The 71,439-nt window shown below is 49.0% G+C and overlaps 1 protein-coding gene across 1 annotated transcript; it reads left to right on the top strand.

Moving 5' to 3' along the window:
• The first annotated feature begins 42,933 nt into the window (after positions 1 to 42,933).
• LOC308526315 (MAL-like protein) lies at positions 42,934 to 65,415 on the top strand. The gene is made up of 4 exons (XM_081101449.1): positions 42,934 to 43,563; positions 60,636 to 60,803; positions 61,951 to 62,073; positions 64,008 to 65,415. The coding sequence occupies exons 1-4, from the start codon at positions 43,456 to 43,458 to the stop codon at positions 64,068 to 64,070; spliced, it is 462 nt and encodes a 153-aa protein (XP_080957575.1). The 5' UTR covers positions 42,934 to 43,455; the 3' UTR covers positions 64,071 to 65,415.
• The last annotated feature ends 6,024 nt before the right edge of the window (positions 65,416 to 71,439 follow it).

The following is a 71,439-nucleotide window of genomic DNA, read 5'->3' as shown; positions in this document are numbered from 1 at the left end:
TAAAGTTGTGTAACCTCAATGCTATCCATTTCCAGAACTTTTCCATTATCCCAAACAGAAACTGCCAATTCAACAACTCCCCCTTTCTCCCTCCCTCAGCTTCTATTATATTTTCTGTCCTTATGAATTTACCTATTCGAAGCAAAGTACCCCATGAAGGTGGAATTATACAGTATTTATGTTATGTTGGGTATAACATCCTCAAGGTTCATCCATGTGGTAGCACATCTCAGAATTTCCTTCATTTTAAAGGCTAAATATTTCATTGTAGGCATATACCACATATTGTATATCCAGTCATCTCTCCATACACACTGGGGTTGTTTCCAATTTCAACTATTGTGAATAATGCTGCTATGAACACTGGTGTTCGACTGAGTCCCCACTTTCAAATCTTTTCCCTTTATTTCAACATTTTTGTTATTAAGGAATTACATATGTCCTTATCCCCCCCATTGTCCCCCACCCCACTCCCATTCATGACCTCACTCCCCTGGGTCTGTGTCCATTGGTTATGCTTATATGCTTGTATACAAGTCCTTTGGTTGACCTCGATCCCTTACTCCCACCCTCCCCTACCTTCCCTCTGAGGTTTGAGCATCTGATCGATGCTTCTGTGTTTTGTGTATATATAATCAAAAGGGGAATTGTTGGGTCATATGGTGATTCTAGGTTTAACTCCCCCCCTAATTTATCTTGAAATTTATTGTTGAAATTATTATAGATTTCCCTTTATATCCCCCATTCATCCCCTCCACCCTGCCTAGGTTTAATATTTTGAGAAACAGCAAATGGTTTCCCACAGTGGCATTTTTTACTTTTCCACCAGTAATCACAGGGTTCCAGTTTCAACATCCTTATTTATTTTTTTCATTGTTTAATAAATCAGTCAGCTCAGTAGGTATGACATGGTATCTCACTGTGGTTTTGATTTGCATTTGCCTAATGATTAAACATGCTGAGCACTGTTTCATGTGCTCATTGGCCATTTACATATCTTTAGAGAAATGTCCGTTCAAGCCCTCTGTCCAGTTTTAAATTGAATTGTCTAATCTGTGGTTGTTGAATTTAGGAAACACCGGCATTAGAGCTGCACTCCCACCTGAAATGTCCCAAATCTACGCTGTACCTATTATTGACTCAGCTTCCTTTTATGAAATCCCATCCTCCCAGTCTCTAAAAGCAGATAGTATTTTATTTTATTTTTATTTTTTAAATCTATATTGTTGAAAGTATTACATAGGTCCTCCTTTCCCCACATTAATCTCTTCCGGGCCACTCCCATCCCCACCCCACCCCAACAGTATTTTCATACTCTCCCTTACTCCTGATGTCTCAGGACTTACACATTCCCTCAGCTCTGTCTCTCATTTCTGTCTTCTCTCTTCAGAGCCAATCTTTTTCCCCTGAACTATCACAGAACAGTATCCTTGACAACAGTCTCTCTACTCTCCAGCCAATCCTACACATCCTACACATTGCCACCAAAGTCCTATCTTCTCAAAATACAGAACTAAAGATGTACTTTCCATTTTAACATCCTTGACAGGCTCCTTCTGTGTACAGTTTAAATTTCAAGTTCCCAGGTACAAACAAGGCCCTTCAGTTTGGATCCACTCAGCACCTGCAAGCATCTCTCCACACCCAAACCTTGTGTACATCCATTCTGAACTTAGAAAACATCATGTTTTTCCATAAATAGTTTGGCTGATTCGCTCTGCCTAGAATGCCCTTCTTTTACCAACTTCCAGTTCAATCAGCAACTTCTTTGAGAAATCCTTCCTTCAGAGCCAGTCCCCTGACTCTCACCACACTGTGGACACACAGGTATTATGTGGCATTTTAATTTATCTGCATACAGCATTTTAGTTATCTGTTTATTTGTTCAACTAAATCTGAGTCACATACACCTGGTATCGATTCCTAACCAAAATATAAAATATCTTCCCGCATATAGTAAGAAGACTAAAGAACAATATGTTTTCCAGACCAAAAGGACTGAAATTAAAAATCTTATCGTTCTATTTACAAGCAGTCTTAAGATAACGGAGACAAAAGAGACAATTCATCTAACTGCACAACCATGGAATCTAGTAAACATGCAATCATCCTTTGGAGAATTTAAGATGGAAACATAGAAGCAAAGAATGAGTTTGAGCCCGGCTAGCATGGCTCTGTGGTTAAGCATCGACCAATGAACCAGGAGGTCAGAGTTTGATTCCAGGTCAGGGCATATGTTTGAGTTGCAGCCTCGATCCCCGGGAGGCAGCCAATCAATGATTCTCTCTCATCATTGATGTTTCTATCTCTCTCTCCCTCTCCCTTCCTCTCTGGAAAATAAAAATACATATTAAAAAAAAAAACCCTTGTTGGATATCATCATGCCACTTTCACAACTACACTAACCATATGGTTACGGGGGGGGGGGGGCGGGGAGGGGGGTGGAAATGTCATCAAAATGGTCACTGGGGCCCTTGCTGGTTTGGCTCAGTGGATAGAGCATTAGCCTGTAGACTGAAGGGTCCCAGGTTCGATTCCAGTCAAGGGCACATGCCCAGGTTCCGGGATCAATCCCCAGTAGGGGGCGTGCAGGAGGCAGCCGATCAATGATTCTCTCTCATCATTGATGTTTCTATCTTTCTATCTCTCTCCCTTCCTCTCTGAAATCAATAAAAATATATTTTTAAAAAAATGGTCACTGGCTTCAACACTCCTGGACAGAAATGCTTTTACACATGCCCTCAAGTTTAGGAATAATTCAGTTTATCGTTCCCAGTATATTGTTAGAAGGGTACAATGTTCATCAGGAAACAGTTAATGGGGGAAAACACAAAAAAGCAATGTCCAGGTACCAAGATTGCAGTGCTTACCACTAAGGAATTTAACATTAGTCAAAAAGTCTTGAAATCTCTTGTCAATAGCCCAATAATTAATTCAACTGCTATAAATATATTCTCCCCCGCCCCAAAACTTTTTATTCTAAAAATATTCAGTAAAAGTTGAAATAATACAGTGAACACCTGTTTCATCTAAATCTAACAGTTGTTAAGGCCTAGCCGGTTTGGATCAGTGGATAGAGCATCGGCCTGCGGACTGGTCCTGGGTTTGATTCCAGTCCAGGTCACATACCCAGGTTGCGGGCTCAGTCCCCAGTAGTGGGCATGCAGGAGGCAGCCGATCAATGATTCTCTTCTTACCATTGATGTTACTGATGTTTCTCTCTCTCTCTCTCCCTCTCCCTTCCTCCCTAAAATCAATAAAAAATGTTTTAAAAATAAACAAATAAATCTAACAGAGGTTACCAATATGCCATATCTGCTTATGTGCATGTGAGGGATTTGACTGGGGGATGATGACTACCTGAAAATCCCCCACATCATGACTTCATCATGCATTTCCCCAAAATAAATATTCTCTCCTATACACCACAAAACCATCATCTTGCCTAAGAAAAAATTTTTCTAACATCACCTAATATTCAGTCCATTTGCAACTTTTTCAAATTTTCCCCAAAATGTTTTTTTAAGACAATTTTCTAGAACCAGGACTCAATCAAAGTTCATTCAAAATGGTGCAAAAAATATTGCATTTGGTGATGTCCTGTAGTCTCTTTTAACCTACAATAGGCCCCACCATTTTCCCCCTCCATGACTCTTTTTTTTTTTTGCTTTCTACTACTGTTCTTTTTTTTATTAATTAAACCTTTATTGTTCAGATTATTACTTTTGTTCCTCTTTTTTCCCAACATAACTCCCCTCTACCCTGTTCCCACCCCACCCACTTCCCTCACTCCCCATCCACTGTCCTCATCCAGAGGTGTGCGATTTTTGTCCAGTCTCTTCCCACATCCCCCTCACCCCTTTGCCCCCCAAGAATAGCCAGTCCACTCCCTTTCTATGCCCCTGATTCTATTATAATCACCAGTTCATTCTGTTCATCAGATTAGTCACTTGATTTTCACATTCACTTGTTGATAGATGTGTATTTGGTGTTCAAAATTTGTATCTTTACCTTTTTCTTCTTCTTCCTCTTCTTAAAGGATACCTTTCAGCATTTCATATAATACTGGTTTGGTGGTGATGAACTCCTTTAGCTTTTCCTTATCTGTGAAGCTCTTTATCTGACCTTCAATTCTGAATGATAGCTTTGCTGGATAAAGTAATCTTGGTTGTAGGTTCTTGGCATTCATCACTTTGAATATTTCTTGCCACTCCCTTCTGGCCTGCAAAGTTTCTGTTGAGAAATCAGCTGACAGTCGTATGGGCACTCCCTTGTAGGTAACTGACTGTCTTTCTCTTGCCGCTTTTAAGATTCTCTCTTTGTATTTTGCTCTTGGCATTTTAATTATGATGTGTCTTGGTGTGGTCCTCTTTGGATTCCTTTTGTTTGGGCTTCTCTGCGCTTCCTGGACTTGTAAGTCTATTTCTTTCACCAGGTAGAGGAAGTTTTCTGTCATTATTTCTTCAAATAGGTTTTCAATATCTTGCTCTCTCTCTTCTTCTAGCACCCCTATAATTCAGATGTTGGTATGCTTGAAGGTGTCCCAGAGGCTCCTTACACTATCTTCGTATTTTTGGATTCTTTTTTCATTTTGCTTTTCTGGTTGGATGTTTTTTGCTTCTTCATATTTCAAATCGTGGACTTGATTCTTGCAATCAAGGCTAGAGAGTCTGCTGTTGGGAGTCTGTATAATATTCTTTATTTCAGTCAGTGTATGCTTAATTTCTAGTTGGTCCTTTATCACAACCTCGAGGGTCTCATTAGATTTCTTATAGATCTCATTAAGTTTATCGGCAGTTTCTAGAAAATTCTTGAAAAACCTTAAAAGTGTGGTTTTGAACTCTATATCCAGTAGTTTGCTTTCCTCCATTTCTGTAATTTGTGTCCTTCTTCTTTGTCTCCGCATTTTTATGCTTCCCTGTGTTGATAAAGTGGTTTTCTGTTTTGAGTGTCCACTAGGGCCCAGTGGTTCAGCCTCTCCAATTACCTGAGGAGGACACTCTTGGTGCACCCCCTTGTGGTCTTTGTGTACAGTCTTGTTGTAGTTAAGCCTTGATTGTTGTAGTTATCACTGGGAGGAATTGACCTCCAGGCCAATTGGCTGTGAGTATCAGCTGTGTCTGCAGTGGGAGAACTTCTGTGCTGGACACACTCCTCTGGGGCAAGACTTGCTTCAATGGGGCTTTGGTGCTCACTGAGTCTGCCCCCTGAGTGTGTCATTTATGGTTCCACGGAGCTGCAAACTGGATGGTTCCACTCTTACCTCTGGGTTTCCTGGCTCCTGGATCTCTAGGGAGGTGCTAATCTAGCCTTTGCCTGATGCTATACAGCAAAATCTTCCCTGCAGGGCTTAGGCGGGGCGGGTCCCACGGGATCAACAGGGTGGGGCTAGCAGTTATGGCTGCTCTCAGTCCAGCCCTCAGAGGCTCTGCTTCTCAATGTCCTGGTAATCGCTGCAAGCACCTCGGAGAGAAAGCTGCCCTCGAGTTCTGACCTATGCCAGACAGTCCCGCTTCTCCCGTATGAGTCTGGGTCCCTAGAGACTTGCCTGGAACTGGAGCTCAGAGCCTGAGACTACCTCCTGATTGAAAACGACAACCATGCCCTCAGCCGCCAGCCCGCTCCGCATGCACCTCCGCACCATAGTATTTTACTGCCATACTGCGTCTCCTCTGAGTCTCGGTATGCTTCTCTCTTTCCTTCTCCCTTCTAGTTGTACAATTTCCACTCAGCCAACCTTCCTGTGGTTCTGGATGGTGTCCGTTCCGTCTTTTAGTTGTATTTTTGAAGTGGTTGTTCGAGGCAGCAAACTCCAGTGTTTACCTATGCTGCCATCTTGGTTTCTCTCCATGACTAACTCTTTAAGGAGACCAGAATGTAGACTATCCCATATTCTGGATTTGTCTAATTGTATCTCATAGTGGTTTTTTCTTTAAGTCTTTATGATAGAAAATTTCAAATATATACAAAGGAAACAGAGTAACATAATAAATCTCCAACAGCCAGCTTCAATAATTCTCAATTTCTGGTGGTTCTTGTTTCATCTATACCTCCACCCATTCCTCATCTCATTTTACAAACTGATCCTCTAGGCCCCATACTTCCTATAACTGGAAGTTAGGTCTACATATTCATATCAAATATTTGGGGGAAGAAAACTGAGTAGATGACATCATGTCTCCATGCCACATTACAGCTGTAGGTATAAAGGAGTCGTCTGTCCCCTATCAGTGATGGTAACCCACCAGGTTGTGGAGGTGGAGAACAACATGCAGCTTCAAAGTAGAGATGCATTTATTTCTTCACTTTGGGTGACACCTTGGTGCCATGCTAACACCTTTCACGCAATGGCATTACTATCCCATTTACAATCCTTGTCTGAATCAGAGGTTACACTGGAGTAAGAGGTTACACAGAATAGCGATTTTCAAATTCTACCAGTCCTTCTATATTTATTAGCTGGTATTCTTCTTTAAATAAGGGTTTTCCTTTATTAACTGGAGATGAACTGCAAGACTTCCTAAAAAGGCAGGGCAAATGCTTAATTCTGTCCCTTTAATTACTAATTTTTATTTGTTTCTATTCTTTTTTTATAATCAGTTAGAAATATATGTAGTTTACATATAAATAAATATACATATAAATTTATATATAAATTTATGAAACATAAATACATATATAAATATATTTTCATTGACTTCAGAAAGGAAGAGATAGATAGAAACATCAATGATGAGAAACTTTGATTAGCTGCCTCCTGCATGCCCCCTACTGGGGATCAAGCCAGCAACCCAAGCATGTGCAATGACAGCAAATTAGATTTTTTTTTTCCTTTCTCGTACTCTCTATTTTTACTATGAACTTGATTTTTATTTATTCAACACTTTGCAACCAAATATAATCATGTGCTAATATATTCTTATACCCTTAAATTTAAGTCATAAATTTTCTCGGCAATAACTAATTAAATTACTCAAGTGTTTAAACATTACCATGAAATTGACAAAGAACAGTGCAAAAAAATGATGATATAGAAAATAAATGAAATGTTTATTTCCCTACCATTATCTTCACTACATGTTAAAACATATATCTAGCTACTGAGATTATTATATATTGTTTTTATTATTTCTGTTAAAATTAGGATAAAAGCTTTGTTTTTTTTTAAAAAAAACACTCAATAATCAATCAAATACTAAAATTCAAATCAACTCACCTGTTGAACAGGACTATCAACGGTAAAGGCCTTGTAAAGAGCCAATGCCTGGCTTTTACTCCCTTTGCTCCAGATCACCATATTTCCAGCCACATAGAGTTCCTCGTCATAATCCATTTCTCCAATTTCACTTCTGCCTCTCCTTAGCTGCCAGCTTTCCTAAAAAATTTACATATGTAAGACATGTTTAAGCAGTTTTTATTTCTTTTGCAACATTATGGAGCAAGATTTATTAATTAAAATTGAACAGCAATTCAGATACAAGTCTCCTGCTCTGTCTGTGGAGTAAGGCTCAGTCCAAGCCCAACTCTTAGGTTCGGTGCCACTGATTAACAGAGGAGGGGGTGTGGGTGTATGTATCATACTGTATCTTACAGGATTTCAAAAATGGGAATTTACCTCAAGAATTCTCTATATTAAGTATTTTATTATTACGTTACCATTTTATGCTGCCAAAAACATAAATAAACAAAAATTAGACCTTACCTATATATCCAAAAATTAAACCAACATTCTTCGGAGACTAAAGACATATGAAGCATATGGGGGGTGAAGCAGAGGGGGCAGTGAAGTGCACATGGGACACTGGGGGAGCTTACCAACCATGCAGACTTCCCTGCTTCACAACTGCATATACATTCACCTTCCTACCCTTGTGCCAACCATCAGAATGAACAGGGCAGAGAAAGGTTTGGATTCCTAACTACAGACTTCCGCTCCTGGAAATTTTGGTATCCCAAAAGGGATACAGAAATGGAATTAAGATGAGAATGACTGACTGTTTAACATGCACTTACTTCTCATTCCCCTATTTAAAAACTAGTACTGTGTCTACTTATGTGGCATTTCTTTTCTCCTCTAGAAACATGTAAGTTTTTGGCAGCAGGGACCATTGCTAACTCGACTATCTAACCATCAAATAACATGAAATCTGGTCCCACATACTAAGTGAAGAAAAAGAGATTTAAATGGACCATAATCATAGTGACTCTCATTATAAATCCCTGAGTTATATGTCTAAACAGCCTTGACACTATAATACAATTAAGGTCATTATTTTTAGCTTTCATAAAATTTACCAAATCTTAACCAATACCCTAGAAGTAGCATCATACTCATTTCTCAGTTGCATCTGGGTAGCCTTAAATTACAAGTAGATCGAATCTCTCTACATTTTAAAAGCAAACTGAGAATCTTAATAAAACCTTCTGTTTTTCGTGGATTGTAACCTCCTGCAGGGATCCCACCAAGCCAGCAGCACCATCAGACGACCACAACTCAGAGGCTGGCTGCAGCTGCCAAAGCTGAAGGTTCAAAGCATTAGGGTGGTGTCTGCAGTGGTCTCGACCAAAAGGAACAAATTCCTGCAAATCCCCAGCTGCAATCATCGTTGCCCTTTCTACAGAGAAGTTCAACATGGCTTTCAGATATCAATATTATTTCTGTAAGAATTCAAACACATTCTGGCCAGCTGCTGGAATCAAAACGAGAAGAAAATTATCAGAAGTTTACAGAAGAGCCATGAATCCTTAGATGAGTGTCATACAATCCTATCACATTGTAGGTGTACAAGTAATCATAACATCAAAGAGCATTCCAGATCTGATTCTTTCAGGTAATTAGTTACCATTTCATAGTTACCTCACACTATCAGTACATAATTAACATTACAGCTACATGTTAGCTGCTGACAAAATCAACTGTAGGAAATCACTGGGCTGAGAGATAAGCACTTATGTCTGACAATATTGATCCTACATTTCCTACTACTACTCACTAATTTCTCCACATTTCACATTTAAGGATTTAGACAAGTTTTACTTTATAGTAAATGGCTCTCAACATTTAAGGGCATTTCTGTTCAAATGCTGGAACAACATTTAAAAAGCACACCTGACAGATCACTGGCATATTGAAATGAAACAAACAAAAACAACATATCATTTCTAATTCATCAAAAGTTGAACCTCTTGGTGCTTTAAGAAACTAGTAAATGTCATCATTAACTGTGAGCCTCAATCCACCTAAACATGTAATTGTAAGCACTGCCAATTTCCGGTGCAAACCCAAAGTCCAAGGCATGAACAAAATCACTGGCAACGGAACAGGCATGCTTGTTTGCAAACTTAACAGTTCTGGCTTTGAAAGAACACAATCTACTACAGTTGAGCTTATTACGACAAAGAAGTAGACGAGCTGTGGGTGGAAACAGCCCTCACCCATTACCTCCAGAACATTTCTACGAACAGTGACTGACAGCCAGTCAAATTCGGCCACTGTAGAAGGTGGATGACAGTTCTGTCTCAGACAACTCTTATATGGAAAACGGTTTTGTGGCATAGAGGTTAAGCTGCAATCCTCAAATACAGGAATCAAAACAAACATTCATGTCAGCACTAGACAACCTTTAAAAACAGTGTTGGAAATGGCTTTCACATCACAAACAGTTTAATTTGACTTCGTTTCTCCTCTGAGATCTTTTTGGCACCAGCAGCTTTCTTGGCTGAAATATCTGAGCCTGTGGTTCCCATGCAGCTCCTCTAGGGTTGCAGTTATGTTTTCTGTGAATCAAGTGTTATTCCTGAGAGAACGGTTATGTCACATTCATGACACTTTTTCCTCCTTCTGATAAGTCAGTTTTGAGAACAGTTTAACTTGGGCCATGACTGAGATAGTGCCTGTGGGAGCCTCATCAGAGTACGCCAGATGTTCAAGGCCAATCTGAGCAGGAGAATCCTAATCAGGATGTTCAAGGCCAATCTAAGCAAGGACACAGAGATTGTACTGTACACACTGGGCAGGAGTACCTTACTATCACCCAAATACTGATGTCACTGTTGGGCAGGAAGCCTTTGTGTCTAAGTTAGTATAAAGGTGTTACTAACCAGCCGGTGGGTGGCTGCTTGGTATGGCTCCTGTTTGCTACTGTATTAGCAAGGGCTGCTTGGCGCAGCCACTGTGTGAAGCTACTTTGAAGAACTGTTTTGTCTGATGGCTCCTTGTTAGCAATGGCTACATGGCCTGCAAAAGAGACTCTCCTGCCCTAACCGGTTTGGCTCAGTGGATAGAGAACAGCCTGCGGACTGAAGGGTCCCAGTCCAGGGCATGTACGTTGGTTGCAGGCACATCCCCAGTAGGGAGTGTGCAGGAGGCCGCTGATCTATGTTTCTCTCTCATGATGTTTCTAACTATCCCTCTCCCTTCCTCTATGTAAAAAAAAATGAAAATATATTTTTAAAAAGACTCTCCTATATGCCTCTGTCTCTCATGTCCTCTTTGTCTACTGCCCGGCGTTCACGTGGGTACAGCCTCTGGCAGAGGACTGTGCACCCCACAGTGCCTTATAAAACTTACACCAAACACCACAAAATCCAGCCTGCCTTCCTATGTTCTAGTCAACAGGTTATCCAACATATTAACTCTGAGAGGAAGCCACAGAATCGGTAATTAAAGGATCGCCTGCACAGAACAATGACCACTTTGTGCTGATTAGTATATTTAGATCTTTGCAGCCCCAACTGTGTGTGCGCTTCCAGGGGCCCTATAACAGCTCCGCATTGAACTGATGCGCTCCCAGGGAGACCGCCGCCTCGCTTCCTGGGAACAAGGACCTGCCAAGAGCACCGGAGGCGGCTGGGGGGGGGGGGGGGGGACCGGAAGGCACAGGAGGCACCAGAGCCCGGTCTGGGCGGAAGGGCCGCGTCCGGGGCCTCAGGGTCGGCGAGACCCGCGGGCTGAGCCGGGGCCTCAGCAGCGCCGGCCGCCTGGCGGGCCCGCCTGGAGCTGTGGCCTCCGGGACACCGCGCTCAGCTGGGTAGGAGGCCGGGGCAGCGCGGGGAGGGGCGGCGCGGAGCCCAGGCCACGCCGCCCAGGGCGGTCGGGTGCGGGGTCAGGGACATGTGGCGACCAGCAGCGCCGCCTGCCGGGCCTCGCCTGAGTCACTCGGGACACGCGAGGCGCGGGAGCCCGGCTGTGCTCCCGGGGTCACAGCAGAGTAGGTCACGGGGACTCCGCCGCCGCTGAGCGTTTCCTCCCCCTCCGTCCCCCGCTCCCGAGAACCGGCGAGCAGCAGCCGAGGACCGCGGGCATTAGCTCCCGCTCTAAAAGCAAAGGACAGACTCCGCTGAATTTCCCATCCTGCTTTGCTCGGGGCCCGGGGGCGGGGCCTTGAAGCACCAGGTCTAGCGGGAGGCGCCTCAGCCCGCGGTCTGGCTCTGCTTGCCTCCAGGGAGGATGCTCGGTCCGCCCGCCGGTACCCCCTGGTTCCCGGCGCCGCCTGGAGCCCGGAAGCAGGACCGGGTCAGCTGGAGTCGGAGCTGTGACCGGACCATCTCGGCCTCTCCATCTGCGCCGGGTCCTGTCACTAGGAGCCTGAGCTGCCTCCACCCGGAGCTGCCGCACTTCCAGGCGGGTTCTGCTCGCTCCCCCGTGGGATTGGGGCGGTGAGGGGCGCGCTGACTTCCCCTCTGCGGGTGCTCTTTCACCCTGTAGGGCCAGGCCCTGTGAAAAGTGCAGGAAAGACACGGAGGTCCTCACAGAAACATGGCGTGCCATTTCTGAGCTTCACAGACACACCCCCAGGTGACCCCTAGACCTGGATGAAGCACCCCAGCTTTACCTGCCCTCCCTCTCCGTGGATTTAGCTGTACAATCTCACACTGATGGAAACTAGAAAACTTTCCTGAGCTCTGCTCTCCCACGGCATAGGATGTCTAGGTTAAAAATGTCAATGGAGCCCTAGCCGGCTTGGCTCAGTGGATACAGAGTCAGCCTGAGGACTGAGGGGTCCCAGGATCCATCCAGGCCAAGGGCATATGCCTGGGTTGCAGGCTCCACCCCCAGTAGGGGGTGTGCAGGAGGCAGCTGATCAGTGATTCTCTCTCATCATTGATGTTTCTATCTCTCTCTCCTCCCTTCCTCTCTGAAATCAATAAAGAAATATATATTTTTAAAGAATATCAATGGAGCTCTGACCCCGTTGTTCAATTGGTTGAGTGTCCTCTTGTAACCAAAAAAGGTTGGGAGTTTGATTTCCAATCAGGGCACATAACTAGGTTGCAGTTTGATCCCGAGTGAGGGGCATGCAGGAGGCAATTGATTGAAGTTTCTCTCTCACATAGATGTCTCTCTAAATAAATAAATAAATAAATAAATAAATAAATAAATCCTCAGGTGAAAACTATATATATATATAGTTTCCTCTCTCTCTCTCTCTCTCTCTCTCTCTCTCTCTCTCTATATATATATATATATATATATATATATATATATATATATATATATATATATATATTCATTCAATACACAACTTATGGCCTAAGAAATCAAGTTCAAATTCTTTATCCAGAAATGTAAAATTGGCTGAAACCTATGTCTGCACTAAGATCATCTCCTGAGTGTCCCCAAACACACCTTGCACTTTGTGGTCTTGGGATCTGGGTACATCCTCATTTCTTTATTTGGAATGCCAGCCCTCAGGGCTTAGCTCAAATGCCTCTTCTCAGAAGACTTCAATACAAGAAGGAGTTTGCTGAGAGGACTGAATACTTGTCCCCCCCGCCCCGCCCCAAAATTCCCATGTGGAAACCATATGCTGTATGTGATGGTGTTTGGAGGTGGTGCTTAGGTCATGAGAGTGGAGCATTCCTGACTGGCATTAGTGCCCCTTCCACAAAGTGAGGACCCAGTGAAGGGAAGGTTGTCAATGAGCGAGAAAGCAGGCCCTCAGCAGACACTGAAACTACCAGCACCATGATCTTGGACTTCCCAGCCTGCAGAACTATGAGAAATAAATTGTTGCTTATAAGCCATGCAGCTTATGGTATTTTCGTCATAGCAGCCCAAACATACTAAGACAGAGTCACTCTTAGAAATTTGAGTGGCCTGCCGTTCTCTATGGTCATTTCCCTAAAAGCAAAATATCCACATATTTCCCTGGACCGAGGATACAGGGGGCAAAGTTTGATCTGTAGGAATAAGGCAGGAAGGAGCCAGTTAAGTCTCATTTCTTCTCTCTCGGGTACAAGGAGATTGTCCTGTGTGACTGAGTGGGCACACCTGCCACACAGGTTCTCACCCATTGCCCGCAAAGGGTACAGGAACTCCCCTGCGGTGCCCTCCCCCCCAGGGCCCTGGGCTGGGCTGCATGAGCCTGGGTCTGCACCTGTGCACAGGGCAGAGGGTGGAAGCCCATGAAGGGCCTGGTCAGGGATGGCTAGTTTGGGTGCTAGAGTGGGAGCTGGAGGAAATGCAAACCCGGCCCCCACAGCTACAGGACTCCTGCCCCCAAGAATCACAGATGCAGCCCCAGCTCTCAGGAGAACGTGCCTCCTCCCTGGTGGTTCCATGGGCGGTGACGCTGGGCTTCCAGCCACAGCCTTTGGGGAAAAGCCCAGTTAATACTTCCTGTCCTGGGACCCTGCTCCACTTACTGACCGTCAGGGCCTTGGGTCAGGGAATTGGTCAGGCTGTGGGACAGAGACACACCCAGTCAGATCATTCAATGACAATTCAGCGGCCACTTCTCCCAAGTTTCTAAGTCCACAGGCAACTCGTGCCCACACCCTCCTCACACACACACACTGTCACTCAACCCCAAATGGTGGCTTTTGCCAGGACACCCTGGCATCCACCCCACTGATTCTGATCCCATCCAGCCCCATCCAGGAACGCATCTGAAGACAGCAGGAGGGCACATGTCCACCGTGGTGGCAACGACACATTGACGGGTTCCTCACTCAGACTGCAGTGGCCATTCAGCTGGAGTTGCTGGCCCTTTGCTCTGTGGGCTCTGCAGCAGCAAGTGGCCCACGGGTCAAGAAGGTCCCTGTGGCCTCTCAGAGCTGAGGACGCCTGCAGCCGCAGCCACAGGAGATCCACCCTCAGTCCTACACTTGCAGGAAACCGAATTCTGCCCGCAATTGGGGTGAGATTAGAAGCATCTCCTTTCCTCCTGGACACTCAGGGGAGACCACCGTCTCAGCCAAAACCCTGGTCTTCTGAGCCCCAAATCAGAGGGACCGCTTATGCCAGGGGTGGGCAAACTTTTTGACTCGAGGGCCACAATGGGTTCTTAAACTGGACCGGAGGGCGGAACAAAAGCATGGATGGAGTGTTTGTGTGAACTAATATAAATTCAAAGTAAACATCATTACATAAAAAGGTAAGGTCTTTTTTTTTTCTTTTTTTTTTTCTTTTTTTTAGTTTTATTTATTTCAAGGCCCGCGGGCCATAGTTTGCCCATGGCTGGCTTACGCCATGCCCTGCTCCTGACTGCAGAAGCTGTCAGATAGCCAGGAATGTGTACTAGGTTAGCGATAACAGCAAGGAATATACGCCATGTCCTTTATCAAATCAGGTTCTCCGTCCTTAGTTGACTTGTATAGAAGAACCTTCCTATTGGAGAGGGTGCTCGTTCATAACACAATTTCCTGAAAGTGAAAGGTACATGTTGCCTGATGGGAGACAGTTCTCTGGGGCTCCCCCATGGTTCTGCCTGTCTTGCACGGGGCACTGTCTGCCCTTGTTCCTTGGTGTGTAGGGAACAGTTTTGGAAGAGCGTGCCAGCCTCTGGAACAAAGGGCAGGCTTGCTTTCAGCCCTAGGAGATGCAGATGAGGTCTCCCTTTGAGATGTGGCTGGTCAAGGAGAATGGGTCCTGTCCATGGTGCTGATGTACACTTTGGTCAGGACACTGAAAGCAGACAAGCTCTGAAGGGGTTGGTGGGTTTTGCTTAGCTTATCCTGGTAGACATCAAACTCATGACTCAAGAAAAGTGGTGTTCTTTCATCCTTACTGGGAGTAAAATAGTTGTATCTCGGCATGGATTTCTTGGGTTTATCCTAGTTGGGGTTTGTGTAGCTTATTAAATCTGTAGCTTATGTCTTTTGCCAGATTTTGGGATTTTTCAGCCATTATTTTCTCTATTACATTCTGGCTCCAAACTCTCCTCTCCTTGGGACCTTAGAATAAATAAAATGCAGTCTCACCTTAAACAGAAGATAATAGTCAGAAGGAGTTTGTACTCCAAGAGTTGAGGTTGATAATACATATTACTTTAGGGAGAGTTTAAATAAATTCATGTGTATTAGGTGTTGAGAGAGAAGGGAACTTCCGTATGTGGAAAACCACTGGGATGCCCGTGAGATACTGTTAAATGCCTACCAGTAGGGGCTTGGAGGGCAGTGGATTGAATTTTACCTGAGCTGACATGTTTGGGGTAATTTCTAATTACTTTTAAAGCTTAGTTTTTTTGTTGTTGTTTTGGTTTTTTTGTTTGTTTGTTTTTTGTTGTTTTAATGTATTTTATTGATTTTTTTACAGAGAGGAAGGGAGAGAGATAGAGAGTTAGAAACATCGATGAGAGAGAATCATCGATCAGCTGCCTCCTGCACATCTCCTACTGGGGATGTGCCGACAACCCAGGTATATGCCCTTGACCGGAATCGAACCTGGGAACTCTCAGTCCGCAGGCCGACGCTCTATCCACTGAGCCAAACCAGTTTCGGCAACTTTTAAAACTTAGTTTTAGAAGTGCTATACTAAAATACATTTGTAGAAAATAAAATTTTATTACTATTCCTTTGAAAGATGCCAATTTTGACCATAAATTTACAGAATTTGAAGCCATCTTTACAGTTTTGGCCCCTTTTGTGTTTCATTGTTTTATGTATATTGTGAGGCTAAGTTCTACAGTGGCATTTTAAAAGAAATGTTTCAGGAAGAATATAATGTACTAGAGGCCCAGTGCACGAAATTCGTGCACTGGGGGGGGGGTGTCCCCTCAGCTCAGCCTGCACCCTCTTGCATTACAGGATCCCTTGGGAGAAGTCAGCAGTCGGACATCTTTAGCGCTGCCATGGAGGCAAGAGAGGCTCCCACCACCACCACTGTGCTCACCAGCTGTGAGGCTGGTTTCTGGGTGAGCAGTGCTCCCCCTGTGGGAGCACACTGACCACCAGGGGAAGCTCCTGCCCCGAAGTGGTCAGTGTGCATCATAGTGTCCAGTCGTTCCACCGTTTGGTCCATTTGCATAGTAGACTTTTATTATGTAGGATGGGCCTTGAGATCATGAAGAAGATGGAAGCCTGTATCTGAGCTTTTGCCGTGTCTGTCTGAGGGGCAGGTGAGGGACTACGTGTGAAATGCTCTGACAAGGTCACGTGTCCTAAAAGGTCATTTGTACCCGAAATTTCACTGACTTTTCTGATAAACCTAGTTCAGTTCAGATGTATCTCACTTAATGTAATTTATTACTAGTGCAAAGATCTGAGTCTGGGTTCACTTTATTAGTTCCTTTTCTGTTTTATATATAAGTCCTGTAAAATTTGTTTTTGTTAATCTTTTTAAAAGTGATATATGTACTTGATATTAAACGAAAAGGAATCATAGAATTGCATAAAGAAAGAAGTGAAAGACCCTTCTCCCCCTGTCCCAGACAGCATAGTCCCTGTTAACCGTTTGGGGGCATTGAGGTTTTCTGGTGTTTCAGAGAGCTTCCTACATGCTTCAAATGAGAAAATATCATTTCTGGTTCTGAGAATCATTTGTGCAGTCAGAGCCACATGGCAGCCTAGAAAGCCCAAAACATGGACCTTTCTCCCCAGGTGAGTCATCTGCTGAATGAATGCAGTGGAAGGTGAACTTCTCTTACCTGTCAACTGATAGGCAATTAATTTCTAAGGCGAGAATGTAAGGTGTATTTCTGAAATGGCATGGTTATGTTTAGAAAATATGGGGTCAGATTCAAATCTTTATTTAATGTTCTTTGATGATGTACATAAAAATTACTCTCGTTATTGACTCAGCAAAGTCATAATTCCTGAATCATCTCATTCAATGCATTTCAGGGTTCAAGTATAAGAAATCTCCTCTGATGAAAACAGGAAAATGACATTTCGGAGGTGTTCAAAGATGAAAGCTGTGCTTTCTTCAGATGAAATCAAGGTTGACGCCTAGGTGCCTGGGACATCACGCCCAGGGACTGTTAATACAGGGATGAAGGGACTGGAGTGAGATCCGGTGGTTTCCAACCCCTGAGTCAGCACTGCGTGGCAGCAATGAAGACGAAGGTGTCGGTGCTCCTTCGATAAGATTACTTGTCTGTGGTTTATTTCACTTTATTTTCTCTTCCCTCACATTGCCATTGCTTTAGTATTTACTTCCCTGCCACACTAGTTCCCGGGTGTCCCTGCACCCTAAGAACCTTCATTAACTCCCTCTTATGGCATCGAAAGACCTTAAAGCAGGACAGCGGTTCAGTGCGAGGGCACCAGGTGTGGCAGAGGCGCCTGCACGCTGTGTGCCGTGTGTGCACACGTGTCTGGAGTACGACTCCTGAAAGGCCCTGTGATCCTCTAAGCTTCCTACTGCTGGCATTTTGGCACAACACTTCATAGTCCTGCTGTGGCGTGTCTGTGTATGTGAAGTGTTTGGAGTAGAGTTTTCTAATGTTTTCTCAGACAGAGAGGTGAACTGTTTGGAAGGATAAGTATGTTGAATGAAATTAAGCATCTGTGAGGTACAAGGCACCTTTCCTAGGTATTGAGGGAACTTACATGGTGTTAGGGAAGGAACCTGTGCACACATAATTAAACACCTGTGTTTATGCAGTCTAACCATGTGCATTATCTCATGGAATCCTTAGAGCACCCTACGGGGTGGGTACTGTTAGAACTGTCTCAATGGCAGAATGTAGCAGTTATGGGCCTCCTGTGCTGTGGAAGCACAGAGGAGGGAGAACTAGACCTTGAAGGATGGTGGGGTTTTATTGGCAGGAAAGAGGGATGTGGTTGTCCCAGGAGAGGGAGGAGAATGAGCAAAGGGAAATTCACAGGGCTCACATACCAATGTGAGTATGAAGTCTTTAATTTTAGCTCTGTTCACAAGGAACTGTGGCCAGTATAAAGATCTTATATGTGCAAATGACATCCATCACACCTCTGGGTGCGTAGGTGTAGTACTTGTTTTACTTAGCCTCTCTAAGGAAAGGGTAAGTGAACGTAAAGTTATTTCCCTTTAAAACAAAGTTAAAGTTTTATATTTCAAATCGTTGGCTCAGATGAGTCCAGTCCATCTGCTTTTTGTTTCCTGTAAGAGACCTTTACTGTGCTACAAGGCCATGAAGCATTTACAAGTGAATGGAGCTGAACACTCCCTCCCCCCACCCCCCGTTTTAATTTTTATTGGTGACTTTAATTTTTTCATTGTTTCAGGTTACTGGCACCTTGCCATGCTTGCTTGATGGTGATTATTTCATCAGGTCAAATCCTTCATCTCCAGATCTTGGAATATTATTTGACCTTAGAATGTCTTATATTCCCAATGTATGTCAGTTGAAAGTTAATGCTTTCTAATGTGTTAGTTAAAAGAGAAGGTTTCAAAAAACCCTTGTATCTACACGTAAAATAATTGATGTTTTTAGTGTAGTAGAATTGTAATCCTTGAGGAATGGGGATGGCAGTGGTTTCACTTTTACATATAGTGCTGCCTATTCTGTAGCATTTAAAATCAAATTATAGGAGATGCTCAAGATCACTAATCACAGGGAAAATGCAAATAAGAACCACAAAATGTCACCTCCCACTGCCAAAAGGACTGTTATCAAAAAGACTAGAAGGGACAAGTGTTGTGAGGAAGTGGGGAAAAGGGAACCCTTGGGCACTGTTGGTAGGATTAGAAATTGGTGCAGCCACTAGGGAAAAAAGTATGAAAGTTCCTCAAAAGATTAAAAATAGAACTATGATACGACCCAGCAATTTCCCTTATGGTTCTATGAGGAAATCCCAAACACTAATTCAAATGGATATATGTGCCTCTGTGTTTATTGCAACATTATGTACAAGAGCACAGCTATGGAAGCAGCCTAAGTGTCCACCCATAGACACCTGGATAAAGAAGATGTGGGGCATATACACAGGAGAGTGTTATTCAGTCATAAAAACGAATGAAATCTTGACATTTGCAACAACATAGATGGTCTTCAGGGCATGATGCTAAGTGAACTAAGTTGGACAGAGAAAGACAAATACCATATGATCTGGCTTATATGTGGAATTAAAAACAAAACACCCTCATAGATGCAGAGGACAGACTAGTGGCTGCCATAGTTGGGGGATGGTAAAAATGGATAAAGGGGTAAAAAGGAAAAACAACATGGTGCATTACTGAGCAAAACCAGAAAACCTTACTATTGGCTAGTGATTGGCGACAACAAGCAAACAAAACAACAACAACAAATACCTTTTTTTAAAAAAGAAAAACAATCTCAAATCAGATGTCAGCTACATGTATTCTGTAACTAAACAAAGCCAGATTTCAGGTTCTAAAGGTTATGTGCCAGGTAATGGACAATTTATACCCAGTGGTTTCCCTCTGTCCCAGAGATAGAGGGAAGTTAACCTTGTGAATGTGGGCTCTAATTAAGGGACCTGGCCAAGTGGTGATTTTTTAAAGGAAATACCAGAAACTTGGATTAGCTGAAAATTGTGTGAAGTATTGAGCCAGTGGGTGTGGGTCTGTGATAGTAGTTATATGCCTCCATAGTCTAATAGCTTGAAAGATGTGGTATATATTGTGGGCCTCATGGCATCCCAGAGAGCCCACAGTTCTTACATGGATGGTCGAACACCGTCCTTTCATTTCTCTAAGGCAAATTCACCCATCTGTGTAGTGTAGGCAGGACAGGAGGGGAGCAGGACCCCAAGTGGGCCCCAGTGGCCTGTCAGTTGACAGTTGGACGATGTTCTGAGCAGGAAAGGCCCTTGAACAGTTGAACTTGCTCTTTTCTCTGTTTCTCTGTCAGGGACACAAGGCTTCCTGAGCCCAGGTGCTGTGGGTGGGATTTGAGCTCATCCTATCACATGTGTCACTCAGGGGACTCGAGCACCAGCTGCCACCTCATCATTCAGGTGCAGGGAGTTTCAGGAGCAATTTAACTGGATGGGGTTTGCGCATGACCTTCAGCTCTGCAAGTACCGTGCACAGGGACACCGCTGTGCTTCTGTTTATTTCTTGTGAAGAGTGTTTTATTCTACAGTGAACACTAACGTTGTTCCTTTAAAAGGGCCTGGTCTGTGCTTATAAACTGAACTGCTTCAGACTGTCTCATCTAGGTTTTCATTTCCTAGTCAGCCCGTGAAAGAGGAGAATTAAGCGATGGCTGTTTCTGAAACATTTTGATGCCGGTAGAATTCCTAATCCCGCAAAGTAAGTTGGTGATATATTCTTTCCAAGGGGGTAACTTTTCAGAAATTCAGTTTTTAGGATCAAGATAACTCAGGTTTTCAGAATGTATGTTCTGTTAGCATTTCAATAACTTGTGGGGAGAGGGCTTTCATTGTTGATTTTCTGTTCCTTTAGGAAGTGTGTGAAAGCAGCATGTACAGTCTCATGCCAGGCAGGGAAGTGATGCATAGAAAAGGGATTTTGGGAGATGTTTGCACCACTGTCTGCTGAGAATGTTCTTCAGTGGTTTCCTGTGGGATTAGCAGTCATCACGGTGCTGCACCAGCCCAGTTCCCTCCAATGAGGGGGAAGGTGAGTCCTGGTCCGGGTCCTCCGTGACTCTGCCTTTCCTCTGGAGGTGGGACAGGGACACAGGCCTGGCAGCCACTGTGAGCAGATTTAACACCTGAGACTGACAGGCACACTGGTACGAGTGTGTGCAATATGTACCTAACAGAAGGTTACTATCTTTGATATAAAAAGAGCCCTTAAAATTTGAGAAGACAATATAAATTCTAAAATGAGCACACACACAGAAATCTAACTATAAAATGGGCTCACACACAGAAATCTAACTATAAAATGGGCACACACACAGAAATCTATCTTTAAAATGGGCACACACACAGAAATCTAATTGTAAAATTGGCACACACGCAGAAATCTAACTGTAAAATGGGCACACACGCAGAAATCTAACTGTAAAATGGGCACACACGCAGAAATCTAACTGTAAAATGGGCACACACGCAGAAATATAACTGTAAAATGGGCACACACACAGAAATATAACTGTAAATTGGGCACACACAGAAATCTAAGTCTAGGATATAAGCGGGAAATTCACAGAGAGATACAGTTGGGCAGTCAGGAAGAGGATGATGAAGATCCCTGGTTTACGAAAAATTCAGGGCTCTAGTCGCCCTGTGTCTGTGTAACTCAGTTTCCAAGTTGCAGAATCCCCCAGTTTTAGAATGGGGGATTATCATATTTTCTAACCCCAAAGGTTTAAATCAGGTCATACCACCGCTCCCTCCCCCCTCCCACCCCAGCCCTCCACCACCTCTGCTGACACCACCAGGTGGACAGGACCTCCTACCACATAAACCCACCCACGTATGCGCACAAACACAGCTCTGGGTGAACCAAAGGGGACTCACACTCTACATACTACCCTGCTATTAGCTTTTTCGTATAATAATACACATTGGGCAAGTCCTGACTGCCCTAGTCCTCTGACGTCATGGGCAGAAGGGGGGGCACTTCGTTGTGTCCATCTGCCCTGCCCCCAATACATATCCAAGCACAGACTTCTTAGGATTTGGTGGTTTTAATAATAATGTTCAGGGGTTTTGTTGTTCTTAGTAGGAGGGAAAGATGTATATTCAATCCTTCCTAAAGTGAAGTCACAGCTGCTTTTTAAAAAATTAATCTTAGAGAGAGGAAGGGAGAGAAAAACATTGATGTGAGAGAGAAACATTGATGGTTTCCTCCCCCATGAGTCCGACCAAGGATCAAACCTGCAACCTAGGTATGTGCCCTGACCAGGAAGCGAACCCACAACCTAGCTGTATGCCCTGACTGGGGGGCGAACCCGAAACCTTTTGGTGTGTGGGAAGACACTCCAACTAACTGAGCCTCGGGGCCAGGGCAGTCACTGCTATTTTGTTTTAATGAGGTGAAGGCCTGTGCATTGGTACAGAAACACTTCCAACGTATATTATTGTATAAACAAGGGAAGTAGAGGATAGGATGCGTACTGTGACTCCACTTTGGTCCATGAAGAGCTGCGTTTGTGCACCTTCATGGGTGCGTTTATGTGAACTGTTCCCAAGGCTGCCCCGAGGAGCAGGAGAGGGGACTGGCAGCAGGATTAGAGAGGCCTTCTACCTCCTGCTTCTACACCTCTGCAGTTTGCAACTTTCAAAGAAAAGGTCTTCCTTTTGAGATTCACTGTGGAATGTATTTGTTCGCATTTGCATAGAACAAGATAGGGCGAGGGACTACCAAACTAGAGGGGAGGGAGGTGGCTGTCACTTTTTCCTTATTTCTAGTCATTTAAACTTTTTACAACACTCTACATGTTACTTTTATATTTTAAAAATAATAAAGTCATAATTGCTTTATTTCAAATGATGATTTGAAACAATTTAAAAATACTTCTCAAATAAGTCCTTAGAGGCAAAATACTCTAATGACATCAGTAATCTTTCTCACATTATTGTGGGAAAATGTATTTCTACGATTCACAGGTAAGAAAGAGACTTATGCCGTCACTGCTTTGGCTCAGTGGATAGAGCATTGGCCTGCGGACTGAAGGGTACCAGGTTTGATTCTGGTCAAGGGCATGTACCTTGGTTGCGGGCACATCCCCAGTAGGGGGTGTGCAGGAGGCAGCTGATGGATGTTTCTCTCTCGTGGATGTTGCTAACTCTCTATCCCTCTTCCTTCCTCTCTGTAGAAAATCAATAAAATATATTTTAAAAAAGAAAAGAAAAGAAAGAGACTTATTTACTGAGCTGATGCCCCCACAGAAGGGTCAGCTTCCATTCTCACTCATCAGTGACATAGAAATGTCTGCAAAGGTATCTGCGCTGAAAGGGATTAACTCAGTTGACCACCACAAATCTAGGTCACAGCACACCCTGCTTTTGTAGGACTTAGGAGCTCCCCCTGAACGGTGGCGCCCCTTGTGGAAAAGGTGTGGAAGTGGATCTTTCAGTCTCCAGAAGGGGTATAGCTCCCACGGGGCACCTCCCTTCCTGGCCTTAGAGATCAAGCAAACAGGAGGCATCCGAGAAGATGGCCCTGTTCTAACACAAATAGGAAATTCACGTGTTAAAAATGTTTTGCTCGATGCTGAAGTCTTGGTCACTTTATCCGAGTGCTTCTTTTCTTGCCAGCACACCTGAGACTCTCCTGAAGGTAATGAGCAAGTGTGAGGGGACTGTCTTTGCTCCTTCTCATTGAGCACTCGGCTAAACGCATAACCAGGCTAATCCAGAGACTGTCTATCCCTCGTCCAAGGGTGTAGACGTGCAGTTGTGTTGTATCGGGCAGATTGCCCTCCAGAAATACGGAGCACCTTCCAGTATTTTCCCTGGCCAGGCCCTGCCGTGGGCAGTGGGCATGGAGAGTCAGACAGGGGTGGTCCGTGCCTCCTGCAGCTCCGAGCCTGACAGCCTTGGGCCTTCCCCTCACTCCTTAGGCCTCCCCACTGCTGCTGCCGCGGCCGTGCCAGGCCCTCTTCTTGGGACAGAAAGGAGCTCGGGGTCTGGCATGCAGGTGGTTGGACCTAAGGTCAGATATGCTTTTTAAAAAAATTCTTTAGGGTAATTATTTATTTTTAAAATATTTTTCAATGTATTTTTATTGATTTTAGAGAGAGAGGAAGGGAGAGAAGCACTGATCTAAGTGAAGATGTGTGAGGTAGCTGGTAAGACAAGGGGGCATTTGAAATGGGATTTGAAGGATTGGAGATGTGCCCTGTGAAGACGTCAGGAAAGGGCCTTTCTACAGAGGTGCACACAGCACGGGGACATGACTGGGACACCCCCTGATTGTCCAGAAGTAGGGTGCCCTGGCTGGTGTGGCTCAGTTGGTTGAGCGTGATCCTGTGCACCAAAATGTCACCAGTTCGATTTCGGTCAGGGCGCATGCCCGGGTTGCAGACTCCATCCCCAGTAGGGGGAGGGCTTGCAGATCCATCGATGTTTCTCTCTCTCTATCTCTCTCTTCCTCTCCCTTCCTCTCTCTCTAAAATCAATAAAAACATATATTTTTTAAAAGTTACAATTAAAAAAGAAGCAGAGTAATAATGAATGAGAACTTGGCCTACCTCTCTGAGTGGTTGTTTTTCTCATTCTAGAGTAGACCATGCTCTGAGTTGAACTTGACCTTGTTCTTAATCTCCAATACTGAAATGTGTCTTGTAATTATAGTATTAACAGTTAAATCTTTCAATTACCCTTAATAATGTGTCCATGGGTATTATTCATTCTTTTGGCTTTTTCCACCTTGGATATTTATAGAGCCTGTAAATTCCCTTTTTTGGCCAATCTTTCCTTGGAAAATTGTTCTTTTTCAAGATTAGAAAAAAAAGCACAGTAACAGTCTTTGTAAGAGAAAAGCCAAGGTCCTGTTTGGCTTCATTCCTCCTCCTCCTCCTCCTCCCCCTCCCCCTCCTCCTCCTCCTCCCCCTCCTCCTCCTCCTCCTCCTCCCCCTCCTCCTCCTCCTCCCCCTCCTCCTCCTCCTCCTCCTCCCCCTCCTCCTCCTCCTCCCCCTCCTCCTCCTCCTCCTCCTCCTCCCCCTCCTCCTCCTCCTCCTCTCCCTCCTCCTCCTCCTCCTCCTCCTCCTCCTCCTCCTCCTCCTCTCCTCCTCCTCCTTCTCCTTCTCCTCCTCCTCCTCCTCCTTCTCTTTGATGCCCAGAGCTCTCCTGAGCGTGTCTTTCAGCACAGCTCTCAGTAGCGTTTCTTTGGCCCGGGGACTGGTTTGCAGATGCTTCTAACTAGAGATCCAAGTTGGCTGGGTGTGCAGAGGTCAGGTAGGCAGGCCCTGCTTCCAAAGCAGGACGTTTCTGTGTGCTGGGCTTGTAAAGCAGGCTCCTGAGTCCTTGCCCCCAGACCTCAGGAATCCAGGCACCTGCTTGAATACTGCACACAGTAGGCATCGAAAAATGGTTGTTAAAGAATTTCAAGGTAGAGATCTCCTGCTCGTGTTGATGTGTCATCCAGGAGTTGTGCTCTGCCTCCTGCTGTCCCTGCACACCACCCCTTCCCCACCCCCACACACACCCCTCCCGCCTTGTCTTGTCCTGGTGTCCATGCTTCTCTCCTCCTAGAACCCACACAGAGACTTGAGCTCTGCCTTGAAATTGCCACTGCACTTTGCATGGTCCAGAAACATACCCTCCTGATAGTATCGAGTGTGGGTCAGGCCACACAGCTGGCACAGGCTGCTCTCTCAGAAACCAGGCCCGGGGTGCAGTGGACCCAGAGGACCCGGAGTGGCTGCCAGGTATGGGCTGTGCTCTGAGGTCTGTGCTGTGCACCAGGTGGAGGGCTGGGCACCAGCATGAGTGCTTTTGAACATCAGTGCTCTGAGCCCGTGTGACTTGGAGGTAGAGACTAAGGCAGGACTGATCGTCTGTCTCAGTCCCCTCTCCCCTGACCCACCACCTCCAGTGACTAGAGAAGAAAGCAAATAAGGATCATAGAAATCAGCCCTCCTCCTCCTCTCCTTCTTAGGTGCCTCTCACCTCTGTCCCACCTCCCCTGCTTATGAACTTCATCTTGCTTTAGCTAGACTGCACTCTTAACGGAGAAAGGACAGTGGTGTCAGGGCCATGGGTGGGCAGCCCAGTTAGAGTCTGCAATTAGTGCCCATCTTCACCTGGCATCCTTGCTAGTTGTATTCCCACTGCCTTCTATCCAGTCAGCAGGAATACTCTGAGTACCTTGGATGAGTGAGGACCTTGGATGGGTGAGGACCTTGGATGGGTGAGGACCTTGGATGTGCGAGTACCTTGGATGTGTGAGGACCTTGGATGTGTGAGGACCTTGGGTGTCGGGAGACTTGTGAAGATGCAGTGAATCAGTGTAGACTCGCCTCCTTTCCCAAACAAACAGCAGCAGAGTCCTGGCCATGGGTCTTGATTTGCGAGACAGTGTGGTCATTGTGTCCTGTCAGCATGAGATAAAGGAGGGAACAAATGGAGCCCTCAGTTTCATCAAGACTTGCCTATGATTTTGGAGCTGTTTCCCAAAGGATTAAAGTTGATAGAATTTGTCCACCAGCCCGATGAGGGAAAGCCCAGAATTTAGACTCATTGCCAGTGCCTGAGCTCAGAAGCAGGAGCTCTGGCCTGTACAAGTAGGCACATGGGTATGTATAGATTTGCTGAAAGTTTATTTTCCTTTGCCTTTTTATGCATTTCACCTTTTTACTTTTTTACTTCCATTGGATTGTTGCTAAAAATGAGTGAGGCAGTGGTGTTGCTTCCCTGGGGCGCATTGTCATGCTCGTGTACTTCTGCCACCAGAGTTTGTGAGCCTGTTTTTACTTCTTCAGCTCAGCCGTCCTTTCATAGCTCAGAGATCTCCAGTCATCTTGGGTTTGGGAAAACCAGATTTCCCTAAAGAAAACAAGAGCAAGCAGCATTGCTTCATGTTGTGGGGAGGTACGAGAGGAAAGGAGTGCCAGCACTGTGGGAGGAGCGAAGGCCTCGAGTGCAGGCTGGAGGGTGGGGCTGTGAGAGAAGGAAGGGGTACAATGGAAGGAAGGAAGGTCCCACCCCTTCCCCTAGCAACAGCTATGGCTGTTCTTTAGCCCAAGACATGAGTTTGGGCTTGCAGCTAAAACACCGCCCACATGGCCCTGGACCAGAGGTCAGGATGCAGAACAGCCCCTGGGAATCAGCATGGACACTGGGAATGTTTGTGGAGGCATCAGGGCCACTTAAACAGCCCCCTGCAGCCAGTTGTTGAAATCTGGGTCAGACACACACACGATCAGAATTTTAGCGGTGTTGGAAAAGAGATGATTTCTAACTCTGTATGCCAAATGCTATACATGAATGAAGTGTGGTAAGAGAACCTGTCTTGCATTTTTAGATGTTTCTAGAAATGTAGGGGTTATACAGTGGTCAGGGATAATAATTTACTTGCTATTAAACTGATTACTAATGAGATCCATTGCTCGGTGGAAATTGAGGCAAGACCTTGACACTTAACTAATGACCAAAAAGAAATGTCACCAGCCGTGAGTCTACGGTTGCTGAGTGCCGTTCGCGTTAAGTCAGATTCCTTACAGAGTTTGTGATGTGTGAGCCTCTTACTGTTAACTTAGCCAAGTTCAGTTTGTTGTTGGCGCTTTGATGATGATGGTGGCTCCTGGTCTGGTTAGTGACGCGCTCTGGCCTCCAAGGGTCCTCTTCAAACTCTCTGGCCCCAGGCGCAGCCACCAGCTGTGGAGGAGCACGGCCCCTAAGGCAGTTCTTCTGGGAGGAACTGTGAGCATCTGGGGTGAGGCTCCTGCCAGGAGGCTCCTGCAAAGATGGGGGGCGGGGGGCACAGGGCACATGGGCGCGCACCTCTGTGGTCTTGGTGAGGAACTTCTTTGTTTCGTGGAGACTCTTGGTCCTGGTGCCACATGTCATGTTCACCCCAGGGCCTCCCCATTGGGGAAGGTCAATGCATCCACGGAAACCATGAACTCAGGCACCAGCGGGAGGGTACCTGCCAACAGGCACCATGTGAGGCCCAGGAGCGAGAAGCTAGAGAGCCTGGGCACCCCCTGGGGTACAGTGTGCTGAGCTGGCACCAGAGACTTCGATCCCGACCTCTGTGGGGCTCCCTGAACTCTGGGTTTTTATTTCTGTAAAAGAGCGTTGGTGAAGCCTCGTGGGCAGGTGGAAATATTGACTTGCAAGGCTGTCCTGCATTTGTGTCCTGTGACCATCGTCATCTTCCAGGCAGACTGTAGACAAGTGTGGTATTGGCAGTTTTCTAGGTCTCTACTGGCTCACCTGCAAAGCTTGCTCGTGTTTTATTGTTCAGGTGCTGTGTCTGTGCAGTTTGAATGTGTGTGTTCGCGTTTCACTGATTCTGATCGTAAATTAGATTAACGTGTAAGAAGCACGGGCTTCTGGGGCGTCCCTCCCCGCCTGGCCGGTCTGGCTCCGTGGTTAGAAGCAGGCACCCTCAGACGTTCTTACGGTGGCGGTCCTGACAGGGTTCCCAACCCCGTCCACCAGCTTAATTACAGCGAACTTGCAGGCGTGTGGCAAAGACTTGTGAACCCTCAGATTAATATATCATTTGTTTCCTTTTCAGAGTTCGTGGGCTGAGAAAGAAAATATATTAAAAAGGTCGGAAAAGGTAACCTGCTTTTCCACGTGCACTTAACACACTGCAGACCAGTAGTCTTATTGCTGGCTTTACTCAGTGGCCAGATAAGTTTCTACTGAATGAGTACAAAAACGTTTTATATAAATGTTAAAGGCACTCCTTAAAATTAAATACCCATTGCATTTTGAAGTTATTTATTGCATGTTCTTACAAGCCAATATCTTTTTAAAGTATGATACTTTGTAAAATACTGTGTAATATGAAAACACGAGAATTCTCGTGATCTGTCTGTTTAATATCCGCAGTGTCACTGCTCGCACATTCTAACACGGACTCCTTTTTAGCTAAAGTAGCCATAGTCCTATTCCTCCTAGTCCCTTACACGGTGTCATCACGGTTGTAAAGACACGTTCCAGGAGTGTCTGGGTGCCGATTCCTAAAGTGAACGGACGCTGGATCAGGAGTTATTTCAGGTCACTGAGTGCCATTTAGCTGAGGGGAGATTCTAAACCAAAGCTGTCAGTTGACTATCAAGTTTCTACTATTTTTAAAAAATTCCTCTTGCTCTTGCCCTGGCCGGTGGTTCAGTTGGTGAAAGCACTGTCCCGTGCACCAAAAAGGTTTCGGGTTCCATCCCTGGTCAGGGCGCATATGGAAGGGCAACGGATCAATGTTTCTCTCTCACATCGATGTTTCTCTCTCTCTCTCTCCCTCTCTCTCTAAAATCAATAAACATATCCTCAGGTGAGGATTTTTAAAAATTCCTCTAGCTCTCAAAGTGTGTACAGTAGAAACTGGGTTCTCAAACTTAATTTGTTCTGGAAGGCTATTTGAGAAGCAATTTGTACAGAAACCAAATCATTTTTCCCCCATTAGAAATAATGTAAATTGAATTAATACATCCAGACCCCAAATTATTCAGTTTTAACCTTTCTTATATACAGTACGTGTCTAATGTACTGTTTATCCTATAAATAAACACTTTAAAAACAAAAAGGACATGAAAATTTGACAAAAAAGGAAATGAAATGTAAAGTCAGAAATGAAAATTTACATATCACTAGAACTTACCTCTAATGTTGCGATCTTCTGATGACTCAATGTGGAAAAGAGTGACGAAGGGATGTCATTGTTTGGAAGGGGAGTCCCTTCCGTAAAAACGTCAGGTAGCTGTTCTTCTGGGGTCTTCTCTTTTGTCTCTTTGCTCCACTAGAACTTGCTTCAGACTCACTGGGCCCCTGAATCACTAAAAGCCTGTCTAGTAACGCTTGTTTTTTACTGTGTTTTACATTTGCCTGAAGCGAAATACTGCACTGTCATTGAACAAGATAATCACTCGATTTGCTGCTTCTTTGTCGGAGTGATATTTCTCAATAAAACTTTGCATTTCTCCCCATTTCCCAAGCATTTCCTTGATTAGTGAAGTGAGAATATCCTCCCTGCCCTCCTCCTCTGAAGAGAGCTCCTCTGCTGCTGTCTCTTGCTGTTCCCTCTGAAGGTCTTGGAGTTCCTCGGTGGTCAGCTCAATGGTGAGGTCCTCCAACAACTCCTCCCCATCATCATAATCCACCTCCAAGCCCATGGACTTGCTCGGAGACACCATAGCCTTCACATCAGACACCAGCTCATCCTCAAGTCTCTTTCAGCAACACACTCAGGCCACAGCTTCTTCCAGGCTGACTGCATGGTCCTGGAAAACACTTCCCCCCATGCTTTGTCTATGAGCCTCAAGCCAGTGAGGATATTAAAATGTTCCTTCCAACCCTCGCCAGTTTTGCTCAGTGGATAGAGCATCGGCTGGGGACTGAAGGGTCCCAGGTTCAATTCCTGGTCAGGGCACATGCACAGGTTGCGGGCTCAATCCCCAGTAGGGGGCATGCAGGAGGCAGCCAATCAATGATTCTCATCATCAATGTTTCTATCTCTCTCTCCTTCTCCTTTCCTCTCTGAAATCAAAATATACTTAAAATAAATAAATAAAATGTTCCTTCCAGAACTCTCTCTGAGGGTTAAATTAGGATCAGAGGTCACCTCAAAACACCTGTGAAATAGTGTCTCTGTGTAGAGTTTCTTAAAGTTAGAAATGACCTGCTGGTCCATGGGCTAGAAGAACCTGACAGTGATGAAGCTGTACTCCTCCACCAACTCGGTCTCCAAGCCCAGGCAGGGGGTGGGCAGGAGCCTTGTCCATCCCAAGTGCTCTGAGTGGCGACTGTTCTTCCTGGAGGAATTTCTTCACACCTGGGCAAACACTTCGTGAATCCACTCAATAAAAAATTTCCGGTTACCCAAGCTTTGCTCTAAGCCTTCCACATCACATGCACCTTGTTTCTCATGACATTATTTTTCTCAAAAACTCGTGAGTTTCCAGAATGGTAGATGGGTAGAGGTTTCATTCTGAAGTCCCCACTCACATTCCACGCAACAATAATATCAGCCTGTCCTTCACTGGCTTGTGTCCTGGCAATGACTTCTCCTCCTGGGTGATGTAGGTCCTCGTTGGCATTTTCTTCCAGAAGAGGCCTGTCTCATCACAACTGAACACTTGTTGGGGAACAAATCCTTCAGCCTCTATTTTCTGGAAATTTTGTCATGAAATTATCAGCAGCTACTTGGGTAGGACAGGCGGCCTCCCCTGCCTCACTACACTATGAATGCTGCCACTTTTCTTACATTTATCGAACCACCTCCTACTGGGCTTAAATGAATCTCTTTCAGCGTTCATCCCAGGGTGTCTTTCAGGAGGCCAGTATGCAGCATCTTCTACTTTTCACATATCATTGCCTCCAAAATACTATCCCTGCTAACTGCTTTTTGTTTATCCAAATCAACAACAATTTTTCTACCCCTTCACTTGCCAGTGATGTTGTTTTGTAAGCATTTTCACACCCTTAGCAACATCAGTGCTCTTGATGGCCACTTCATGTTTTAAAATTGTGTTAATGGTCAATTTCTGCCATACTGGGTAGCCAGATCAGACACGCAAACACCTCTATTATACTTGGCAATTATTTGGTTTGTTTTTTTAAAAATGTATTTTATTGATTTTTTACAGAGAGGAAGGGAGAGGGATAGAGAGTCAGAAACATCGATGAGAGAAACATCGATCAGCTGCCTCCTACAAACTCCCCACTGGGGATGTGCCCGCAACCAAGGTACATGCCCTTGACCGGAATCGAACCTGGTACCCTTCAGTCCGCAGGCCGATGCTCTATCCACTGAGCCAAACCGGTTAGGGCAATTATTTGGTTTTTAAGCTTTATCGTTCTCACAACTTTCCTTTCACTTTGCTGCTTTCACTAACTTTCTGACTTACTGTATGTGTTTAATAATAATAAGCCGCAACAAAAGCAAAAAACACGAAAATATTCACAGCACAATTTCCTGTGATGTGAGCTCTAGGTTTAGCAGCAAACTGACTCATACTCGCACACTCTCTCCTTTGTCGCCTGACAGACTGATCATACAGGTGACAGCATGAAAGGATTGTTGGGTCCAGAGGCAAAGTTTTGTTTGACAACCAAGACATTTTTCCAGGAACAATTTAGTTGAAAACAGAATTGTTCAAGATAGGAGATATTTGAGAACCGAGGTTTGATGTAGCCTTCATATCAGGTAAGGAGAAGGGAAAAGAAAATTGACCTGAACCCTGTCATACATTGAAAAACGCACACCACATCCTCCCGTTGCCATGGAAGCATAGTCATCACAAACCAGCAGCACCGTCCCCTTCAGTGAAGCACCTTGACTCCCCTCCAGGGTTCAACAGACCCTTCAGGAAAGGGCCACATAGTTGGTACTTCTGGCTTTGCAGGCCCTATGGTCTTGGTCACAGTGACTCAACTCTGCCATTGTAACACAAAAGCAGCTGCAGACAGTATGTCAACATCTGAGAGTGGCTGTTTCTATAAAACTTGGTTTATAAAGAGGCAGTGGCCACATGGACCCATGGGCTGTGGTTTCTTGGCTTCTAAAGTATTAATTATCTACAAACTAAAAACCCTAAATTGTTTTTAAAGTATCCATATTGTACCCTTATTTGAGCTTCCCTTTGACCTTTGCTAGAATTGGCAGGCTTCATGCTATTCTGCTGCAGCCATGGACAATCCGTGTGGGGGTTGAGTGACAGTGTCTACACTGCAGTCCTATTGTTATGGGGAGAGTCCAACAGCGGATCCTTACTGCTGGAGTCCTTTCTCTGGGTTTCATGCAGAGCACTGGCACCCTTTCCCTTGTACACTTAATCGTCTGATGTGCTGTGATGGAATTAAGGGGCACAGCTGGCTTCACGATCTGCTTTCATTGTATTTACTTGGACCCAAACCCTTGTCACCAGACTTAGACTTCAGTACCCATTCTCCTTGGTGGGATGTGAGACCTCAGTGGCCTTAGGAGAGCCCTGGTCTCAAGGAGTCACCTGCAGCCCCCCTCCCCTCTCTCCCCCTCCCCCAACCCCCACCCTTGGGAGAACGGCTCCTCTCTGCTCCACAGTGACTCCAGGTTGACCAGTTGACCAGTTTCCACTGAGAGGGGCTGCTTCCTGCTGCCCCACCAGGCACTGTGGCACCTCTGCCCACACCTAATGGCTTTTAGCTAACAGAGTTCATGGACTTTAACACTTGGATAATGATCCAGGTCCATTCACAGTTACCTGTGGTGTTTCCCAGAAAGAGTTCCAGGAGACTGTGTGTCCCCTGGTTTACTGGGACCACAGGGTCCCCCTTTCCTTGGGCCCATGCCCTCCCCAGCTCTGCTCCTGCTGGGCGGGAGGCGGGGTGGTGCCGGGGACTTTAACCCTCTCTTAGGCCCCTGCAGCCTTGTCTAAAGGAACATGAAACTATATCATTCCCCACTGTGAAGTCATTTTTCTATAGAATCTTTAATTCCTAAGTTCCATCTTTTATAGCCTATCTAATAAAGAGGTGATATGCTAATTGACCCTCACGCCATCGCAAAGATGGTGGTGCCTACACCCAATAAGGAGGGAATATGCTAATTGAGTGCCCTGCCCTCAAAGATGGTGGTGCCCACAGCCAATAAGGAGGGAATATGCTAATTGACTGCCACGCCCTCAAATATGGTGGCACCCGTAGCCACAAGATGGCGGTACCCAGTTCCCTCAGCCCTGCTGGGGTGGCAGGTGTGTGGCAAGGCTGGGCCCGCCCTCAGGCAGGCTTGACCACTCCATGTGCTTGCCTCCAGAGACCCCCAGTCCTCTCATCCCTCCAGCTGCCCAGGGCCGGCCAGAGGCACAGGCAAGCCTCGGATGGTGGCTGCCCGAGGCTCAGGTAACCAGGGCTGGCCGAGGCTTGCACTGCCGCCAGTGGGAGCAGCAGCAGAGGTGTGATGGGGCGTCGCCTTCCCCTGATTTCCAAGTCACCTCCCGCCCCTGAGGGCTCCCAGACTGTGAGAGGGGGCAGGCCGGGCTGAGGGACGCCCCCTCCAGTGCATGAATTCTCATGCACCGGCCCTCTAGTATATATATAAAATCTATTAGCTTATTCTTAGCATTAAGCCAGAGTTGGGCATTTTGAATGAAAGAAACTATTGCTGGTGAATTCCCTTCAGAGACTGAAGGGAAAGAAGATTCTTGGACTGTCTTCCGGGTTCATTTGACGGCGTCATAATTGACAAGTGTGGGCAACTTGGAGTTTCTGACACATGAGAAACCCTGGGACAGGGGAGCCAGTTTCAGGAATGCTTAGTCTACATGAAGGGGCAGTTCACTGGCTGCCTCTGCCAGCAAGACTCCCCCCCTCTCCCCAGTCAGTGGACTCTTTCTTTTTAAAAACGAAATCTCTCTGCAGTTTAAATGCCACCTTTCAGCTTCCAAAACAGGAAGAGACTGTCAAAGAGCCAAAAACATCCTGGAAGTGAGTCCTGGGGGTTGCATCAGGGAAGGTGACTCAGCAACACTGAGTTAATCAACCCTGTCATGCAGGGAAGGGTTGGGGGGACAGCAGCAGGGCGCCCACAAACACAGGGCCCACCTGTGCGGCCTGGGACTCCCCACATCAGATCATTGGGGGTCAGGGGCAGGGATTCTGAACTGTAAACGAGGGGCCCACTCCCCCCAACCTCCTGGCCATGTCCTGTCCATCAGGTCTGGGTGCGGGACGAGGGGACGCATGTGCCAAAGAGCAGGTACAGCCTCTGTCCTCATGGTTTCATGGTCTCAGGTGTGAGGCTGGCAGAGCTCACAGGAGCCAGCTGAGGTGTAGAACGCACCACATAGGGCAGCCGAGCAGGTTTGAGCCTGAACCCGAGGCCCCTGGGCCTGCGTGAAAGGGGAGGAGCTGGGAGTCCTGGCTGAGGCTGTCTGTCTGTCTGTCCGCAGCCACCCTGGAGGCCCTGTGCGTGGCCAGCTCAGCTTCCTCGGCGATGAATGTCCGGCCGAGGGTCCGGAGGGAGTCCAGCCGGCTGTGCCCTGGCGGGTGGGGTTGCTCCCTCACAACAGCGTCCGCGGCAGCACCGCTTCCTGCGCACGGGCGTCTGAGCTGCTCGCTCCCCTGTTGGGCGTGTGCCCGGAGCACCTGATGCCCTGGCACAGCGCCAGGCAGGGGCACGGACAGGGGGTGGTGGCGGGGACAGGCTCCTGTCCTCTCAGCGCCCCATGTGGACGGATCCCACAGAGGAACCGCGGAGGAAGGGGCCAGAGGGCAGGTGCCGACTGCAGGGCCCGTCATCGCCTCTTCGTGGCTGCGGTGACATTAAACCCAGCAGCGCTATGGCCTGGGATGTCCTAGCCCTGGGCCTGCGCAGAGTAGGCGGCCACGCACGACAGTGGGCATTCCTCCCCGTCCACGGCCCTCCTGTCCACGGTGCCTCCCCGTCCGCGACTCCCTCCGGTCAGGAGTGAGGGCCCAGGAAGAGCTGTGCCTCCAGGAGGGAAGGGCTCAGAGCTGCGACTCCGGTGGCTCAGGCTGAACAGAGCCCGGTCTGCGGGGGCAATGCCAGGCGGAGTCACTGTGGACGCAGCTCAGCCTCAGGATCCGGCCTGTGTCTTGTCGCCGTTTTCCGGCTCTGGAGGCGGCTGGACCTTAACCTGTTCGTGTGTCTGGCGTTGCCAGCAAAGATTACTTTGCAGAACTTTGTCCTTTCCAAGAGGCCGCCTCGGGGAAGCAGGACAGGCGCCCAGCTCTGCGAGCCCTTCCCAGGTCGGCATCTCTGGGTGACCTTCCCAGTCCACCCTCTGGGCAGCCCTGGGGGGCGGGGGGGAGCCCTGGGCGAGGTGAGAATGAAGCCAACTGCAGGGACAGTGAGGAGCAGAGCTGAGGACACAGGATGGACGTCCTTGGCGGCGCTGTGATCACTGGGTCCGCTTCATCTGAGCCACATTCCTCTGAACCTCTCGCCCCGGAGGTAGCGCGTCCTTCTAACCTTCAATGGAAGCCGCCCACTGGCTACACCTGCCCCTTCCTTCCCCAGGCACCTCAGGATTCCCCCTGGCCTCCTGCCCCTGGTCAGGTGACCAAGAAATCTTCTCTGAAAAGTGTGTAAAGCAATGACGGTGGGAAGAGAGTTTGAGGAGGCGTAATAAAAGATAAAGGCAGTTGTCCCAAAGTCTCTATGCCTGAGAGAGTGGATTCAGTCATTTGAAGCATGAATTGAGTGCCTACTGTGTGCTGGCAGTATTCACTGTGAACCAAGTGACTGCTCTCCCGAAGCCAGCATCCTGGGGAGGGGCAGGGATGGGGACACAGAGCGGATGAACCAATAGACAGGGGTACTGGGTAGTGACAGTGCTGCACAGAGAATCACAACAGGCCGGCGCAGCCCGGTTCTGGTCAGACAGGGTGGCTCTGCCTCCTCCTCCTCCTCCTCCTCCTCCTCCTCCCTCTGAGGGCAGCCAGAGGCCTGGGCAGCATCTGAGGACCCGGAGCAATAAATGGGAGCAGGGAGCTTGGGAAGGAAACCAGAACTCAAACTCCACCAAACTGGTGGAGGTCCCATTCTCCTCCCTCTGGGCTCAGGGACAGCCTGGGCCTGGGAACTGCACAGGAGAAGGACCAACATCTCCAGGCGAAGCCTTGCTTGCTGGTGTGAGGAATGGGAACAAGCCCGACAGCCAGCACTCAGAAAACCCTGCTTATTTGTGTGCTTTCCATCTTTCCCGCCCAGCAGTAGTAATAGCAATGGCAGTGGCAGCCAGACAGGTGACCAGAATGCTGAGGGAGGGGGGCCCTTCACTCTGACCAAAGAAACTGCAGAGCTAAGAACACAGGGAAATCCCTGTTGCTTTTTTCTCTCTTCTTCTCACTCTGTATATATCATGTTCTTTTTGGAGCAGGGGAACTAAACCCTGACTTTTTAGCCAGAAGACCAAGGTAAGGGGGCAAGGGAGCTTATGGGGGGGGGGGGGGGGCAAAGAAAGTGGCCACGTAAAGAAGTGTAAGAATGGCTGAACTCAACCCAAAGGATTTTGGAAGTGAACTTTAAGTCCTAAACCAAAGAGATTGGAATGGCCCTGTGAAGCCCAAAATCTAAACTGCCGCCCTGACCAGGTGGCTCAGTTAGTTGGCATATCCTCCCATATACCAAATGAGGTTTTGGGTTCAATCCCTGGTTGGGGTGCATCCAGGTGGCAACTGATTGATGTTTCTCATGTCAATATTTCTCTCTCTCTCCCTCTCTCCCTCTCAAAAAAAAAAAAAAATCAATGAAAACATATCCTCAAGTGAGGATTAAAAACAAAATCATTTAGTGGTTAAAGCCCAGAAAAGGCAGATGGGAACTGGCAACCTGAACCGAACCAAGCTGATTTAAAAAAAAAAAAAAATCAACATTTCCGTAGGATTTAAACGAAACCCAATATTGAAAATGCTCAGGGTACAATCCAAAAGTATTTCGTATTTGACCGAGAAAAATCTTAATGTCTTCCAAGGAAAAGGACAAAAAGACAATCAGGAGACTCAGATGACACAGCTGGAACTGAGACGCGGAAGCAGCTATTGTAATCACGACCCAGGAAATAAGGTGAGAACCCTTGGAAGGAATAGAAAGATCGTCTCATCAGACAAATAGATGACACAGGAAGAACCAAACTGAAGTTTTAGAAATAAAAAGTAAGCCCTGGCCGGTTTGGATCAATGGATAGAGCATTGGCCTGTGGACTGAAGGGTTCCAGGTTCAATTCTGGTCGAAGGCATGTACCTCGGTTGTAGGCTCCATCTCGGCCGTGGTTGTGAAGCATCCATCTTCTATAAAAACTTCTGTTTGAAATTTTAACCCTGCTATTTTGGCTTCTGTAAACGCTTGCTTGCTTAAATAATAAGGAAAATAAGACTACTCCCATTCCAGAGAGTCCATAAACTATGCCCCAGACAGAGTTGTCAGTGCTGGCACCAGGCCAGGCCTTGAGATATAGTCTCATGGCTCCTTCCCAGCATGCAGGCCTTCTTTCTCAGAAGGCCCGGAAGTCTCATTCCAAATTTGGGAGACAAAAGACTGGAAAAAGTATAAATAGAGAAAGTTTCCTCCATGTTGTGGGGCTCAGGATTTGAAAGACATATTCTTCTCTGGGCCTGTGCATAATTAAAATGTAACTCCCTTTCTCTAAGAGTGGCTTGGTTTTTTCTCCGGTCTTCTGTAACAGTTGGTCTTGGGTGGGAGGCAACCAATTGATGTGTCACTCTCACATTGATGTTTCTCTCTGTGTGTCTCTTCCCCTACCTTCCACTCTCTCTAAAAATCAATGGAAAAACATCCTCGGGTGAGGATTAACAAAAATAAATAAATAAGTAAGTAAATAAATAGAAATAAAAAATACAATAACCAAAATTAAAACAGTCATTGGATGAACTCAGTAACAGAAAGAAAATGATAGAGTCAGTGAATTTTCAGATAATTAAATAGTTCCATATGGGTAGGTCAATATAAACCAGCCTATGGATCAATATAAATGGTCCATCTGAACAACAGAAAGGAAATAGGTTGAAAAACGAAGCCTCAGGAACCTGTGGGACCATAGCCAAAGGCCTAACTTTCTTGTCATCAGAATCTCAGTAGGGGAGAGAAAGAAAGTAGTACAAAAAAAAAATTTTTTTTTAAATAATGGTTAAAAACTTTTTAAATTTGATGAAAGATATAAAGTTACTGACTCAAGAAGATCAGGGGGCACCAAACAAAATAAGGTCATGGAAATCCATGCCCACCATATCATAAACTACAAAGAAAATATCTTGAAAGCTGAGAAAAACAATGCATTAAATATAAGGAACAATAATAGCATGACTGTGAGTTTCTCTTCAGAAACCAGAAATCAGAAGGCAGTAGAACATTTTTATTTTTTGCATTTAAATATGCTTTTATTGATTTTAGAGAGAAAGGAAGGGAGTGGGAGAGAGGGAGAGAGAGAGAAACATAGATGTGAGAGTGTAACATTAATTGGCTACCTCCAAACACACCCTGACTGGGGATCAAACCTGAAACCTGGGCAAGTGCCCTGACTGGGAATTTAACCAGCAATCTTTCAGGCAGGGATGAGGCTCAATCAGCCGAGCCACACTGGCCAGGGCCAGTAGAGCATTTTTAAAGTTCTGAGTAAAAGGGGCAGAGGAGGACCAAAACAAAACAAAAAACAACAACAACAAAAAACTTTCAACCCAGAACTCTATATTCTGTAAAAAATATTCTTGAGGAGTAAAGGTGAAATAAAGACAGTATCAGATTGTGCTCACTTAGGCAGCACGCAAGCTAAAATTAGAACAATGCTGGGAAGGGTAGTCTGGCCCTACACAAAGGTAACACACAAGTTTGTGAAGCAACACATATTTCATTATGTAGAGCATGGTGACTATAGTTAATAATACTATTATTGCATAGTTAAAAGTTGCCAAGAGCGTGAACTTAAAAGTTCTCATCACACACAAAAACATTCTCTAATTGTGTGGTGACCATTTCACAATATATACAAATTTTTAATAACAATGTTGTATACATGAAACTAATGTTGAAGTCAATTATACCTCAATAAAAATGCTGCAAAAGACACTCTCCAATGAAAAACTAAGAATTCATTGTCAACAGGAAGCTCTTCAAACAGAAGGGAAATGATACCAGAGGGAAGGCTGGAACATTAGGAATGAAGGAACAGCAAAGGAAATGGTAAATATCTGGGTAAATGAATAGATGATTTTTCTCTTAGTTATTTAAAATAGTTATGATGGTTGAAAGCAAAAATTATTATATTGTTTGGTGGGGTTTTCAATACATGTATTTATATATATTCATATATATATACATATATATATACACACACATATATATATATTACACATGACAACTACATACCTGGAAAGCAAAAGGGTAGAGGGACCCATATGGTTATAAGGTTTCTACATTCTATTTGAAGTGGCAAAATATTCATTCTGAGTAGACCGGAGAGTTAACTATGTATATTGTAACTCCTAGAGTAGGTTCTAAAGTCTAAACAATGTTGAGACACAGTCAAAAACTCAATAGATGAATTAAAATGGAACACTAAAAATATTCAAAAAATTCAAAAGCATGCAGGAAAGAAGAAATGAACAGCAAACAAATGAAAACAAAAATAAATAAATAAATGAAATGATAGGCCTAAATCTAAACTTATCAATAATTACATTAAATGTAAATGGTCTAAACATACCAATTAAAGGCAGCAAATTTCAGGAGGATTGGGAGTGGGAGGTGGGGGGAAAACCCAAGTATATTTATAACTACACACATAAAAAACACCAAAAAACATTATAGTTACATGGATAAGTTAAAAGTAAAAGGGTGGAAAAATGCATACCATGCAAACACCAATGTAATAATATACATGCAAACATCAATGATAAGCAATGGGACTTGCCTACTTGTCATTGGGATTTAAATGGCTTTACCACTTTGTGAAATGGCTTGACATTATCTGTGAAAGACACATACAATGTCACTCTCAGTTCCATGTCTCAGATATTAGCAATAGAAATAGCCCGAGTCATTTTGACTCAGTGGATAGAGCATGGGCCCATGGACTGAGTTTGATTCCGGTCAAGGGCACGTACCTTGGTTGCAGGTTCCCTGGCCCTGGTCTGGGTGTGTGCAGGAGGCAACCAATTGATGTGTCTCACATCAAAGTTTCTCTCTGTCTCTCCCTCTCCCTTCCACTTTCTCTAAAAATCAATGGAAAAATATCCTCGGATGAGGATTAACAAAAAATGAAAAGAAATGTACATGCAGGTGCACCAAAGGACTTGCTCTAGAATGTTCCTGGCCATGTTATAACACAAAATTGTAAAAACTTGAGTCTATAAACAATAAAATGGATAAAGTGTAGTATATCCATACAATGGAGTACCATGCAGCAGGGAGTAGCCCACAAGGGCATGAATGAGTTTTGCAGCATCATGTTGAGTGAGACAAGCCAGACACAAAGGAACCCACTCAGAAACAGACAAAAATCAGCCTATGTGATTAGATATCAGGAGAACAGGTGTTTTGAGGAGGGTGAGAGAAATGATTGGGAGGAGCCTGGCAATGTTCTATTTCTTTTTTTAATCCTCACCCACGGATATGTTTTTATTGATTTGTAGAAAGAGAGGAGGGAAAGAGAAAGAGAAACATCTATGTGAGAGGGAAACATCGATCGGTTACTCCACCCCTCCCCCACTGGGGATCAAACATGCGCCTAGGTATGTGCACTGATTGGGAATTGAACCACAACCTTTTGGTGTATGGGACGACACTCCAACCAACTGAGCCACCCGCCAGGGCAGTGTTCCGTTTCTTGCTCTGGGTGGTAGTTTCATGGTCTGAATGTTGTGTGCACTTTTCTGTAAGTGTATTACAAATCAGTATGAATTTTGGAAAAAAATTTGAAATTTAAAAATTAGCACGGAAGTATTAACAGGGAGGTGCTGATCTTGCTGTGGGAAGAAAGAGAGCCAGGAGAGAAGTGGTTTAAGGATTAGAACTAGGTAAACAAGTACTCATGAAGTATTTGCCATACGCTAGAAATGTCTTACAGGTTTTCATATACATCATCTCATTTAACCTGCCCCAATTAACAAACGAGGAAATGGAGACAATGATCGTGATCAAGTAATGTTGGAGTGGTGCTCAGGATTAACTCCAATTCTCCGTGCCATGAGGTGGAAACCAGGGACTGCTGTGTAGAGGCCCTGCCTCTTCTCTTGGGAGACTCTGACCTTGTGTCCAAGAGCATTCATGCCCCAGCCCCTGAGATACCTGGATTGTTCTGGAAGGCGAAGATGCTCTTACAGCTCTAACTTCCATCTCTTCTGGAATCTTACTGCCTGAAGTGCCTTGTGAATTATATAGTTTTCTTATAAGTAGCTTAAGGAGAGTGTGCTATACTTCGTTGAATATAATAAAACCATCACTTGATTAAATGGAAATGTTTAAAATATGCCACATTTTGTATGCCCTTGTTTGGTGACATCTTCATTTCTTACTACACTTAGTGCCTCAGGAGGCAGAAGGGACGTGGGCCCTGCCAGCCTCTCGGGAGCTCCAGTCCTATTATTACCCCTGCTCCACAGATGACAGATGAGCCCAAGAAAGGCTTTCCTTTCAGCTTTCCCTTCAGCTGTACCCGCTGTGCCACACGGTCCATGGCCAGGTCAACAGACTCTACAGCCCATAAGGGTGGCACAGGGTTTATTACAACATTCAGGAGAGGAGACACCAGTGAGACTCCTCAGCAATGCCTGCTATGCGATCACCGTGCGACCAAGGTGAGGCCCATAGCAGGTGGTCCTGGACTCAGGTCCTCCCTGGATCTCTGAAGGCCTGGGAGAAGGGGGGCACCAGGCTGCTTTGAGGTTCACTCAGTGGGCCTGTTGCCTCTCCGTGCAAGGCCTTTGCTTTGGGCTTTGTTTTTTCTAACCCCTATTCCTGCCCCGCCTCCTGCCTGAGGGCCAGCACAGGGACCCTGACCTGGCAGCCAGGCAACTCCTTTCACTACATGTGGAGATGAGCCCTTTCCTCTCTACCTAGAACCAACCGCCTGCTGAAAGCCCTGGCACCCAGAGTTTGCTGGCTGCCTGGGTTGGGTCCCTTCTCCCTGACCTCACGGCCTCAGCCTCAGCCCTGGTGTGGAGGGATAAGGGGAGAAATGCCCCTCTCTCCCCAGCCCAATCAAAGGCCCACCCACCATCTGTGCCAGGTTGGGTGGGCCTGAAAGGCACTGCTTTTGCTGAGGAGCAGGCACTGGTCTCCTGAGGAGGACATCTCATTACTGGAGCACAGAAGACATTCGGCATTTCTCCCCTCAGGGTCCCTGTGCTGGCCAGCAGGCAGGAGGAGGCAGGAAGGAACTGCTTGGCCCAAAGCCTGGCTCCTGGCCTCACTGGCTGGAGAGCCAGGATGGGGAGGGAGGAGAGCTGGGGCTTGGGGCAGCACCCCTCAAGCTGGGCCATTCTGGGGTGCCTGCTGGAGCAGATTTCTCCCCAAGACAGGGGTCTCCTCCTTATACTGTGCTGGGGAAAGAGAGAGGAGGGTCAGAAAGAGGGTGCGGAGGAAGAAGGAAGCACCAAGTCCCTGGGGAGGGAGCTGGAAGTGAGGGCTGCTTCTCTCCCTTTGGTTTGAGGCTGAGGGTGGCCTGGGGAGGGGGTGGAGAGAGACGGGGGGAACAGGGGCAGATAGATGTGAGACCCAGCATGTCAGAATCTGACATGACCTAGCAGATTCTTGGTGTCCTAGCAGATTCTGGAAAGGGAGTTAACCAGTCAGGGGCAGGGCTGTGGGGAGTATGGAGAGCTCTGCAGATCGCTTGGCTCACAGCAGGTCCTAAAGCAACTGTCTTTGTCATGGTAAACAGCCTCAGCCTATAGTCTGGGCACAGAGTTGGGGGGGCCGGGGGGAGGTTGGAGGAGGGCCGGGTGGCTGTGAGGAGTAATACGCTCCGGGATTCAAAAATTCCCAGGAAAGAGACGAGGGAGGCGAGGCCCGTCGGATGCGCACGCCGACGTTCACTGAGGGTTTCTGGCCGCAGCGAGTGGAAGGACCTGCTCGGCGGGAACCGCTTTGTCCCTCCCAGGCGACGTCCGATGGGTGTGTCGGGCAGGAGTTGATATTGGACGGGCTGCGGCCCGGACCGCGGCTTAGGAGTCGGGAGCCAGGAGCCAGGAGCCAGGAGCCAGGAGCCCGGAAGGGAACCGGGAGCCAAGCAGGGTGCGAGCATGGCCGCCCCAGGCCCACCGCCCCCCACCAGCCACGCGCCACCCGACGTGCCCTCGGGGCTCGCGCTGTTCCTCACCATCCCCTTCGCCTTCTTCCTGCCGGAGCTGGTGAGTACCGCGCCGCGGACAGACGGACGGACGGCGAGGACCCGCGGGGGCTGGGGCCCTCCCCCCTGGGGGGGTCGCGGAGGAGAAGGGGGACCCGCCGGAGCTGTTTCTCCCGATCGCTCCTCGGGCTGCCGCCTGCGCTCCCCTCGACCCGCAGCGCGGGTGGGCTCCTCCTCCCCCACCGCGGGTGGTGATGGGGGAGGAGGGGAGGGGCAGGGGGGCTGCTGGAATACTGTGGATCTTCAGGAGAGTTTTGGAAACGGACTTTTATTTTATGGGCTTTTTCCGAACCACCTTTCTAAAGTTCCAAACGGGGACTCGCCTCGCCTCCTGAGAGGCCTGCCAGTGCCTTCTTGTCAAGTCAGCTGAGGGTGCCCCTGGACTTGGGTGGGCGCCCCAGAGGAGGCAGCTTATGACAACCGTGGCCGTAAACCAGTCGGGTGAGCCACCCGTGCTGCCCACGAGAACCCTCACCCCAGTGGTGACTCTGGGGTGCCCATGGCTGAACTGTGCTCCAATTTCTGCCAGACCCTGGCGTGTTCTGCACACAGTGTCCACTGGGCTGGTCCCCTCGGAGCCGCTGTCATCATGCCCCTCCGCTGATGCGGGCACTCAATCTGGTGGACAAACCGGGGCAAAGGAGCTTGTTCTCCCGACTCCTGACATGCCTGGCTTGTGGGGGTACTTCCTCGGCAGCTCTGAGCCAGGCAGGCAGCCCTGCCCAGGCAGGGAGGGAAAGCGAGGAAGCGGTTCCAACTTCCAGCTGGACCTGGCCAGCCCTCTCACTCTCGTCCCCGGCTTGGAAAGCTGGCCCGACTGGTGACCTTTTTCAAACTGGTTAAAGGGCACCCAGAAAGGGACCGAGGTAGGGCAGGCCCACCATTCCAGTGGCTCCAGCTGAAACCTCACCCAAGAGGCAGGTTTCTGCCCAGCCTACCCCCGCCCTCCCCCCCCCCCCCCCCGCCCCAGGACACTAGCATGGGCACCCTGCCAGGCTGGTGACACCTTAGTGCTCTTGCAAGTTCTCTGTGCCAGGACCTGGGTGTGTCCTCACCTCAGAACAACCACTTGAATTGCCAGGATTGTGGTTGACGCGATCACACGGTTTGTGTCCATCAGGCAGGCCACGGGTGACACCGCCTTCCCAGGTCCCTGGCTGCGGGAGGGAGACTGTGAGCATTTCTCCAGCAGTCACACTGTGCTCAAGGAGTGACCAGACAGGGCTGTCGCACCAACTAGGAGAAGCCGTCTGACCTGGTCAAGTCCAGGAGCCCAGGCCTGTGAATTTGCACTTCAAATGATAGTCTAGATTTTTAGTGGGGGCACAGGGAGACGAAGAGAGAAAGGTCCAGAGACCAACAGGAGAGACCAACAGGCAGGAGACTGGAGGGAAGGGGCTTCTAGAATCAAGACAGCACCTGCGTGAGCCCCGACTGGGTGGCTCAGGTGGTTGGAGTGCCCTCCCATAAGCCAAAAAGGGTTTCCAGTTTCGATTCCTGGTTCCTGGTCGGGCACATGCAGGAGGGGGAGAGGGAGGGGAGGGGGCAGGGTAGCTAGTCTCTCTCTCTCTCTCACTCTCTCTCCTCCCCTCTCTTCTCTTTCTAAAATCAATAAACATATCGGGTGGGTGGGTGGGTGGCTGAGTGGGGACATCTCTTGGAACCTGCTCCCAGGATGCCGGCTCCTGCAAGTGGAATTCCTGGAGGAGTCAACTGTGTGGCTCTGCTGGGCTCTAGGTCATCAATATCTTAAGTGGCGGGATATTGTCGGTGGTTCAATTTTATGCATTTATATTTCCTTTGAAATTTCAGGTTTATAGCAAAACTGCTGTTAATAATACAGAGATTCCCATATACTCTTTTCTCAGCCTCTCCTGAGGCCTAACTCTTATGTAGTACAACTATCAAAATTAGTAACTCAATGGCCCTATCTGGTTTGGCTCAGTGGATAGAACATCAGCCTGTGGACTGGAGGGTCCCGGGTTTGATTCTGGTCAAGGCCACATGTCCCAGTTGTGGGCTCGATCCCCAGTAGGGGGCGTGCAAGAGGCAGCTGATCAATGACTCATCATTGATAATTCTCTCTCTCCCTCTCCCTCTCTGAAATCAATAAAAATATATTTTTAAAAAATTAGTAAGTTCGCATTGCTACTATGTATCAACTGCCCTGTAGACCTACTGAAATAGTGCGGATTTCCCTCTGATGTCATTTTTCTGGCCCGGGATCCAGTTCAGGATTCCACATTGCATTTAGTTGTCATGTCTCCTTTTCTTTAATCTGGAGTAATTCTTCAGTCTTTGTTTTAACACTTTTGAAGACTTTGGATCAGTTGTCTTGTACAATGTCCCTCCATTTGGCCTGTCTAATGTTTCTTCATTACAACTTTATTTTTCCTTCACAGTAATCCTTATTCACTGTTGAAAACTTAGAAAACACAGAAAGAAATATAACTCATACACATACATATATTCATATACATACAGTAGTCCTCCTTTACCCATAGTTTTGCTTTCTGTGGTTTTAGTTACCCATGATCAACCGTGACCTGAAAATATTAAATAGAAAATTTATATAGAAAATATTAAATAGAAAATCCAGAAATAATTCATAAGTTTTAAATTGTGTACCAATCTGCATAGTGTAATGAAATCTCCCACTGTCCCTTCTGTCCAGTCCACGATGAGAATCATCCCTTTGTCTAGTGTCTCCGCCCTGTAGACACTTCCCGCCTGCTGCGGCAGCCTTGGTTATCAGATCAGTGGTCACAGTATCACAGTGTATTCAGGACCCTTGTTTTACATAAGAATGGCCCCAAACCACAAGGGTAATGATGCTGGCAATTCGGATATGCCAAAGAGAAGCCATAAAGTGCTTCCTTTAAGTGAAAAGATCAAAGTTCTCTAATAAGGAAAGAAAAAAAAAATCGTGCTGAGGTTGCTAAATCTACGGTAAGCATGAGTCTTTTGTCTGTGAAGTTGTGAAGAAGGAAAAAGAATTTCATGCTAGTTGCTGTAAGAGAGAGATCGAGTTTATTACAGTACATTGTTATAATTGTTCTGATTTATTACTAGTTATTGTTGGTAATCTGTTACTGCATCTATTTATAAATTAAACTTTATCATAGAGGTGTGTGTGTGTGTGTGTGTGTGTGGTTTGGAGCTGTCCTGTCCGAGGTCTCAGGCATTACTGAGGGACTTGGACTGTCGCCCCCGGCAGATAAGAGGGGACCACTGTACACATGGACGTATCTAGTTGGGTTATTCTGTACATGCTGCTTTGCACTGGCTTTTTCCTTAAATAAGCCTTCCTAGCACAGGATATAGAATCATGTGTGTCTCACATCTGGGGAGAGAAAGAGGAGGTAACTAGGAGAGGAGGGGAGAATGTTGAGGTGAGTGGCTGATACTTGACCCCATGGATCAGAAGACTGGCTGGGCTGGAGAGGAAAGTGCCGAGTCAGCCAGTAGAAGCGCCTCTCTGACCCTGGTCTGCTGGCCGTGCTGCCCACTGCTGCCCACTGGGCAGACCCCAGAGCACCAGACCTAGGGGTCCCGGTAGATTCTCTGTCATAGGGCGCAAGGCATCACAGACGGTATGTTTTTCTAAGAACATGAGTCTAAAGAAGAGGGTCTAAAACTGGGAGCTCAGGCCAGCAAAGGGAGGCAGAAGAAGCAAAAGCCATAACCTGGCTTCAGATGCAGACATGGGTGGCCCAGAGCAGACATGGGTGGCGTCTGCAGGCACATGTCCCTCCAGCCACTGTCTCCTAACTGCCCACTGTGATGTCTGGAGAGCAGGGCCGGTGTCCAGGGTGTTCCCAGGGGAGTGAGGACAGCAGAATTATAAACAAGGGACACCCTGAGGCCCCAACTCCGCTCCTCAGACCCCTCCGCCCTGTGCCACCCCTGCTGCCTAGACAGTGGCTGCTCTTGTATTTCTGGATGATGACAGACTTAGGATGGCAGAGGGTCCAGGGGAGCCTTAGTGTCCCCTAGCCGCTCTGCTCCCTGCAACCCGCTCTCATAAGGTCTTTGTCTAAGTGGCCTTATTTTAGAGTCTTTAACGTTAAAATTCACATTTTAAACTTTTGACTTTACAGTAATTATAGATCCATAGGCAGTTGCAAAGTTAGTTCAGGAAGGTCCCCCACCCTTCATCCAGTGTCCCGCAGAGTTACATCTGTCATAAGGCTAGTGACAATTTCAAACCAGGAAACTGAGGCGGTAAGATGTGTCTGCATAGGTACATGTGCCTATATTTTCACTTGACGAAAGGCCTACCTCGGTATCTGTTTTCACTAACGGAGAGAAATCTGAAGAGGATTTTTGCTCCTATGAAAAAGGCAAAAACAGCGCTCGGTGCTCGTTTGCAGCAGCCGGTAGAGGCAGTGGCACCCCAGCAGCAAGAGTGGTCCCGCCACCGAGCTCCTGCCCAGGAACCACCCTCAGCATCTCGGCACCCAGCCCAGAGCTCTGAGCTGAGTCTGGGCACATGTGGGCTTTATTGCCATTGATTTTGTTAGCAAGATGGGTCCGACATTAACAGAAATAAGAGAGCTCATAAAGATGTTAAAGTTGGCATGAAACTGAACGTAATTAAGTGTGTTTAGTAGGTTGGCAGGTTATTTTGGGGGGGTGTGAACACGCAAAACGTTTCCTATGTAAATTAATGGTAATTGTTTCTTAGCTTTATGCCATTTCGGCCTCAAAAGGTTTCATAGGAACCTCCACTTTCAGCTAGTGAGGAACCTGTGTCTCTGTCATTTTCTCACGTGTGTAGATTCATGTAGCCGCCACCACAATCAAGATACAGAACGTTCCGTCCCAGAAAGGCCTCGGTCCCAGTTCCCTTTTATGGTCTCCTCCACCGCATTCCAACCCTGTCCCCCCACTCACCTCTTGAACCCCGGGAACCACTAATTCTGTTTCGATAATTTTGGTTTTTTTGAGAAAGTAAGATAAATAAATGGAATCACACAGCATGTGGCTTTTTGAGACTGCCTCCCTCCCCTCAGCGGAGTTCCCTCAGGTCCACCCAAGTTATTGTGTATCAATAGCTCCTTCCTTTCCACTGCTTTGCAGTGGTCCCTGGCGTGGATTTTCTGCACTTTGTTTAACCTGTGACCCATGGAGGTACGCTTGGTTGCTGGAGGTACAGTTGTTAGCTATTCTGAATAAAGCTGCTGTGGACGTTCGGGACAGGCCTTTGCGTGGCTGTAGTTTTCCTTTCTCTGGGAAAATGGGAGTGTGACTGCTGGATTGTGTGTTAAGTGTGTGCTTGGTATTTTATTAAGAAGTTGACAAACCCTTTTCCAGAGGTGCTGTACTATTTTACATTCCCACCAGCAACAGAAAAAGAGTTTTGGTATCTTAACATTCACATTTGTATTTTATTTGATTTATAGTGGAATTCAGATTTCTCATTTGAAAACCATATTAATTTCAAAATATAGTCTCCTTCATTCAGTGAGTGTGGGTGCCTGCTGGTGCCAGCCTGGGGAGGGCCTGGGGACCAGGCAACACTCCCCCCCCCCCACTTCAGAGCAGACAGTGCTTGGTGGGATGGGGTGGGGTGGGGTGACCCTGTGATGCCTGAGTGCCTGCAAGGTTGACTCGTCTGCTCTTTGCTCCTTTAGGAGCTGAGAGGTGACTCAGGTGAAGAGGACGGAGGGAGTATTTTATGAATAAGAGTCCAGGGAAGTCTTGTAACCTCCGACCTTTTCACTACTTAACTTACAAATTACATTTTTGTAATTAAAAAGAATGGCTAAGAAGATCTCTAGAGAGTCAGCAAGTTAGAAGGCAAGATGACTCCCTGGTGTTGATGTTGCCTTTGAACCCCTGGCCTGTGCAGTAGCAGAGAAGTGCCAACTCTCTCTCTCTCTCTCTCTCTCTCTCAAGTCCTCAAGTGAGGATAAAAAAAAAAAAATTCTATCAGAAGGTTCTGCTACTTAATTGCTGTGAGACCCCGGGCAGGTCACTGAACCACTCTGAGCCTTAGCGATGAGACAGGAACAGTCAAGACCTCATGAGACAGCTCCATGGTTCCCACAAGGGTGTCCACAGCAGCCCTAGAAGTGTCAACTTTACTGTCTCATTGCTGTTGGTCATCCAGACCTCTTCCTAGAAAGCCGGTCGCTTGTGAGCAGATTCCAAATGCGAATCCACAAGCATTTATCAAGATGCCAGGGCTGCTCTCGCCCCAGGCTTTGCTGTTCGGGGAAACAAGAACAGGTGGTGGTGATGAGGGGTAATGTCTGAGGGTGAGGTCACCGGAGCAGCAAGTTCCCTTCAGAACACAGAACGAAGAGGCAAGGGTCATGTCTGCCTTCTTACCTTTACATTCCCGTGCTTGGCGCAAAGTAGGTCTCACTAAATATCAGCTCAGTGAATGCATGAGATTCACATGGAGCCGGCCCCCTCTTGCCCACAGCCTGACTCTATGTGCGGCCCTCCAGTCCCAGGCAGTCCTAGTCTGGACCAGGAAACATCTCACCCCTCAAGCCAAACCCTTCAGGAATGCCAGGCCCTGAACTAAGCCCACCCTGATGAGGCCCCGAGGCCTTGTGGCTGAGCACCCCCAATTCCCACCTGGGGTGCTCTCCACATGTCCCCACATCCCTCCTGCTAGCCGGGGGTTATGCCTCACCTTACCTAACCTTATAGAACTGACATGAACAAACTCACTCTGCCTGGGCCCCGGGTTTCCTCTGTCCTGAGCAAGCACACCAGAGCCTTCTAGTTGATCGTTATCTGTGTTCCTTAGATGTAGCCATAACCATTTTCGTTAGCAATGGCTGAGTGGTGTGACAATTAAGATAGAAATCAAACTGGCCCCTGGCACTACTGCATTCCTTGTCCCTTTGTCTTGTCAGTCATTAGTACCTGAGTTACAGTATAAAAAGCACTGTAACAGGTCTGATAGCGGAGAACAATCTGTGCCAGTGCTGGGTCATCTGTCTGCTCCAACCCTACATCCCTGCAAGTAAAGACCCCATAATAAACACTGTTATTTCCTACGGAGGTGCCTGCTTCGTTCTGTGGTCTGAAGGCACCTTCTCCTTATGGAGCCTTTATGCCTCCATCCCCCTGTCAGACAGAATACAGAATACCTCCATCACCACAAGGGTGCCTCCTTGCCCCTTTATAATCACAATAACTCCCCTCCTGTACCACCCTCTGCTTAGTCCCAGGCTCACTAATCTCTCCTCCATTTCCTGCCTTTGAGAAGGGGGGAGTTGTGGGACAGGGTCTCCCTGGAGGAGGAGTGCAGGGACCCTGGGGTTGGAGCCACTGCCATTGCTGCTGGCAGGACAGTGACAGGGCCTGGGAGCCAGGAACTGTGGTTGCAAACTCCAGCCCGCAACACAGAAGGTTGGCCTTGAGCTGAGAGACCCACGGAACTAGCAGGCACTCATCCACACCCACCCGCTGGTCTGGGCTTACAGTCCTCTCCTTCCCCTGACTGGCCAGGCCATGAGCGATGTCCCCTGAATCAGTGGCTTCTATAAGGGTAGACGGGACGGGCAAGCAGCCTGCTGCAGGTCAGCCAGCGGGTTCACAGCAGGAGGGTAGGGAGGGGCCCAGCACATGCTGACCTGCTGGACCCGGGGCCCCAGATAAGAAGCCTCACCGATAAGAAGTGCCCCACCTGCCGCCAGCGCCCTTCCAGGGCTTTTCATCCAGAGAACTTTCCCCCGGGGCATGGGGCACGGGCATGGGGCACAGGCACGGGGCTTGGCTGGGCCTTGGGAGGCAGGAGAGCTTTCTAGAGTGTCATCCAGATTGACAAGCAGAAGGAAGGGGCCGAGGAGGGAGGGGTGGGGGACCCCGAGCCAGGTTCCCTGGCCTTTATCCTTCTTATCTCAAACCTCTCCTCCTCTGCATCCTCCCCTACCTGCCGGCCAGCCTTGGCCCCCAGCTGCCTCCTCCTGGTCTGCCCCATCTGGCCAGGCGGCCTGCTGCTGGGGGCCCACACAGGCCTGACCTGTCGCAACAGACACTTGTACCCGGTTACAGAGCAGCTTGAGCCCAGCTCCCCACCCTCCTGCTTCAAGCTGCACCCAGAAGGCGCCTGGTGGGCCCCGGAGCAGGGCCGCAGTAGGCTCCCCATCCGGGGCCAGGTACCATGGGCGTGGGGCGCAGAATCTTCCCACCTATTTCAGAGAAGTCCATCCATCTCAGCCCTTCGCCCCAACTGGAGTCTCAGAGCTTTGCGCTTCTGCCTCTGCTCTGTTCGCAGCCCCCACCCGCCCATCCGGACCCTCTCTGCCCAAGTGATGCTGGCTGGGGGAGAGGGGCTGTTTATTTGAGCATCACCCTCCCTGACGGCATATTTTGTGTAGTTCTTCCTGTGTGCCAGGCCACGTGGTGTCACAGGACACGAAGGGGTGGGGAGGAGGCGGGAGATGGGAAAGCCTCTCGGGAAATCCTGTCTGTTCTCCCAGGAATGCTGCTCCCAGAGGGCCTGGGAGGTGCAGGCGCAGGAGATGCACAGGGACGAAACCAATGGGTGCCCGTCCTCCTGGAGGAAATGCCCGTCTGTGGCTGGGCCTCAGTGGCAGGCCCGGGGTGTCAGGTGGTGCCACCTGCATGGGAATCAGGCCCAAGAAGATGGGAGTGAGCAGCTAGCGAGTGAGCAGAGGCTAGCAACTGCCTCCTGCCGCCTTTCTCCAGTTGCCCAGCAGCTCATACCAAGCACCTGCTGTGTGCCAGGCTCCGTGCCCTGCACTGGGGACACAAAGGCCACAGGGGACACAGAGTCCTGCATTCAGGAGCTCAGGGTCTGGGGAGGAGGCAGCAAAGAGGGACAATGCCATGAGGGAGGTCACTGAGGGGTGCCCTGAGGACTTGGTAGTTCAGGGGGGCTTCCTGGAGGAGGTGGCCTTGGTCTGGTCCCTGCCCTGGAGGGTCTGCTCATAGACAAGGTGGGGGAGGGAGGTGCCAAGCAGGCTGTTCGTGGGGACTGGAGTGAATGGTGATGCCTGGGTCCTCGGTGCCTGACGAAGGACAGGACACAGCCGCTGGTCACAAAATGTCTGTGGGTTCCTGGGGGAAGGAGGAGGTGAGGGCACCTGCCTGAGTCCAACTCTAAGACTCATCTTAAAAAAAGCTTTTCCCTGCCCCCCCGCCCCCGCCCCCCCCCCACCCCCGCCCCATGCTTAGTTTGGGTGTTGCTGTTTTTCAGGGACAAGAAGAAAGGTCCTTTCGACTTTGGCAGGACAGGAATGTTTTTATTCCACCTTCTATTACCCTGTGAACCCGGGCTGGTTAGTCAGTCAGAAGTTGGGTTAGTGGAGGCCAGGGTCTGAATGGGTGGGTGTGGTGCTGGGGAGGAAACGGTGGCAGGGAGGGCAGGAGGAAGGCTGGGGAGGTCTGGCGCTGACTCACCTCCCCTCCGGCGGGGACATCCTGCCCCTCCCGGCGGCCAGAGCTCACCCAGGGTGGGCCCTGATTTCCCTGGCAGGCAGCCAGCCTGGTCCTCAGAGCTCTTGTGGGCACCAAGGTCTCCTTATATGACCTGGTCGGCCAGGAGCAGCCTGGAAGGAGCTCTGACCGGCACTATTGTTCCTGGAGTGGACCGGATGGCACAGGGGCCCTCACTGGGGACCCGGGCACCAGGCTGGCAATTTCCTGCAAGCTTTAAAACCGCAGAGAGAAATTCTCACTCCGTGAGTCAGGACGAGAGAGGGAGTGTCCGGAGGTGTCCTAGGTTGAATTATGGAGCATAGAGCTTCCATGTAAATGCAAGCTGTTTGGGAGCCTGAGTTCAGGTCCAGGCCTGCCACATCCCAGTGGGTAACAGGAAGACGTCAGTTGCCCTCTCAGAACTGGTTTAGGGCCGAAACCGGTTTGGCTCAGTGGATAGAGCATCGGTCTGTGGACTGAAAGGTCCCAGGTTCGATTCCGGTCAAGGGCATGTACCTGGGTTGCGGGCACATCCCCAGTAGGAGATGTGCAGGAGGCAGCTAATCGATGTTTCTCTGTCATCGATGTTTCTAACTCTCTCTCTCTCTCTCCCTTCCTCTCTGTAAAAAAATCAATAAAAATATTTTTTTAAAAAAGAACTGGTTTAGGAGGTGATGATGCCCAGAAAGAGCCCCAAGGCTGCCAGTCCCCAGGCACCCGGAGGAGCTGCCAGGGGACTGTAAGCATCACCCACAGGATTGGCCTCGGAGCTGCCACAGGGAGGCCTGCAGCAGGGGGAGCACAGCCAGGCACCTGGCTCCAGGGACTTGATCTGGGCCTTTTCCTCCCAGCGGGAGGCTTCATGGTGGTGGTGCAGCCTGTGTCCACCCAAGGATGAGGGGGGAGAGGGGAGGCAAAGCTGTCATGTCATAAAAATGAAGACAAGCTGTCAGAAAAGGAATGCAGTGGTGGTGGGTGAGACCCACGGTGCGAGACGGGGCCAGCTATGCAGAAAAACCTGCCACTGGGTATCGCCTGTGGAGCTCCTCCCTGCTTCTCAGCTCCTGGCTGGCCCCACCCGAGCCCACACCCCCAGCCTCGGCCAGGAGACTGGGCTCTGCAGACCTGAGATCGCACGTCTTCGGGGCTCCTCCTTTGTGCTTCACATGGGGTCATGGCTCGGGCAGCATCTGTCTTCAGAGCCAGGTGGTGCATAAAGTTCACTCTGCTGCAGCAGCTCAGCCCTTGCCCCAGCCCCTCACCTGCCCCAGCCCCTCACCTGCCCCAGCCCCTCCCCTGCCCCTGCCCCTCACCTGCCCCAGTCCCTCACCTGCCCCAGCCCCTCAGAGGCCTCTCAGCCCCGAGCTGCTCCGTCCAGGTGGGCAGATCCTCCCAAAGCAAAGGCAATCCTCTCTTTTCTTTCCTGTTCAAATGTCTTTCATGGGTCTCTGTCGTCTAGCACGGTGTCTTTCCTCTTTCTTTTTAAATATTTATTGATTGATTTGAGAGAGAGGGTAAAGGAGAGATGGAAGGATGAAGTAGAAAGGGAAGGAGGGAGGGAGGGAAGGAGAGAGAGAGAGAGAGAGAGAGAGAGAGAGAGAGAGAGAGAGAGACATCGATTTGCTGTTCCACTTATTTATTCACTCACGGTTGATTCTTGTACGTGCCCTGACCGAGGATCGAACCTGCAACCTTGGTGCATTGGGACGATGCTCCTGCCAACTGAGTACCCTGCCAAGGCTCTTCTCTCTTAAACGTACATGTTGGTTGCTTGGGTTAGTTAAAACCTGTCACTGAGTCAAGCAGTCCCCCTCGAAGGCCAGCCACTGATTGATTGACTGGATCTCATTTCAGAAATCTACAAACAAGTGCGCACAAGCCCACACACATACCCTTTCTTTCCCTACACAAATCATTAGCGCACTGGGCTCGCTGGGCTGTGCCTTCTACAGTTCTTCGCCTTTGTTTCATTTTGGTATAAGTCCTTCTTTGGGCCGAAACCGGTTTGGCTCAGTGGATAGAGCGTCGGCCTGCGGACTGAGAGGTCCCAGGTTCGATTCCGGTCAAGGGCATGTACCTGGGTTGCGGGCACATCCCCAGTAGGAGATGTGCAGGAGGCAGCTGATCGATGTTTCTCTCTCATCGATGTTTCTAACTCTCTATCTCTCTCCCTTTCTCTCTGTAAAATATCAATAAAATATATTTAAAAAAAAAATTCCTTCTTTGGAAGGCTGCTGGGTGAGTTCCACTGTGAAGACCTCACTGGTCTGCACTGGGCGGGCGTTGAGGAAGATCCTATCTTTTCTATAACCAGCAAGGCTGCAGCAAACAATCTGTGCGTGTGTCATTTTGCTCGTGTGTATTATTTGCAGGACAACTTTCCAAAAGTGAAATGACTGGGTCTCACAGTGTGTGCATTAACATTGTCAACATGGTAAAACAGTTGGTGGCACCATTACTAGTATTTAATGTGGAGATGACAGTGGACCTCAACCTGGGCTCTAGATGGGCTTGAGTATCTGGAAGTCCTCAGATTGGTAGACAAAACTTGTGCATATATTTAGGTACATTTTTCTAGGTGACCAAAGCTTTCATCAAGTCTATAGAAGGGTGTGTCCTACTCACCCCGCTGATTGGTCTCCAAGCTCCTCCAGTGTGAACTTCCCATCCTTCGGGAGACCAGCCTTGCACATTCCCCACCGCTGAGTCTTTCTCAGGGAACACCCCCTCCCATCTTCTCTGCCATTCCAAATGATTATGGCTAGCAGGGCCAACCATGCTTACCCAGCACTCACCATTGGCGCGAGAAGCACATGAGAAGGGTCTGTGTGCTCCCCACCACCTCGATTAGATGGACATGGACATGGACATGGAGGCACAGATGAGTTCAGTAGCCTGCGCAGCAGTCAGCACTGGGATTGGAACCCAGGAGGAACGGTGCTGCCCCTGTTCTGGAGTGACTATGGGTGGGAGTCAGGAGCTGGGCTCTGGGGGCCCTCGTCCTGGCTGCATCACTGGGGCACCCTCTCTCACCCATTCAATCAGGATCTCTGGGCAGGACCCAGATCTGGGGGCTTTCTCAAAGTCCTCGATGATCGCAGGACTTTGAGAAAGGGGAGCAAGACTCAGCTCAGATCTGGAATCAGCTATTTGTCCCCAGACTCTGACTAGGGGCCATTAAGCTAGTGCTGATACGTGTGAGGGCTCTTCACCCAGCGACCTAAATGCGAGGGAGCTGCTTTAGGCCCTAGAGCAGTGGTTCTCAACCTTCCTAATGCCGCGACCCTTTAGTACAGTTCCTCATGTTGTGGTGACCCCCAATTTCATTGTTACAAATTGAACATAATTAAACCATAGTGATTAATTACAAAAACAATATGTAATTATACATGTGTTTTCCAATGGTCTTAGGCGACCCCTGTGAAAGGGTCATTCAACCCCCAAAGGGGTCGCGACCCACAGGTTGAGAACCGCTGCTCTAGAGGAAAACAAGGGACAGGACTTATTTTAAGCTCCATTGTCCCTGAAGAGATTCCATCAAGTGTCAGCTCAGCCTTTGGAAAAGGCATAGATGAGCATTCTGTGTATGTTCATAGGAAACAGACTCTGCCTACATTGGACTTGAAATATACTTGATCACCACACCCAGTGATAATGCAGCATTCTCCCACACGGAGCCCCAGCCCCAGACATCTAAGTATGTCTCCTGCTCTTGGAAAATACAAAATGAGGATTAAAATGAGAGAGCAGTTGAGGCTGCCAAGGAAATCTGGAAAACTAAATATGAGATTTTTTTAAAAGCTGGGAAGACAAATACTCAACGTTACCTTACCTATAAAGAAGCAACGCAGACTGCTTGACACAGAAACGAGTTGCCACTGCCCTGGGCTTCACTCCCTGGGGCTTGTCGTTGGCCCTGGTCCCTTCTACTGTTCAGAAGGTGGAGGGTGTGGAAATCAAAGTAAATAGCATTCCTGAGCAACTCGTTTATTGTGCAACCCTGAAGCCCTTTCAGAAAATTCCCATGCAATCCGAGTAGGTGCCCAAATGCTCAGAGGCCAGCTGTGAAATCTGATCGTGCGCAGGACCCGAGGTGTCCTGCCTCGAGTCCTGTGTGACCTCGGGCCTCAGTCCCCCCAGCACCCTCCACCGCACAGACTGTGCTGAGAATGAAGTGCAGACCTGTGAGTGATGTGTGCCTGGCAGTGTTGGGTCAGGGCACCTCTGCCAGCAGGAGGAGACAGGCACTGACAGGCATGGTGGGGCCGAGGCACCCCTGCCCGCCTCAGCCTGGCACAGGTGAGCTGGCAGTAAGTGGCGGAAGATATCAAGTGGCAGCTCTCGGGTCTTAGAAAGTTTCCAAGGGAGTTGAATTGCCATACAGACCTAATGAGGCCATTTGAGTGGATGCATTTCACAAACTGTAAAGCCTGGTAAATGTGACGTGGTGGTGGCATTACGTGATTCATTCAGCACACAGTGTTCTCTGACCCCCTCCCCACCTACTTTGTTCCAGAACCTGAGCTGGGCACACAGAGTTCAACAGTGAATGGCACAGACCATTCTCTGCCTCGAGTCTAATGTGAGTTTAAAATATTGCAGGCTCCAGGGTAGTCACTAAATTCTGATTGTCATCCCCGTTAAGAGCCAGCACTGTTTGGGTGTTGGCATGTGAGGGATTCCTATGCACTTCCCATGGTGTGGCGGCAGGACACTTGCCAGGTGCCTAAAGCGGAGACCTGACACCTCCCTGCAGCATCAGCAATGCCTGTCACTGGATTGACAGACAAAGGCCCATTTCAGGGCCCTTCACACATCCCTCCTCACATCCTCCTCAGGACCAGGCAGCCCTGACTCGCAGGTGTGTGCTGGAACGTAAGAAAAGTGATGCACTCAAGCAAAGTACCTGGCAGGCACTTACTCAGGAATACAACTCTCATCCACCATGCCACTCGGGGTTCAAGCAGCTGAAGAAGTGCTAGGAGAGCATCAAGACTCCAACCAAGAAATGTATGGCACATGAAAGGGGAGAGAAAATGAAACAGAGCATCAGCCCACTTCTGAGTCCCCAGGCCCTGGGGAAGGAGAGGATCACCAACACGCTGCCTGGGCAGCTCTGCTTCCCAGAAAAGGGGAAGGGGAAGGGGAGGAGGAGGAGGAAAAGGAGGAGGAGGAGGAGGAGGAGGAGGAGGAAGAGGAGGAGGAGGAGGAACTGAGAAACCCTCCTTGAACTAATAAGTGAGTTCAGCAAGTTGCAGGATACACTGTCAACACACAAAATCAATCCTGTTTCTAACCACTAGCAATGAATAATTGGGGGGAAAATTTTTTAATTTTAAGCAATACTATTTACAGTAGCTCCACCAAAATCAAATATTAAGGCATAAGTATAAAGAAATGTGCACAGCATCTATAATGCCACAACCTACAAAACATTGATTTAAAAAAAAAATTCAAAGAGCATCTTAATAATTGGAGAGGTGTACCATGTTCATGGACTGGAAGACTCAACATAGAAAAGATGTCAGTTCTCTCCAAATGGATCTCTAGATATAACACAATCAAAATCCCAGCAGATAGATATTCAGATATTGACATGCTGACTCTAAACTTTATGTGGAAAGGCAATGGAACTAGGGAAGGGGTGAGCTGTCTCCTGAAATGGGCAGAAATGTGAGTCACTTGCACTGTCAACTCTTGATTACAGTGACTCTCTAGAAAGTTTAAAATTTGGTAGTATGATTTCTCCAAACTACAAACCCAGGAGACATCCTTGGCTCCCTCCACCACCAATCACTCAAAATTTCCAGTGGCCACAATCCAACAGGTTCTTTTTTTTTTTTCAAAACTATTTTATTACTTAATAAAAGATAAACTCCTTTGTGCTTACTGTGCAGTGCGAGCAATGGAACACTATCATTATCTTTGGAGGCCTCTATACACCCATTCCCAACCCAGTAGCTCTTTCTTCCTCAGGAAAGTCATTCTCAGGAGGTGCTTGGGAGGGTGGGTCCTGAAGGAATTGAGGAGTGGCAATGAGTCAGATTTTGTACCTGTTGGATTTGAGGAGCTTGAGAAATAGGGCCAGGACTGGGGTGACGCAAGTGAGATGTCTGGGTGAAAAATGTAATGAGGAACTCACTTTCAATATCATACAAGTGCAGGTTTGGTCCCTGCAGAGAGCAGAGACATCCCGTAGGCAAGTGGATGGATGTGTGGGGCTGAAGGCCACAGAGAGAAATGGGCCGGCAGTGGGTTCCTGGGATCCAGCCTATGAGGTCCTTCTAAGAACAGATTTAACTTGAGTGAAGAGAAGGAGAATGAGGAGGCTCATAAGGACATCCTAAGGAGGCCCCATGAAGAAGAGTTGCTCAGAGAGTCAGATACAAACCAACAATAAAACCACTTGGAGACCTTGGGCAAGTAGCTCAGTTGGATAGAGCATTGTCCAAGACAGCAAGAGTGAAGGTTTGATCCCTGGTGAGAGCACATATAAGAGGCATAAATAAGTGGAACAACAAATCAATCTCTCTCTCTCTCTTTCTCTCTAATCAATTTTTTAAAAAGCCACTTGGAGCTCATGCCTACCCTCTCCTCCAGGCCTCTAACTGGATATGCAGCTAGTGGACATATAGTTCTTCCTCTGGGCTCAGCACGAGTGCAAGCCCAGCCCCAAAGCAAACAAAAAAAAAAAACCAGAGCCCAGAGAAAACAGGAGAAAGGTTTGGTTTCTCCACCAAGGGGGTAATAAACGACTGGACAGAGTTGAGAGGTGATTAAACTGGAACTGTATTGCCTAGCAGGGCATCAGATACTCTACCTTGAGGGTGGGGGGTTGCACCAAATCAAGTTCCCACAGGGCCAGGCAGGCACTGTCAGTGGGTGAAAGGAGCCAGGAGTAGGAGAGTACTATTCCACAGTGAAAGTGAGCGGCAGAATGTGCTACACAATGGCATGGGGTTACAGGGTAGAGGGTTGTGGTCCACTGAGGACTCTGGGTCCTTTTTAAAGAGATAGTCACAGCCCTAACTGGTTTGGCTCAGTGGATAGAGTGTCAGCCTGCGGACTCAAGGGTCCCAGGTTCTATTCTGGTCAAGGGCATGGACCTTGGTTGCGGGACCCCAGTAGGGAGTGTGCAGGAGGCAGCTGATCGATGTTTCTAACTCTCTATCCCTCTCCCTTCCTCTCTGTGAAAAAAATCAATAAAATATATTTTAAAAAATTTAAAAAAATAAAGAGATAGTCACAACTCATTTCAGCCTACTCTTGCCTGGGATATGTGTTCACTGTAGCCAGAACTATAGATTTCTCAAGAAATGTCTGAAATCTGGATTTCTCATGTGAAATGTCTTATTCTAAATGTTGGCCACTTATTCAGACACATTTAAAAAACTGTATATGCCAACACTGTTTGAACCAAGAAGACACACCCACAGGCCAAATTCAGCGAAGTCCTTCTGTGGGCAGCCTCTGTGTTAACCCCTTGGATTTTCTAATAAAATTTACGGTGACTTAGGGGACCAGCCTTCCTCCCCATTCCCTCAATTCCCTCCTAACTTCACCTGAAGAGCTTTTCACCAGAGGCAGAGGAGCAGAGAGACCTCACAAAGGAAGGTGCACCCCACACACGCAAATGACCTCTCCTGCAATGGTTTTCTCTTACAGGTGTTTGGGTTCTGGGTCTGGGTCCTGGTGGCCGCCACCCACGTGGCCAACCCGCTGCTGCAAGGATGGGTGTTGTACGTCTCTCTGACCTCGTTCCTCATCTCCCTCCTGTTTCTGCTGTCTTATTTGTTTGGATTTTACAAGAGATACGAGTCCTGGAGAGTCCTGGTAAGAACTAGTGCGGGGATCAGGCCCCCGAACTGCCCCAGACTGGTGTCCTGGGTGTTGTGGGGACAGCGGGCCTTCTGGGTGCAGAGGGGGAACCAGAGACCTTTCCTGGGCTGGGCCCCCATGACCAAGACTTTGTATGTGAATGTGTTTGCTCTGAAACGGGAATGAGAGTGCTGCCCTGCCGGAGTCAGTCTCATTGCATTCCCTGTTGTGCCTTCCTTGTGAGGAACACACACATTCTGTGTGCAGTTGACCCTTACATAGCATGGGGTGAGGGGGCGACCCGCTACACAGTTGAAAATCTACTTGTAACTTTTGACTCCCCCAAAACGTAGTTACTAAAAGCCTATTGTTGACTCGAGGCCTAACCAATAACACAAGTAGTCGATTAACACGTATGTTATATGCTAATGTGTTATATACTGTATTCTTATAATAAAGAAAGATGGAGAAAAGAAAATGTTATTAAGAAGGTCATAAGGAAGAGAAAATACATTTACAGTATTGATTGAAAAAAATGCACGTTTAAATGGACCAGCACAGTTCAAATCCGTGTTGGTCAAGGGTTGACTGTACTCCTGACACATTTCCCTCTAAATCTCATTTGGGAAAAATCAGTGGAGCAACATCGAAGGAAATGCCAGCAGGAAAAAGTCACCCCAATCTCGAGGTCTTGTCACAATCACTGGGTTCGTTCTTCTGATTCCCCACAAATTTTGTGTGAAATGCGTATATATGTTAATCACACTGAACTAATGATTTTGGGTGTCGAAACTTTCGTTTAATATTACATCATTTTTTCATGTTTTCACATCATCTTGATCACCATTAATTTTTTTCTATGTTGAACAACTTACCTCATCACTGATCAGATTAAATGAGATAAATGAGAAAAGGGCTTGGCCTAGAACTTGGCACAGAATAAGCTCTCAATTAGTATTGATATTATTACTGCTGTTTATTAATCCACTATTGCTCACTACATAGATATTTCATTAGAAACACTGCAAACAAAACCCCCCAAAAACAAGGCAGGAAGTAGGGAAGGGGCCTGTCTCTTTCTCGCTCCTCCCAGCTGTGTCGTGGGAGGAAAGCGCTCACTGACTGAGTGCCCGGGTGATGTGGCCTCCCTCTTCCCTTCCAGGACAGCCTGTACCACGGGACCACCGGCATCCTGTACATGAGCGCGGCTGTCCTGCAGGCCCACGCCACCATCGTCTCTGAGAGCCAGGACCTGGGCAACTACATGACAAACACCGCGGCCACGGTGGGTGCTGGGCCTGACCGCCAAGGGGAGGGGTCCCTCGGGCTTGGCTCTTTGGCTCTGCCTCCTGCAGAACAGCCCACCTGAGCCCTCGGGCTGATGGAGCCCTGGGGACAGGAGGAGAGGGGTGTGTGTGTGTGTGTGTGTGTGTGTGTGTACACGTGTGCCCAAGCTCGCGGTGCCCCAGGCCCAAGTTCAGGGGTCACCTCTCGCCTTCTGATTTTCCCCCCTCCGCCCTCTTGCATCCCCTTCACTGCCGTCCAAATATTTTTTTTCCAAAGCACAGATTGCAGGGCCTTTGGGGCTCTCATTGCTGTGGAGTAGAGCCCAGGGTCCTCAGCACGGCTGCACTGGCCAGGCACCCGTTTATTTCAGTGATGGGACCCAAGGCTAGGTAGCCCAGCCAAATGGTGGGACAAGGGGGACCCCAGACCTTAGGCTCAACAGACCAGACTCCAGGCCCCTGTGCCTCCCCTCCTGGTCTCTGCACTGCGCCCCCTTCCTCCCTGTGTGGGAACGGCGCCCTCACGTGGCAGCAAGCTCACGGCTGACAGATTCCTCCTCTGACAGGCCTAGCCTTTATCACCTCACCTGGGAAACTTCCAAGGCAGGACTCCAGCTGGGTCTCAGTCACCTTGGCATCACTGTGGCCAGAAACGTGGAGTCCGTGTCCCTGGGAGCTCCCACAGAGATCAGGTGGGCAAGGGGTGCAGCATGAGGTGCTGCCCCAGCATAAGAATGAGGTGCCAGGCAAGCACCATGACCCACTAGGGTGGCCACAGGTATTCAGCTGCCTTTCCAGCCTGTCTTTGCCCTTCTCATTGAGCTTTTTCCCCTCCTTCAACTGCCACCCACCCCACCTACGGCCCCGGCCCTTCACAGCCTAGCCCTCAGCTGCTACAGCCACACGGGCCTCCTGACTGCCCCTGAGCACAACACATGCTCTGCTCATGGCCTTGGCAAGGACCCCCTCACCCCAAGAGAATAGGAGTTTTCGAATGTTCATTGTTATAGCCACTGTTGTTTTTGAAGTCTAACAGGTGTCCAAAAGATATTTGTTGAATGAATGAATGAATGAATGAATGAATGAACAGAGTGTGAGTGGACAGCATGTCAAAGGCTGGAGCAGTTGACCAGGCCTGGGAAGTGTGCTAAGGGCAAGGACTCTACCCTGCAAAGTGGGATCATCACACGGTTTCATCTCATGCTGGTGAAACAGGGTCAAGCTTCCCTCTTGGGCACAGCAGAGAGCAGCGTGGGCATAGAGAAGGGCAAGCGAGGCAGAGAGAAGCCCTGGCGAGGGGTGATGGTGTGAGATGAGGGAGAAGTGGGCCATGGGACAGTGCAGTCAGATGACTTGGGACTTGAGTGGAGAAGGGAGGGAGGAGTCGGGGTGGCCACAGTTGTCTGGCTTGTGGAGCTGGGCAGGAGGAGGGTCCTGGCGCTCACAGCTTGTCCAGCTTCTGGGGAGAGCTCAGGGGCTCCGTCGGGACCATGGAGAGCTGAAGGGCCTCTGGGACTTCCATGAGGAGTGACCAGCAGGCTCTCGGACGGGAGTCTGGGCTGGCCTGGGAAACTGTGGGAGTCGTCAGAGCACACATGGTGACAGAGGACGAGAGAGGGAGAACTGTGACTGGAAGACAGTGGGAGAGAGAGGGCCCAGGGCAGGGAGGGCGATGAGCTGCCTTATGGCAGGAAGGGATGCACAGTCTGCAAATGAGGCAGGAGCAGGATGCCGGGCATGCGGCCTCCGGATCCCCGCGGTGGGCAGTTCTAGGAGCACGGAGCACAGCCAGTAGCTGCTGTCCTCAGGCGGACAGCGGGCACAGCAGGGTCAGGGCATGTGGCCAGCTGGGCTCCAGGGCCTGAGGGCCCCTTGGAGGGATGGGCAGCAGCCGGCTCTGTCCGTCTATAACAGTCACTCTCACCCCTTCCAGTTTTTCGCCTTCATCACCACCCTGCTCTACGTGCTCCACGCCTTCAGCATCTACTACCACTGAGGGCAGGAGTCCTGCCCGGCGCGAAATGCTCCTGTAACGCGTGGACCACGGCTCCCGAAGGTCGCTTCAGCATTCGCCACCTGGATGACACACAGACCAACAACACGTCAGTGGGACTAACAGGCCGTCTTTTCAGACGGGAGGATGAAATCACACTCTGCATAGCCTCCTGGACAGCGCAATCCATCGTGATGACTGTGAAAGGCTGCGTTGTCTTTTGCCTGGGAAAGTAACGGGCTCCACAGAACGAGCTTCCAAAGCCCTCAGCGCTGAGAATCCCGACCCACCAGCGTCCCCTGGTGGATCCACCTGGCTGGGGACCCGTCTCAGCAATGAGGGTCCCCAGGCAGGTGTGTGGGAACATGCAGTCTTAGTTTCCTAAAGCCGAAATGGTGCTAGCAACGCCTCCACATCACATCTCCGCTTAGATGCAGAGCCTCTCCCGCCCTGTGGTTCTGCTCTGATCCGCAGCAAAGACCAGCCGCACTGCCACTCCATTACACCCCGCTTCCTTCCCTCCCCAGCTTCGGGATCCAATTTAGAGGCTAGATTTGCAGGAAAAGAAGTGAGTGACTCTACAAAATTGTTATACGGTAAGAGCTGGGGGTGGGGGGTGGGCTGCAGGACCCCACCCAACAAGGACTAGAAGCCACCTTGCCCCCCACAAAAGACCTTCAAGGAAGGAAGCAGGATGTTACGTACAAGGACTCTCCCCTGGGCTCCTCTCACGCTCTGCGGGGCATTTAAGGAGGCCGGGAAAGGACCCCAGTCCAGGGACGTGCTCTTTCGTGGGTGCCCACCCCCCTCAAGTGCCCGCTGTGGTGCCAGCAGAGAGGAGCCCGGGCCACTCCGCTGCCTCCTGCAGCGCGGGGCTCACACGGCTGGACACATGGCGTCCGACTTTGGGACCATTCTCAGCGAGAAGGCTGGCGTTGTGCACACAGAAACACAAAAAGAGGTGCTTGGTTTCAAAGTAAAGGTTTTCCCTGAGAAACACGGCTGTGCATCTGGGATTTCTCCGCACCATCCTCGGCTCCCCGGTGGGTCTCCTGGCCTCTCGGCTCGGGCATCGCGGCGCCGGCATCGCCCATAACCGCACACACTTGGGACTCCTCTCAGCTGATTTAAGGGAGCACAGTTCCTATCTTCTGCTCCTGGGAGGAGGGGAACAGGGAGTCACCGAAGAGAAACCGGCTTCCCTGTCATTGATTGCTGGCTTCCCAATTGCCCCGCTGTCTCGAAAAGCCCCCATTTATCTCTCTCTTTCTTGCCTGGCAGCTGCCTGGGATGAGCACTGTTCAATATTTACCGAGTAGCCACGTCCAAATAAAAGGTGTTTTACAGTAAAACATGCCGAGTGGGCCGCTGTGGTGACGCTAGAAGCTGGGAACGCGCTGTCACAGCCTGACAGCCCCTGTGGAGGTTTCTCGGGCCCCGCACACCGGCCAGCCGCGTGCGAGGCCACGTTTGTCTCCAGGGCCTGGGCAACATGTCCACCTCAGTAAGGACCGTCTGGGTATAAGTCCCAGAGCCAAACTCACGCAGCTGAGGCAAAGCTGGGGGCGCACCGGCTGGTCCTGAGTGGGGAGCAGGCCCCTTGCCAGCCCTCTGTTTCTGCTCTTCTTCCTGGGGTGTTGTCCTCTCTCCCACCACCCTGCAGGCCCCCCACTCACCGTGCAGACCCTGTGGGCCCATTCCCAAGCCCTGCCCCGCCCCTTCACCTGCAGCTGACGCAGTTCCAGGCTCGCCACCCCCTTCCTACCTTGGGGGATGGTCTCCTTTACTTCTAGGGCCCTCCCTAGGCCCCTGACTTTGCAGGGAAGACCCCAAGGCACTCCAGCAGAAAAGCAGCCCAGGGGCCAGGGCACACGCTCATCTCAACTTCACTTCCCCATCTGCACCCCAACTTCCCAGCATCCTGCACCCAAGTCCTTGGCTCAGGGTGTTGGGTGACCGTAGACCAAGCATCCCACACCATGTCCTGAGCACCAAGCATGTGGTTGTCGGGGCTCACCAACCACACCCCTGTACCAGCCAAGCAAGTTGGTGGGTTAGATTTACGGTTTTGACCCAGACAGCCAGCAATTATGCTTTGGCCAATAACTGGGCTACAATCTTTCAGAGAGATGAAACAGTAATAAAACATTAATACTTCAAAAACAAGCAACCATCCTGGCCCAGTGGCTCAGTTGGTTGGAGCATCATTCAGTGCACCAAAAGGTTTCAGGTTCGATTCCCTATCCGGGCACATATGGAAGGCAACCAATTGAGTTTCTCACATCGATGTTTCTCTTGCTCTCTCCTCTCTCTAAAATCAATAAACATATCCTCAGGTGATGATTAAAAAAATAAGAAAAACATCATACCTCTGGGGCAGTGGTCGACAAACTGCGGCTTGGCAAACGGCAGCTTGCGAGCCACATGCGGCTCTTTGGCCCCTTGAGTGTGGCTCTTCCACAAAATACCGACTTCTGCGCATGGGCCATGAAGTTTCAGTCGCACTGTATGTGCACACCCACACGTGGTATTTTGTGGAAGAGCCACACTCAAGGGGTCAAAGAGCTGCATGTGAGCTGCGGTTTGCTGACCATGGCTCTGGGGTCAGCCAGAACAGAACTGGAAAAGCCCCAAATGACAGAATGTTTGGTTCCCCCCACCCCACCCCTGACCTGTCACTGGCCTTCGTGTCTGGAATCTGAAGTGGAGCCTGTCTCAGGGGAGGCTGGACTCTGACCTGGGAGAACCACATGCAGGCTCTTCCGCAGCATGATGGGCGGCGGAGAAGCAGCACCAAACTGCTGATTTCCCCCAAAACCTGCAGAGCTAGATTCTGCTTCAGGTGGAGCTGGTCCTTTCTAGGATACCAGAGGACTCCCAGTGCCTGTGCTGCCACACACCTGTCCCTCGGTCACCATCCCGCAGGCTGTGTCTCTGCCTCCGTCCAAATCTGCGCAGCGCACAGCAGCAGTTCACCTGTCAGCAGTTCACAGCTGGGGAAGGTGTGGCATGTCCATGGTGACGCTGGGCCACCTGGGCAGAGGCTTAGCTCCCAGGAACTCTTACTGACCTAGTAGACCTTGTCCTCGCTGCGCTGGGACTTATCTCTGTGGAGTTCAGCCCGTCTCTGCCCCAGGTGTGTGTTTTATCGCAGGAGCATGTTGGACATGGTGACAAAGCCCTGGGCTGACTCAAAGCCCCACCTAGATGCCTCTTTATTGTAACTAGGCCACCCAGGATGCACCCTGATTTCTGTTGGCCTTACAGTGTCCCACTGACCTCCCACCCCTGCTCCACAGCCCGTGGCTGCATCGCCCAGGGGACTGGAGCAGCAGGCAGCCCCTGCCCATCCGTCTCCCCCAGCCCTGCCCATCTGCTGCTGCTCAGCTCTGCCCATCCTCCCCTCCAGGCCCTGCTCCTGCACCAGCTGCTCAGTGACACCACATCCTTGCCTCCCAGGGGAAGCCATCCCAATTTCACATCCAGACGCTGCGTGCTCAGGTCGTAGGTCAAGGCCTTAAACCTCACCCCCGGCGTTTCTCCACATTTTCTTCCTTGCTTTGACCTTTAACCTAAGAAGTTTTCAAAGCACAGGAAACAGAAAATAGGAACCAGTTTATCAAAACACGCAGAATGCCATCCCAGGAAGGTCGGCCAGACCTGAGCCATGCTCTCGTCCCACTTTTGCATTCGCTCCAGGGGGATGAATTAATGTGTGTGACAGGCAGGGCCCCTGACACGCATTCCCGGCTTCTTCATTGTTCCCATGATCCTGCTGGTGGTGAGGGCTGAATTCTGGCAACTGAGAAGGAGGCAGAGATCTCCTGGGGGTGGGGACACGGGGTTCGGGAAAGCTTTAGCTTTCCTGAAGGGGTCAGCCATGACTGGCTGTCTTAGACTGAGTTCCTGGGGACAGGATCTCAGCCTGGGGCTGTGTGTGTGCAGGTTTACTGAGGAGGCCTCCGGGGAGATGAACCTGGGACAGGTGAGGGGGGCAGGACAAGCCAAGGAGAGCTGGCCCGAGTGAGGTTGCAGCCTTGGCCAGAGGAGTGGCTGCCCCCGCAGAGTTGCCCTGCCTGGCGAGGCACAGGGCACAGCCTCTGTCTCCCACATCAGCGCCATGGGCACCAGGTCATTTCTAGGGGTGAGGGTGCAAAGGCATCAGTGGCAACTGCTCTCCCAAGGGCCTTTCCCCAGCAGCTGGAGGTGTCCATCCACCTGAAGTGGTGACTGGTGGCACCACCACACCCACTGCTCTGTCCTCTCCCCTCCTGCCTTGAACAAGGACATCATGGCTGGGGCGACTTCCAGGAGATGGTGAAGAAGCTGGCCAGACATTGAACACTGTTGGATCAACACCAGCTACTGCTTTCCTCAGCGTTTTCTGTTTTGTTAATTTTGTTTTTATTGATTTTCAGAGAGAGGGGAGGGGAGTGGGAGAGAGAGATAGAAACATCAATGAGAGAGAAACATCACATTCATCGGCTGCCTCTGCACATCCCTCACTGGGATCGAACCCCCAACCTGACCGGGAATCAAACCGGCAACCTCTTGGGTGCATGGGTCGATGCTCAACCACTGAGCTACACCAGCCAGGCCTCAGCGTTTTCATTTTCTGTGAGGTTGACTCCCATTGTGGTTGACTCTCTAAAAGGCATTCTCCTTCCCACCTCCAGTGCCCGGCCTTGCCTCAGAGGCCCCCCTCCTGCGTGGCTCTGGAGTCCACCTTCTCCTCACTCCTCTAGGCCCATCGCTGGAGTTGCACACAGGACCTGCATGCCCAGAGCCAGCTGCTGCCTTTAGGAACCCCCGCCAGTCCCCAGCCTGGATCAGATTCTGTCCCTGCCTGGCCCAAAATCCTTCGCTGCCCTCAGAAGGAAGTCTAACCTCCTTAGGAAGTGGCCACCAGCCCCCTGCCCCTGATGGCCCTGCGTCAGGATGGCCCTGTGGCCGCTCGGCCCTGCTGCTGTGGCCACACAAGTGGTGGACTTTCTGTCCCCTCTCCCTGGGCACAGGAAGTCCTGACCCTCTTGTTGCCATGAAGAGCTCTTAATTGTCCTGCAGAACATCTGCCCGACTCCTCCCTCCCCACCCCTGCAGTAAATCACTGCCTCCTCAGTGTCCCTGCACCTGGGTGCGTGCTGCTGTCCCCACTAGGCCGGAAGGTTGCCAGGTCTGGGTCTGGCTCTTGGATGTTTCTATCATCTTTGCCCATCCCCACCCTCCCGGGACCGGCCCCGCCAGCCTCTGCTCTTCCCAGCACTGTGGGCAGGGGTGGGGACTTGCAAAGGCTGCCCCCGCAGAGTTGCCCTGCCTGGCGAGGCACAGGACACAGCCTGCAGGGACAGTGGCACAGCTGGCTCCTGCCCTCCCCATCCTCATCGCCAACCCCATGGTCTGACGTCCTGGGAGCAAAGGCTGTTCTATGCCTGTCTGTTTACCTCCTGGACTTCCGTGTGGCAATCCAGCTCCTTCCACCCTGGCCTCTCATTTACAATGAGGAGGAGCCCAGCTCACCACCACCAGGGCCTGGCCCAGCTCTGGTGGCCTCTCAGGGCCCTGCTGCGGGCCCACTATGGACAGCTGGAGCACCAGGGCTGGCCAGCGTGCTTTCCAGTCCTCCCCTGGTTCCAGCCCAGCACACAGTAGGGGTAAAAAGCAGGCACTCGGGTGCCCCGACAATCCCACAGCCTGTGTGTTAGGGAGTTCCTCTAAGGCAGGGGTGGGCAAACTTTTTGACTGGAGGGCCACAATGGGTTCTTAAACTGGACAGGAAGGCCGGAACAAAAGCATGGATGGAGTGTTTGTGTGAACTAATATAAATTCAAAGTAAACATCATTACATAAAAGGGTACGGTCTTTTTTTTCAATAGTTTTATTCATTTCAAAGGGACCGGATCCGGCCCGCGGGCCGTAGTTTGCCCACGGCTGCTCTAAGGGAACTGCTAAAACTGTGGTTCTGAAATGTCACAGGCCAACTGGAGCAGCACGTGGACGTGGGGCCAGGAGGGTCAGTTGTGGCCATGAGTGTGAGGGCAGGGGTCCCCTCCACTCTGTGTAGAGGAGGCTGGCAGCGGCTGCTGTGGCTTTTTAGGGCGCCTCCTTCCTCAGACCCCTGTTTCTCTATATGGAGACCTGCTCTTGCCTTTAGGAAGAAGGGGTGCAGCAGACCACTCTCCTGGGCCAACTCCGCCAGGCGGCCTGCCTGCCCGCAATGTGGGGACCACGAGTGCAGTGGAAGCTGTGAACTTGGCAGGGCACGTGGACTCTTCAAGACGGGCTTCTCACCCACAGCGTGGCGTGCTGGTGGCCTCCCTGACATCCAGGTCCAGGTGCCTCAGGGTGGAGACAGGCCACGGTGGCTGACGTCAGATGCAGCTTGGCTACGGTGTGATTATGGCTAAGGGTAGTCATGTCGAGCGCATTTGAGTCACCGCTCCAGACGCACTGAGAAGAGGACCGCCATGATGCACCTGTAACAGCGGCGGCGGCAGGTTTGGGAACCTGTGAAGTGTGATCGTCACTCACTTGCACAGTCCATCCTGGAGGGAACCCACGAGGCGCCAGGTCATGTCCCTTCCTCCAGCAACCATAGGGAGCAGCCACCGATGCTCAGGTGATGGAACTGTGAGTTAAGACTATTATGGGAAAATAATTCAGGAGCCTAAGGAGGGAGGCAGGACACCCGTTGACAGTTCCGTGCAGTTACCTGAGGTGGCCACTAGAGGGCCAGAGAAGTGGTCCTCCAGGTGGTGTCAGGGCGTCAGGGCTGGAAGCGGAGGGGCGGGCCCAGGAGGGGTCTTGACCCAGGCGAGGTCCTAGGGAATCTTGCCAGGGAGGGCTGCCCCTGCCGAAGGGGGGACACGGAGGTGCCCCTTGCCTCACATATGACGAATTGAGGCCCCTGAACAGAATGTTCCCAACCCAGAATGTTGGGCCAAGGCTGAAAGAAAGAGGCTGGTGTCCCACCCATGTCGCTGGGGCCAAGCCATGGAGAAAGGTCTGCTTTGCGTGGAAGGGGAAGGAGGGGATTGTGTGAACTGCCCTTCCTGGCCATCGCCACCACTTTCGCCCCTTTGCACTCAGCTCTGTTAACCAAATGTCCACAGCCTCCTGGGCTCCTGGGTAAGGCCGTATGGGTTGGGTTAGGGTTAGGGTTAGGGCCAGGGCTGTGTGGGAGCAAGACACAGGCTGTGCAGGAGCTGAGCTATGGCAGCTCCCAGGACCCTGAGGAGCCATATATAATTATCAACTTAAAAATTAGCCTGCTATATTTGGTCAAACATCTAATTAACTCACCCCTAATGCCTTGGCAGGGCCAGACCAAATGATTTCACGGGCTTTATACTGCCTTTGGGCCGGACAGACCCCA

Source organism: Myotis nattereri (assembly GCF_964212035.1).
Source record: "Myotis nattereri genome assembly, chromosome: 10".
In the NCBI taxonomy this organism is placed as follows: domain Eukaryota; kingdom Metazoa; phylum Chordata; class Mammalia; order Chiroptera; family Vespertilionidae; genus Myotis; species Myotis nattereri.
Note: the sequence above shows the minus strand (reverse complement) of the source record. Positions and strands in the feature narration are given on the sequence as shown.

What these genes read in the sequence shown, in the direction of transcription:
- LOC308526315 (XM_081101449.1), top strand. Translation starts at nt 43,456, where the DNA reads ATGGCCGCCCCAGGCCCACCGCCCCCCACCAGCCACGCGCCACCCGAC. An exon ending in CCTTCTTCCTGCCGGAGCTG is followed by an intron (nt 43,564 to 60,635) that starts GTGAGTACCGCG and finishes TTTCTCTTACAG; the next exon opens with GTGTTTGGGTTCTGGGTCTG. An exon ending in ACGAGTCCTGGAGAGTCCTG is followed by an intron (nt 60,804 to 61,950) that starts GTAAGAACTAGT and finishes CTTCCCTTCCAG; the next exon opens with GACAGCCTGTACCACGGGAC.